The sequence below is a fragment of the Podarcis tiliguerta genome, assembly GCF_965153285.1.
Source record: "Podarcis tiliguerta genome assembly, chromosome: 6".
Lineage (NCBI taxonomy): Eukaryota > Metazoa > Chordata > Lepidosauria > Squamata > Lacertidae > Podarcis > Podarcis tiliguerta.
Window position 1 is genome coordinate 96,852,986 of NC_139539.1, and position 70,764 is coordinate 96,923,749.

The 70,764-nt window shown below is 47.7% G+C and overlaps 2 protein-coding genes and 2 long non-coding RNA genes across 6 annotated transcripts in view; 1 reads left to right on the forward strand and 3 right to left on the reverse strand.

The window, feature by feature from the left end:
* Positions 1-3,074: 3,074 nt before the first annotated feature.
* LOC310680185 (cysteine-rich protein 2) lies at positions 3,075-47,376 on the reverse strand. Of its 2 annotated transcripts, none has more exons than XM_083446556.1 (8): positions 47,273-47,376; positions 23,758-23,852; positions 11,864-11,921; positions 10,431-10,568; positions 8,611-8,679; positions 7,068-7,162; positions 4,742-4,799; positions 3,075-4,260 (listed from the first exon to the last, which is right to left on the reverse strand). In XM_083446556.1, the coding sequence occupies exons 1-8, from the start codon at positions 47,313-47,315 to the stop codon at positions 4,193-4,195; spliced, it is 624 nt and encodes a 207-aa protein (XP_083302682.1). In that variant the 5' UTR covers positions 47,316-47,376; the 3' UTR covers positions 3,075-4,192. The 2 variants fall into 2 exon arrangements, with proteins under 2 accessions (XP_083302682.1, XP_083302681.1); XM_083446555.1 differs by lacking the exon at positions 47,273-47,376 and adding an exon at positions 24,684-24,929.
* Positions 11,928-24,743, forward strand: LOC310680209. Its single transcript, XR_014512689.1, has 3 exons — positions 11,928-12,301; positions 12,477-15,689; positions 21,184-24,743. It is a non-coding gene; the product is annotated as an uncharacterized lncRNA (long non-coding RNA).
* Positions 47,377-62,032: 14,656 nt separating the features above from the next.
* Positions 62,033-70,764, reverse strand: part of LOC310680200 — a 179,585-nt gene continuing 170,853 nt past the window's right edge. For both annotated transcript variants that reach the window (XR_014512674.1, XR_014512675.1), the window contains exons 2-3: positions 63,463-64,214; positions 62,033-62,231 (exon numbers count right to left, since the gene is read on the reverse strand). This is a non-coding gene — a long non-coding RNA (uncharacterized lncRNA). The remainder of the gene's footprint in view (positions 62,232-63,462; positions 64,215-70,764) is intronic.
* Positions 66,229-70,764, reverse strand: part of LOC310680254 (uncharacterized protein) — a gene marked incomplete at its 5' end in the record, with an annotated part of 6,656 nt that continues 2,120 nt past the window's right edge. Inside the window, 2 exons of the mRNA XM_083446631.1 lie at positions 66,229-68,286; positions 68,363-69,150. Of these exons, the coding sequence (XP_083302757.1) occupies positions 68,136-68,286; positions 68,363-69,150 (939 nt within the window). The 3' untranslated portion in view covers positions 66,229-68,135. The remainder of the gene's footprint in view (positions 68,287-68,362; positions 69,151-70,764) is intronic.

Genomic DNA, 70,764 nt, shown 5'->3' on the forward strand with positions numbered 1-70,764 from the left:
ACCACAGTTCAAGAAGGACACTGACAAACTGGAAGGTGTCCAGAGGAGGGCAACCAAAATGGTCAAAGGCCTGGAAACGATGCCTTATGAGGAACGGCTAAGGGAGCTGGGCATGTTTAGCCTGGAGAAGAGGAGGTTAGGGGTGATATGATAGCCATGTTCAAATATATAAAAGGATGTCACATAGAGGAGGGAGAAAGGTTGTTTTCTGCTGCTCCAGAGAAGTGGACACGGAGCAATGGATCCAAACTACAAGAAAGAAGATTCCACCTAAATATTAGGAAGAACTTCCTGACAGTAAGAGCTGTTCGACAGTGGAATTTGCTGCCAAGGAGTGTGGTGGAGTCTCCTTCTTTGGAGGTCTTTAAGCAGAGGCTTGACAACCATATGTCAGGAGTGCTCTGATGGTGTTTCCTGCTTGACAGGGGTTGGACTCGATGGCCCTTGTGGTCTCTTCCAACTCTATGATTTAGGGTTGATTTACACACACAGGTTATATGTGTCTAGATGCAGTGGCGTAGCATAGCTGACTAGCACCTGGCCCCCCCATCTGCCCCCCCATCTGTCTCTAGATAGAGTGAGTGCAGAGCATTCACATCCCAAGTGTCCTGTTCCTCCCATTGCTGCAGTCTCACATTCCAAGAGACCCCCAAACGTCATGTCTGGTGCACTCTGCAGCATAAAACAGCCTCCCCGCCTCATGCTCTGCCAACCCCCACCCCCACCTAGGCAGCCTGCAAAAGTTGTGCCTTTCGCCTGTCTACTTACCTCATCCTGTACTGCAGTTCTGCCCCTCCCTCCTGAAATTCTTGGCTTTTGTCTCCATCTCTCCCCTCAGGGAGGGGCTTTCCTCATTTTCAGTCTGGCAAGTGAGTCTCCATTAACGGCCTGCTTAATGGGTTAATGGCTGAGCCAATCTAGTGATTAAATCTTCTTGTTCTGCCAGGCAGTTTTCTGGACACAGAAAAACTGGTTTAAACTGCAGGCTCCCCACTAAATCCAGGAATTTTGGGGAGTCTTTCCACTGTAAACCTATAAGAGGATAGTTTTAATATTTTTTTTCTGGGGCTCTGATATTTGCACTTTTAATTTTCACATCATGCTGAGTTTGCTGCTTGACTGTTCTTTGCTCTAGTCAAACTGCTAATTCTATAGTTTATAACAGTTGAGGAGAGCAGGGTACTTGTCTCACAGTATCTAATGGGCAGAGGGACATAGGAGAATTCGGCTAGCCAGCTGAATGCCAGCCTCTTTTCTGCTTTTCCCCACAGCAACAGTAACTCAAATTGCCTTGCTACCCTCTCATACATGCAGTCGGCTCCCTCGTGAGGCAAGGTGAGGCGACTGCCTCAGATGGCAGGATCCACAGGGGCAGCAGACCCCAGTCTAGATCTTTATTCTCCCCTTGTTCCTGATGTAGATTTTTCCTGGTGGGCAGAGGGGTGCCATTTTGGGTTCATTTCAGGTGCCAAAATGTCTTGTGCTGGCCCTGCCCAAATACCGTATCATGACCATTTGGGACTTTATCAAGGATTAAAATGCCAGTGTAACCTACAGAATGAATACACTGTGGGACTGCAGGCTGTAACATGGGCTGTGGGATACTGAATTGATTGTCTGGGAGAGGGTCACTGAGTGGCTGTTGGGTGGGAAGGCATTTCTGGAGTAGAGCAACTAGATCTCTCTGCTAGCCTCCCCCCTGCCAGTCTATCCAAGGCGGTGACTGGAGAGAATGATTGCAGTGGGGTTGCCTGTGGAACTGCTGCCTGCAACTGCAATGTGATGCTTGTCCCACAATCTGTCAGATGCTGGCTTACCCTGGAGCAAACTGAGCAAAAGCTTGCTTGGTGGGGAAGAATGACTGGAATGAGGTCACTGCAAATGAGGCTGTGCCTCTGCCCTTCCTGTCCCACATGCCCCTGCTTCCTGACCTGACAAGTCCAAGATGAACAGCTAAAGGGCTCTTTCCTGGAGGCTCTCAGCTGGTGTCTCTGCCGACTTCCAGCCAGGTTGGATTGTCTTGACTGCAGCTGCTGCTTTTTCTTCTATTAAAAAAATGAAGTCTATGCAGCAGAGTGAAGAGATGTGGATGACCCAGAAAGTCTACATCTGCCTCTAGTGGACAAATAATCCTTTCGGAGTACGACCACCCCATCTCTAGGATTGTATTCTGGAATTCTATTCTCCTTGTTGGTTTTACAATAGTCTTTTCTTTGTGCCCATTTTCTGTCTCCTGCGAACAACTTGAGAGCTATCCATACAGTGTCCGTGTTTTGGAGAGAGGCATCCCTAAATTTCTGTTTGTAAGGAGGAAGATTAAACCAGCCCTCTTTTTATTTTATTTTTAAATTTAAATTTAAAATTTATTTTTAAAAAAATACTCTTAAGGAGGACCTGATTTTCTGAGACACCTTTTGTTGTATTGTATTTATTTTCCAATCCACATTTTTATTTTAAAGGGGAGCTTTATGGTTTTATACCATAAACTGTTGACCCCCCCCCGCATTCCTTTTGTTTCTGTTAGGTTAATATTTTAACCAAGAGGTAGGAATGAACAGGTAATGTGCAATGGATTGATTGTCTGCTTTCTAACAGCCATCCTTCCACCACCTAGCGGGAGTCCCAGAAAAAGGCTACTTTGTGTGGTTCTCTTAGCTCTTCTAGCTCCCTCTGATGGGGGAAATATACTATTATGATAGTTTCATTTTTAAAATTCAGATGGCTTTATGGAGTAAACACTTTAGGAGTTAAGGGTTCGTTTGATGGCTTTATGGAAAAATAATTTTGCAGTAAATACTTTAGGAGTTAAGGGTTCATTTGATTAGTGTTTTATTTCCTCCCAGGAATCAAATGAGCCAACTTTTTGTCCTCACACTTTTAGAAGAAAAGGCCCTTGTGTATAGCAATCTTCAGGGGTCTCTGGGTATGAGACTGCATTTTTTGTCATCCGTTGAAGGGGAGCCAGGACAAAACATCACCAGCTGTGCCTCTGAGGCCAAAAAACAGTTTCAAGGTTAGCATGAAAAGCCCTTCCCTCTCCACATAAACAAAGGCTCCAACTGAACTGCACAAACTGTTTGCCAAATACCTTTATTGTCAGCAAAAGTTAGACGAGGCAGTTTGGGATAAAGAAGGTGGTCTGCAATTTGGGTAGTGCAGGCTTTGCAAAGCGGATTGATTAATTCAGCCTCTGACCCCCAACCCCCCGCGGCTGGTACTGGCTGTGTCTTTGGCTAATATCCCACGCTATGGAAAGGGCAAGCCATTCTCCAAAGCAAAAAGCAAATCACTATCTAGTTATGAATAAACCTCAAACACTCAGGGGGGCACACCCACAATGGGATACTTTGCAAGTAACCAGAGTCCCCTCCTTCCCCACCCCCACAGCAACAGACACAATGTACCCCTCACATTTAAACTTATCAGCCAAAAAGGGACAAATACATCCTTTGGCAGATGGCCTACACAGGTCTCCGAAGGCCTTCACCTCCTCTCCCAAGTCATGACAAAAGCCCTCTCCTGGGCTCACAAGCCCACAGATTCCGTCCAGAGATGAGATTTCAAGTGGGAGCAACACAGCTCTGGCCAAGCATGCAGGAGTCCAGGTCAGCCGGCAGATGGAGCCAGCTGCTGCATTTGCTCCCAGGATGGCTGAGTCTTCGCCTGCTAGACGATACCTGGGGTTGTTTGGAATCTAGATGCTATACCAGCAGCCCCAGAAGAAGATGGCTCAAAAAATGAAGCAAATCCCCTGCTTTGCTCAGCTTGTCCTACCCTCTCTAGGCAGGCAGCCATGAAATGACCCACACTAAGCTGGAGCGATAGTTGGCTGCAGAACGTCCCTGGAATAAAGCCTGGTTTGTGTGACCGCAAGCAGCCATGTGAGGACAGCTCAGGCCATTGCCCAGGACACACTTGACGGATGAAGGGAAAAGGAAAGGAGGACCCAGGGGAGAGAGGCGGCTCTCTGTGCTTTTATAGCATAGCCTTTGTTATAAAAACAGAGGAGGGAATAGAACGCCAGCCTGACCCAGGGAGGAGACAGCAGGGCAAGCACAGCTACATCATCCGCTCTTGTGACAGGGCCAAGCCAGGAGTTGATTTCACTACATCTAAACACACACGGAGATTAGTCTAAGAGAACAGAGTGGAAGTGGGCTGAGCAGGAAGCGGAGATGGAGAGAAGAAGCTCTCAAGGCTGGTCTTTTGCTTCAGAGTCTTGATCATAGATGTAACTTCCGACAGCACCTGTGTTCACACCTGCAAAAACAGCAGAAGCATCAATGGAGGAAGATGGTTGAAAGCAGAGAGGCCCAGTTAACACCCAGCGGGCAGAAGAGGAAAGCAGAATGCACAACTTTCTGTGCTAAGTTTCTTTTCTGCTTCAAATGGTGTTGCTCCTCCCACTTGGACCAAGAGGAGTACGCAGATCTGACTTGTAACTGCCATCCCATGTGAGAAAGAAAGCCTCTCTCTGTTTGGGGACATAGCACAGCACTGACTAACTTCAAAAATACTCCATGTATGTGGCCAATGATGTTTAAGTTTGAGATCAAACTGGTATCTATTAATAATAATAATAATAATAATAATAATAATAATAATATCATCATCATCTTCTCATTGTATTTTCTTTTAATTATCTCTTACTACATCAGTATATGTCAGGCCTGCTAACCTTCTTGTCTCTTGTTTAACAACCGAGTTCTAGAAAATCCATCTGTCCCAATATCAGACTCACCTTTTGGTCCAAAGAGGATCCCATAGCATGGCTTGTGGCAATAAGGCTGTCCATCATGCTGGAGGGAAGGAAAATGGGAGAGAAATACATTGCTGTAAACCATAAGACTAGTCTCTCCACCACTGGAAGGCTTATTTGGATGGCCAACTATTGCATGACCAAGGAGCCTTTCCTACTGGCCAGTAAGAGGTGTGTGTGGAAGTGCTGGGGGAAGGGAGAGGCAGGGGTCTTTCTCAAAGACCCCTCCCAAAAGCAGATGCTGGCCAAGGATCCAACTTGGCCCATGTGGCACCGATCATAGTGAAATGCTGAATCTCCCTGCCTGGAAATGACCTTGTGCCTAAGGACAAGGGCAACCCAAAAGGCTTGGGCCTGCCTCTGTTGTGGCTGGTACCCAAGGATTCTGCATGTCTGAGATCTCATAGGCCAAAGCCATTAATATGAAGCGGTGGTATACTGTGCCTGAACAACATGGGAGCTTTCGCATCCAGAGCTGGAACTCTCTGGCTGTGTCTACATTATGCCTTTATAGCCCATTTGAAACACGTTTCCCCTTCAAACAATTCAAGGTACTGTGGTTTGTTATGGATTGCTGGGAATGGTAACTGTCAGGGTAAACTACATTGCCCAGAATCCTTTGGAGACAGAATGAGATTTAAATGTACAGTGTGTATAGCCACTAGGAACAGTGCAGAACTGCAATTTCCCCCTCCTATTCTATTTATTTATATTCTGCCTTTCTCCTTAACAGGAATTCAAGGAGGCATACACATAAAACAGAAACAGCTAACGGGGGGGGGGGGGGTAATTAACAAACAGATAATTACAATTTAAAAAAAAATCACAGTCATTTCCTTTAAAACAGGCAGCTCCAGTTGGAGCTTCTGAACCGTTCTCATAGGAACTCATTTTCACGTAGAACTCATTACAAGAACCCAAACAGGATCTAACTACGGCGTGTGTCACAGTGGACCAAGCCAAGATCTCCACAAAGAGGCACACCTGGCAACTAACTCTGCCACTGCACTTCCAGCCACCTCAGAGACCTGGGCTTCCACACTCAGGGCTGAGTCCAGGAGCAGCACACACTAAATGCAAACTGGTGTTTTCGGGGGGGGTGGGGGGTGGCCCCATCCAGCACAGGCTTCCTATTGTCTGTTCTGCCTTCACAGTGACCAAGAGCACCTCTGTCTTGTCTGGATTAAGTTTCAATTTGTTCACCCTCATCCAGTCCATTACTGATGACAGACACCAGTTTAGAACCAAGACACTTCCTTGGAAAGCTGAAAAAGGAGAAATAGAGCTGGGTGTCATCAGCATACCGGAGCTACCAAACTCCCAAACTCTCCCAGCAGTTTCATATAAATGGTAAATAGCAAAGGGGACAAAGCCAAACCCCGAGAGACCCCCAGGTCAACGTCTCAGATGCTGTGGGGCACCTGGGCCCTTCTTTGCTTGCTCCTTTTGCATACATACAGCTGCTCTTTGGACACAGAAGAATGCAGCTTGTTTGCTTTTCAGAGCAGTAGCAGAGGAAGCCATGCATGCCAAAACCAACTTGAGTTCATAGGGGAAGAGCTGCAGCCAGGATTTCTGGCTACAAAGCAGGGCTCGTCATCAAATTGCTGTATCAGTTAGCAAACAGGCAGCTAAACATACAAGGTTCAATCTGCCTCTAGGTTTATAACTTCTGACAGTTCTCACATTGCATTTTTCCTTCTAGAAGATGAAATGCTATGTCTAAAAAGAACATAGCACACATGAAGAACATATAAATGTTATCTGGCTCTGGAAGTGTATGCTGGGAATCCACAACAACTGTATGAAGTGGCTCAAGAGAGCCTAAAACAGGAGGGAGTATTTAATATTCCAGAGCAGACAAAGGACTATGCTCTGTGCAGGTCACAGGGACTAGAAGTACACTATGAGAAGTCACAGTCATTAAGGCAGGATGACTCCAAAGTCAGAGGAGATGGAGTAGACCTTTTCTGAAAGGTGAGCAAAACCCCTTTCTAAACTGGACCGATACATACTGTGTAAGCTCTTCACAACTAAGTTTGGAATAAACCAATGCCACATTAACCTGCCCCTGGTAAAAGTCAGTTAATCAGAGCCTCTTCCGCAGTGTTTTCTCAGTATCCTTCACCAATATTACTTCTAGATAAGGAGAAAGCCATTCAGAAAAAAATGAAACTATCATACAAAAATTGTGAATATTCACTTTGTGACAATTTTATCAAGCACTACATGTCTTTTAAATGTGCAAAATATCTGCCCAACCCGGAGACATCTGTGTTAGAATGCAGCGTTTGCACCCAAGCCTTACCTCAGCGTGGCCTCCGGGGATCAGAGTCTTTCCACAGCGCTCACAGCGCAGGCAGGGGCGGTGCCAGTCCTTGCCCAGTGAAGTCACCTTCTCAGCTAGAACAGACAAGAAGTGGCATGCGAATTTGCAAGTCAATCTGTCCTCATGGCAACTTATGCCACTCGTGCCTCACAGAAAACCATCAGACAAAAAAATCCTCCAGAGATCAGACAAACCACATCCAAAGCAGTGCCGGAAGGGTTTGACACAAGAACCTCAATGCAACATTCTGGCCACAATTCAGCATCCTCAGAATCTCAGCTCCCCTTTTCCTTTAAAGCAAGTTTCCACCCAGTCTGGGTGAAATGAAAGGCTTGCACATTTAGGGCAAAATCCCCAAAGCTAGGAGGAGGCTCAGTTCCATGGACTGAGAGATGAGGCCACAGTGCTCTTCATAGCTTCTTGCCCCTCGCAGAAGCAGAATAGATACTGCATACAGCAATGCAAATCTTTATGATTTATATAGGGCACAGAATTCAACTTTTCTAGGTGCAGAATCCTTGTTACTTTGTTCCGTTCAGTCCTGTGTACAAGGGTCAGCAGGAATTCCATCCCCTTATGCACATCAATAGTCCCATTAGAAATTGCCCCACTTTTCTAACAGAGTGAGCATGCTACTTAAGTATAAATCTAGAAATTGTAGCCAGTCACTGGACCGATCAGTTCTCTGCCAAAAACTTCCAAGAATAGACCTGGTGGAACTTGCTCCATTTGGCCATTCTTTGCTCTGGCACAACTCTATAGGCCAAGGTAGAACTTGGGGTGTACCCTTACAGATTGGAGTCCTAGCAGACTGGAATGACCCTTAAATCCTTTGTTTCTTTAGCCACCAGCACACACAAACCCACTCCCTACTATGAAATCAGGATGTCAGGAACATAGCCCCCCAGAGTGCAGGGGATGAGTTAGAGATTGAACTAGGGACCAACTTTGCAGAGAACTGCCTGTCAGAATCAAGAAAGGGCAGTTCAACCCCCCTTTTTGGAGAAGACTCTATTAGCTCTTAAGGAGAGGAAGAGTTGGAAAGCAGTCAAAGTGTTGCTAGGCAATCAGCAGATAAGCAGAGGTCTGAGTCTGGGTTGAGTGAGAGTGAGCAGGAGGGGGGAGGTCAGCCTCTCAGTCCTCAATCCAGGCGTTTGGATAAAATCAGAAGGCAACAGAAGAGCAAGAGGGGAAAGGCAGGAGTCTGGCGTCCTTCCTGTTGTGGGAGGGACGAGATTTCAGACTGACCAACAAACGTAAATGCGAACAGGCGAGAAGCTGGGCTCTGGATGTGTCTTTTTGTAAATATACCTACATAGAACTGCCAGAGAGTCAATTACTTCTTATCAGAGCTTGCTTGTCTGCTAGAGATGATATATTCCTTTTTTGAAAAATCAAATGTTATCTGCCATTCGAGGCCATGATCATTTCTGGCTTGGTGACGCTGGTTTCATCCAGCTGCAACATTTCACTGTGTTTCCGAAGCCAAGGTGGGGCAGTTGCAGGACAGGCCAATACTCACCAAAGTAGACCTTCTTAGAGCAGCGTGGGCAGATGTTTGGCTCCCCAGTGAAAGTGGTAATGCTGGTAGCTGAAACACAAATGTGAAGGCATGAATTCTCCAAAATGCTCGGCTCCAACCTCAAGAACTGGATCTGACAGACCTTGATCCTCTTCAGCCAACCAGCTCTGAATGCAGCATCCAAGGAGGAGCCATCATACTGGACAACGCCACACCTATTCTCCTGGAAGGACACAATCATCTTGTGGCACTGAGGTAGACATCCTCTCTTGTGGAGCTGTGTGAAGAGTCATTTTTGGCTGATGAGGTCAAAGGCCTTTGTCAGGTCTAGGAAGTCGATGCACAAGGGGGGTCTCTGCTCTCAGCAATGCTCCTATAGCTGACACAGTGAGAAATCTCACCTGTGGCTCCAAGAAGCTGCCAGCATGTGACAGCGGCCGCACCCCAGGAAACGATATTGACTGCCTGGCTTAACCAGGTGAAGGAACCAAATACAGGCTCTGGCAGACTAAGCGGACAAGAGTGGGTCCAATGGTAAAGAAGGCGGTTTCTGCCCGTGCTGTGGACGTAAGTGAGGGGCAGATGGGGCTTGTCACCCTGGAAAGGGAGCCCATCCAGGAGATGGAAAACTCTGATACTAACCCTCTGCTGCGTTGTGGGGTATCTTTGGGAGAAGAAAAGGCTAAGGAGTAAACCCTAAATAAATCCAGAGTTGAGTCCTTAAGATGGTCAGATGGCACACTGTACGCCTCCTTCTGGCAACTCCTGCAGCCAAGCTGGTGCCAAATGTCTTGCTCTGCTTTCCTCTGGACCATGTCAGCCAGTGAGGCCAAGAGGGGGCAGCCCTCATCTGGGCAGCCCTGGACCTCCAGACACACTGCCCAGGCTTGTGCTGCAGGGAGGTCACTTTGGTGCTGCTAATGCAGCAAAAAGAACGTAGGAGGCAGCAGAAGCTCAACCTGATTGGCGTAAGGTTGAAGTGCTACAGGTTGCCTTCATTGTTGGGAGAGAACATCATGTCTCACTGGTCAGTTTCTGCCCACCTTAAGCCAGGCAGCTTCCAGTCAAGACAGTTCTTACCTGCCGCTGTATGCAGTTTCAATGGGTGCTTGGAGCTCAACGAGCATCACTTGACAAATGTACTGAACTACTGCACCAGGCAATAAAGAAACAAACCCTCTTGTACCTTGCAATTTGAAATGTCACTTTTCTCTTTCTCTCTCTACCATTAAAACACACAGATATTCACAATAAAAAACAGCACAGCACAGCACAGCACAGGACCCACCCTTTCCTTCTAAACAGCCAGTTTCCAAAGCCTGTTGGAACAAGACAGTCTTCACCAGTCAGCAGAAGAACAACAAAGTGGGAACCAGTCTATCTTCTCTAGGAAGGAAGTTCCAAGTCTGTGAGCAGCCACCACCAAAAAGGTCCTGTCCTGCCTCACCACCCAGTGTGCCTATGAGGGTGGGAGGGACCGAGACAAGGGCCTCCCCCAAAGATCTGAGAACCCAGGCATGTTCTTATGAGGGAACATGGCTTTTCAGGTTACCTGGACCTAAAATGTATGGAAATTTTCTCCATTTCTGTAGAACTGCAACATACACACAGCACTGAGTATGCAAGGAAAAACAAAAATGGATAGCAAGCTAGTTTTCAGAAATCCTGAAATGAGCCAACCACAGAGTCTCCCAATTGCTCAGCAGGGAATGGAAGAAGCAGAGGTGCCTAGGCTGTTGCCTGCCACAATCCCAACGCCCTCGCAGCACCCCTTCTCCTGCTTCCTGGGCCAGCTGCCTTTTCTGGGACCCAATGCTCACCTTTGCTGGGGCCCTTGGGTGCTGCACTCGCTTTCTTTTCTTCCACTTTGGATATGTGCTCAATAGGGCCTGGTGCCACTTGCCCTTCAGTTTGGGGCTTATCATAGATGTAGGATCCTGCCCCTCCAATGTTCACACCTGGAAAATGGAGCAGGAGAGGTCAGAAGGGCTTTCTGCCCCAAAAGAATTGCTTTCCCATTCTCCACAGCCATGTCTATGTATTTGAGGGAAGCCATAAACACCTTCCCATCAGACCATGTTCCTGGTTGCAGCAATGGGCAAAAAGGTTCCTCAGCCTAGCCCAGCCAGCTAAAACCAGCATCAGAACATACAGGGAGCCAGCAGCTTCATAACTGAGTCAGACTACTGGTCCCTATGGCTTAGCATATTGACCTGAAGACAGCTCTTCAGGATCGTTCAGACAGGGGTCTTTCGCAGTCTTACATAGTGAGTTGAAGCTGCCTACAAAATTATGTGCTCTCCCAGTGAGTGCCAGCCCAGTGCTTTCAAAGTTTTGGACCCAGCAGCAATTTCCTCTACCGGCACTGTCTGTGTTGGAAGGGTGTTTTCAACAGTAATCAAGATATTGTTGAGAGCCTGTGCTACTAAGGATCTGAACATCCGACGTAAAGGCCTCCCTTGTTTCCTTATCTTAGAAAGCCAGAGTTTAGTAATGCAGATACTGTCACTATCCAATAACATGTTAGGGGATTTCATCATAAGAGCTCAGTTCCTAAACCCAAGGAAGTCCCCTAACAGCAAATGTTAACATGCATTTCATGTTTTCATTATTTCCTATTGGTTTATTTTGTAGTTTGTATAAGTTAATCTGTTTTTAAGGGGAGAAGGTCAGAGCTGCCTTGGGAGTGGGCCCTAGCCAACAGAATGGCTGGAGCTGGTTCCACTACAGGGGATGCACTGGGACACCTGATCCCAGTGATCCCAGGCACGGGGAGGAGTTGCCTGAGGGCCAGACCACGTCGTTATTAAGGAGGCTGGTTTAATCATTGTCTTAAGAGCATCCCTGCCTCTGGGATAATAATCAAAAGCATGCAGTATTTTTCACTTCTTATTTCATTCATGAGGCAGAAACACTGAGGGTGGGGGAATAGGACTTGGGTAGTTGTAGCAGGGAAAGAGTGGAACATCCACCTCAGCACTTCTCTGTTCCACAAGTTTACATGTAATGTTTTGCTCTGCTCAAAGTTGCTCCTATTTAAAATAGAGAACACCTCAAACCACAAGGTGTGCCACACCAGAGATATGTGAAGAAGACAGACATTATATAAACTCAAAAGTGATGTCTCTAGTTGGCTTTGGTGATGAGAAGGTGAGAGAGAGAGAGAGAGAGAGAGAGAGAGAGAGAGAGAGAGAGAGATCAGCATTTGTGTCTGGAGTTGAAACGGTCAAACCACCCGGAAAGAGAAACCTACCTTTTGGTCCAAATAATGTTGCGTAACAGGGTTTGTGACAATACGGCTTTCCATCGTGCTAAGACAGAAATGGCAACTGTTAGATTAGCCAGTGTTAAGAAAAGATTATTAGTTTCAAACAATTGTTCACTGAAGGCTGATAAATCACTAAATCATAAAGGGAGGGCATTGACTATTTCATGTGAACTTGAGTCTATAAAGAATCTGGAGATGCCAAAAGGTTTTGTTATTTTATTTGAGATTCTAAATTTGCCATCCACTCACAAAGTGCTTGTTGTAAAATTTAAAAACAATACATCAATATTTTTAAAAGATGCTGAGAACATAAAATACGCACACAGTTTTCAGGGATATTTAGAAAATCACAAAGTTAGAGCAAAGGCATGGCAAAAAGAACAAAAAACACACACATATAGACGGTAGTGATGAGAACAAGGAGTTCTAACTCCTGTGGACTTCAAAAGAGAAAGGCCGTTCCAGTTCCCAGAAGAGTTGCTGGTACAGCCAAACATGAAGGAGGAGGGCACATGGGGGCTCAAAAAGCATCTCGCCTCAAATGAGAAGCAAGTGAGACACATTAGAGATGAAAAAAGATATGAATGAGAACACCAAGATAATAGATGACAAACTTGAAAGGATGGGAAATAAAATCGACCAAAACGCCAAATTAATTGAGTTGACTCTGAGATTGAGAGGTATCCCCTAAGAGACCGAAGAGATTATAGATGAGCAAATTATTAAGGAGCTAGCCAAGTGGTTAGAGCTACAAGAAGGCAAAATACTTAAGGGAACTGAAAAAATATTCAGAGTAAAATCTAGTGTGGCAAAAGCCAACAAGCGGCTGGGAGACTGTTTGGTATCCTTCAGTTCGAGTCAAATTATTGGTCAAAAAATATGGAAGCCCAGGAAAAAAGTGAAATACACGAGTTCTGTGACCTGGAAATTAGCAAAAAAGTTAAATATCTGGGCATATGGCTCACAGTGAAGAACACCAATTTTATTTCAGGCTAATTATGCCAGCACCTGGAAGGAGATAAAAAACAAACTGGAAATCTGGAATAGGCTAAATATCTCCTTTTGGGGAAGAATTTCCACGATAAAAATGAGTGTGCTTCCAAAAATGATCTTTTTGTTTCAACTCATCCCGGTTATAGGAACAGCAAGCTGCTTCAAAGATTGCCAGAAGGATATATTAAGATTTATTATTCCCCGACCTGGCCACAGTGATCCATGCAACAGTAACCTCCAGGCTTGACTACTGTAATTCGCTCTACACGGGGCTGCCCTTGAAGCTGTCCCAGAAACTCCAGCAGGTACAGAATGCTGCAGCGAGGCTCCTCACGGGGTCTCTGCCATGGGAGCACATTCACCCAGTGCTTTTCAAGCTGCACCGGCTCCCGGTGGAGAACAGGGTCAGATTTAAGGTGCTGCTTTTGACCTTTAAAGCCCTTCACGGCCTTGGAGCCTCGTACCTATGGGATCGCCTCTCCCGGTATGCCCCACGGAGAGCCTCAAGGTCCATAAATAACAACACCCTAGTGGTCCCGGGCCCTAAGGAAGGTAGATTGGCTTCAACCAGAGCCAGGGCCTTCTCAGCACTGGCTCTGGCCTGGTGGAACGCTCTGCCTCATGAGACCAGGGCCCTGCAGGATCTGATTTCTTTCCGCAGGGCCTGTAAGACAGAGTTGTTCCGCCTGGCCTTTGGCTTGGAGCCAATTTTATTCCCTCCCCCTCTTTCTTTTTCCTTTTTCCTTTTCTACTCCTGTGATGAGGCTGCATTTTAATATTTTAATGTTTCAATATTTTAATGTTGTATTTTAATCTTGTTTTTATGTTGTATTCATTCAACTTGTTTTTATTATTGCTTGTTAGCTGCCCTGAGCCCGGCCTTGGCTGGGGAGGGCAGGGTATAAATAAAAATTATTATTATTACTGGAATGGCAGAAAACCTAGTATAAAGCACAAATTATTAATCAATATAAAAGAAAGGGGAGGCTTTGCAGTACCGGATCTGAAACTGTCTCATGAAGCAGCTTGCCTTTCCAGGATACAGGAGTGGATGACATTAAAAAAGACTGGACCTAGAAAGGTTTGATAATAGATACGGCTGGCATGCTGATCTAGGTTATGAGAAGGCCAAAGTGCATAAAGGTTTCTCAAACCATGTGATTAGGAAATCATTATACAGTGGTACCTTGGGTTACAAATGCTTAGGGTTACGAACTTCGCTAACGTGGCTTAGTCCTGCTGGCCACGTGAGCTGTACGCCGGCTCCCTCGGCCAATAAAGCGAGATGAGCGCCGCAACCCCAGAGTTGGTCACGAATGGACCTAATGGTCAGGGGTCCCTTTACCTTTACCTTTATTCTCCAAAATGTATAGGCTCCTCCTTGACTGGGAGGACAAGGAGGAAGAAGTAAAATCCGTAATGGTGCAGTGGGCTAGGGACTTTAGCTATAATATCCAAATGGAATCATGGGAGAGGCTTGGGAGGGAAAATTTAAAATTCACTGCATGTTATGATTTAAAAGAAAAATTGCATGAAAACGCTCTACAGGTGATATTTAACACCTGTCAAACTGGCCAGAATGTTTAAATCTAGGCCAAACACCTGTTGGAAATGCAGGGATGCAGAAGGCACAATAATCCACATGTGGGAAAACTGTAAAAGAGTTAGAGCAGGCACCAGCAAACTTTTTTATCAGGGAGCCAGTCTACCGTCCCTGAGATCTTGTGGGGAGCCAGACTATATTTTGAAAAATATAAATACCCTGCAAGCCGGTCCCACAGCTGCCTCCAGACCTGGAGGAGGAACGCACTCTGGAGCGCGTCTCGGCGCTGCCCACTCACCGGCGTTCTTGACAAGCCCGTACGCCCGGAGCTCCCAGGCGGCGTGCACCATGTGCTGCAGCCCGTCGTCTGAGGCCAGGTTGGCGGGCAGGCCGCGCACAGCTCACCCTCAAGCTGCTCCAGTGCGGCCACTGAGTGCGCCACCAGCAGCAGCGACGAGCCGTGATGCGCCCGTCACAATGCCAGGTTTACCTCAGCGCGCGGGCGGTGAGGCTTTGGAATGGCTGCAGGAGCTTCCTGCAGCCAATCCAAAGCCGTGCCAGCGTTGCGGAAGTCAGTCCTCGCGCACGGCAAGATGTTCGTGGCTTCTTTTCAATGAAACGCCGCACCGGTTTAGCTCAGCGTGGGGACCGACCGAGCGGGCGGCAGGGTCCATGGGCTGGATTTACCAGCCTGGTGGCCTGCATCCAGCCCCCGGGCCATAGTTTGCCGACCCCTGAATTAGAGAATTTTGGGAGATAATTTACAACAAACATTAAAAAAAAATGTTCTTTCCCCAAGATACCTGAAGCCTTCCTGCTAGGAACAATGAACAACTAAATTCCAAACAAATTTAGGATAATTTTCATGTATGCTACAGTAGCAGCTAGAATTTTAATTGCAAAGGGTTGGAAAGGAGATGCTATTCTGTCCAAGCTACACTGGCAAAACAAAATGCAAGAATATGCAGAACTAGCCAGACTATCAGCAAGGTTTTGAGATGTCACTGATCAAAAATTTAATAGAGAGTGGGATGTGTACAGTTTATTTAAAAGAACATTGCAAAAACATAAATCTGTTGGCAGGTCTGGATTGACTTTCTGCGTGTAACAAGAGAACTTTATAAAAGCAATGTGATCAAAATAACCTAGAAGAGATAAAGCTTAGTGTGTAGTAAAAATAACGTAATTTGGGAACCACAATGCAGGGACCAGAGGTCATGTGGAAACCAACTACAAACTTACCTACAACAAGCGCTAATTATGGAATGAATGTTTGTTTATGTGATGGGATGAAGAGCTGCTTGTGTGTAAATTGCAATCCCTCAGAGTTTGAACCGCTTCTCAAACCTCTGCCTGTGACGGAGCCCCTCCAGCATGGCTGCGTCAGTCGCTAGCAGAATCCGAAAGTGGCTGCTTTCGGAAACGTTTCCAACATAAAAGCTCCTTAACGGAAACACGTCTTCTGGACTCTCTGCGTGACAGTTTCCGCCGAGGAACGGGTGTTCCTATAGGGGGCCCTGAGACTTCCCCACTGTTTTCACTGGAAGCATCTCTGAGCCATTCCTCCGACTCCCCTTCCCTTGACGTTCCTGTTCGCCCCCTACTGGTTCCCTCTTCAGGTGTCAAGTCTCTCTCTACCTCAGAGAGCCTTGGCACCTCCTGTCCTGCCGATGGCAGTTCCCTGACATCCACCTCCCCTCCAGGGCCCCCTTCACCCCCTCCCGTCTCCTCCCCTACGGGTTGTGAGGAGGTAAAACCCCGGAAAGAACCTTCCTCATCGTCTGAAGTTTCGAACACCTTTCTCCACTCGTTGTGGTTCCTAGTCTCTCGGTACTCCTCGTCATCTGAGTCCGTTCCTTCTTCCAACTCCGACTCCGCGAATCCTTCCAGTTCCTCTTCCTCGTCTGTGGTGCCGAAATACTCCCTTCTAAACCTTGCTACCGGCTGTGGTTTCCGCGGGAATCTTTGGTGGAACGTTTCTGTTAAAACCTCGTCATTGACCTCCTCTGCAGTCACCCAGGTGTTTTCTGACTCCGGTTCCCCTTCCCACGCCACTAAATACTCCACCTGATTGCCCTTCCACCTGGAATCGAGGATTTCCGCTACATGGTTACTGCTTTCCCTCTCCTCCAAGACCGGTCCCCTGGTGTGCTCCTCTTCACCTCCCCCCTTGTACGGTGACAGTAATGACCTGTGGAACACTGGATGCAATTTCATGTGGTTGGGTAACCGGAGTTTGAAAGCCACTGGGTTGACCTGCTGAATGACCTCAAAGGGTCCCAATCTCTTGGGTCTTAATTTCTTACAACCCCCTTTGAACGGCAACCCTTGGGTGGACAACCACACCTGATCCCCCACCCTTATGGTTTCACCTTCCCTCCTGCTCTTGTCTGCCTGCTTCTTATATTGAGCCTTGGCCCTTTCTAAGTTGAGCTGAAGCTGACGATGGATCGCTTCCATCTCTTCTACAAACTGTTCGGCCGCTGGGACGCTCCATCTCTCGCCCCCCTCCCCCGGGAATGCCCTGGGGTGACACCCGTAATTGGCCAAAAAGGGGCTCATCCCTGCGGACACATGCTCCGCATTGTTGTAGGCAAATTCTGCCAGCGCCAGCTTTTCGACCCAATCATTCCCTCTGTCATTGACATAGCACCTCAGATATTGTTGGAGGATGCCATTTGCTCTTTCCGCCTGCCCATTGGTTTCAGGATGCCGGGCCGTCGAAAAATTGACTTCCACGTGCAGCAAGCTCATGAGCTTCCTCCAGAACCTGGAAGTAAATTGTTTCCCGCGGTCCGAGACAACCCTCAAGGGGGCGCCATGCAGCCGGAAGACGTGTTCTACAAACAACTTCGCTGTTTCTTCCGCTGTGACTGCATGTGAACATGCTACAAAGTGGCACATCTTAGTTAACAGGTCCACTACTACCATGATGGCCGTCTTCCCTTTGGATTTGGGCAGATCCGTCATAAAATCTATTGATACCGCCTCCCAAGGCCGTTCTGGCGTGGGTAGTGGTTCCAATAACCCTGCCGGCGCCCTTCTTTCCCCCTTGGCCCTCTGGCATTGGTCACACCCTCTTACATACTCCTTTACATCTTCCCTCACCTTGGGCCACCAAAACTCCCTGGTGACCATCCACATGGTCTTGTGTTGTCCAAAATGTCCCGCCGTGGGACTATCATGCAACTGCTTGAGTACCCTCCCTCTCAATTCACCTTCTGGTATATACAGTGCCCCTTTGTAATACAATGCCCCATTTCTTTCTTCAAAACCCTCCGGGCTCTCACCCTCTCCCCTGAGGCCTCTGAGCTTATTTTGGGCATATTCGTCAGTTTCCGTTTCTTCTACCAGCTCTCGTCTCCCCACCAGCGCCGCCCCACACACCCAGCGGTGCTCAGGAATGACATGTCTTTCTTCGCTTGCCCCCTCCCCTTCCAAGTACTCTGGTTTGCGTGAGAGAGCGTCCGCCCTGACGTTCTCTGGGCCTGGTACATAACAAATCTCAAAGTGGAATTTGGAAAATTCCTGTGCCCATCTCACTTGCCGTTGGTTGAGTACTCGAGCTGTTCTCCAATACTCCAAATTCTTGTGGTCGGTGCACACTTGCACCTTGTGTTGTGCCCCAATCAATAAATGTCTCCACCTCCGGAACGCTTCGTGAATGGCAAGTAGTTCCCTGTCATACACCGTGTAGTTCCGCTCGGACTTATTCAGCTTCCTCGAGAAAAAGGCACACGGTCTCCACCCTGACGTATTTCTTCCCGGCTGAAGAAGCACAGCCCCCACCGCTCTGTCTGACGCGTCTGTCTCCACCCTCATGGGCTTCTGTAGGTCCACATGCAGAAGTTGTTCTTCCGAAGCGAAAGCCCTTTTCAGTTCTTCAAAAGCTCTCTCCGCCTCCGCCGTCCAAACAAATTTCTTCTTGCTACTGAGGCAGTCGGTGATGGGCGCCGTCAAGTGTGCAAAATTCTTGATGAACTTCCGATAAAAGTTCCCAAACCCCAGGAATCTTTGCACATCCTTCTTGGTTTTCGGTGTCTTCCATTCCAGCACCGCCTGGACCTTGCCTGGATCCATGGCCAATCCTTGGTCTGACAGGCGGTACCCCAGGAATTCCACCTCCTTGGCATGAAACTGGCACTTCTCCAGTTTCACCCACAGCTGATTGGCTTGCAGCCGGCCCAACACTTCTCTCACGTCCCTCACATGCTGCTCTTCATTTTCCGAATACACCAACACGTCATCCAAAAAGGCCACACAATTCTTGTAGAGCAACGGCCCCAGGACGTGGTTGATGAAAGCTTGAAAACATGCGGAGCCGGCTTGGAGACCGAAGGGCATTACGAGGTATTCAAATGCTCCCAAAGGGGTGAACATGGTGGTCTTCCATTCATCCCCCTTCCTTATTCGTATCAGATTATACGCCCCCCGCAGGTCCAGTTTTGTAAAAATCTTCCCCTTCCTCACCCTGGTCAGAATGTCATCAATTCGGGGCATAGGAAAGGCCAGGGGTTCCGACACGGCGTTCAGGGCCCTGAAATCCACTACAAGTCTCGGCTTATCTGTGTTTTTTTTGTCCACAAAAAACACTGGGCTGCCCCCCACCGCTCGGGACTCTCTGATGAAACCCCTCTTCAGGTTTTTGTCAATGAACTCCCTCAGCTCCTGCATCTCCCTGTCTGACATGGCGTACAGCTTGCCCACTGGGAGTTGAGCCCCCGGGAGTAGGTTGATTTGACAGTCAAAGGGTCTATGCGGCGGCAGTTTGTCCGCTTCTCTTTCGCTGAATACGTTGCTCAGATCTGCATATTGCGGAGGCACCTCCCCTTGCTTCATTACCTCCATCCCAGCTAAGGTGATCTTGGCTCCCCCTGGATCCTTCCCCTGCTTGCAGTGTTCCAGGCAATGCGCCGACCCAAAGGAGACCACCCTCTGGTGCCATCCCACTAGAGGATCGTGAAGTGCCAGCCAGCTCATCCCCAAAATAATGGGAGCTCCTCCCAATGTGGCCACATTAAACGCTATCCTCTCGGTGTGTCTTGCCACCCTCATTATCATGGGAACAGTCTGTTGGTTCACTTCTCCTCCCAACAGCTCTCTGCCGTCAATCGTGGTTACCTGCAGGGGTTTACTTAAGGGGAGGGTTTGTATCTGGTGCTCAGCTGCGAACTCCTTACTCATGAAATTACAGGAGCTGCCTGAATCCAGCAGGGCTTTGATCTGTAGGGGGTGTCCATTTGGCAGCTCTAGCAACACCTCTATCACTAGAGCAGGCCTGGGAGGTTCTGGTGCGGGCACTCTCACTGCTTTTGAGCCTGGCTGCTGTGCCCCGACGGTGGCAGCCAGGCGTTGGCTTTTACCTGCTCTGTGCTTTCCTCCTCCTCTCCCCCAACAGCTCCTGCCATGCCTTGCCATTCCTTTCTCCGTGGACAGACTCTGGCAAAGTGTCCTGGCTGTTGGCAGAGATAGCATTTTTTCCCGCCCTTTCCCTCTTTCTTCCGCCCTTCACCGATGTTTGAAACTGTGCGCGCACGCGCTGTTCCCACTTCCATCGGCTCTGCCGGCGGGAAAGGCTGCTCTGGAATGTCTGGAATGCGGAGCTCCCTCCAACGTTCTCCTTTCCCCTCCCGCTTCTCCAAAGCCCTCGCCTCCTGGCGCGCTCCAATGGCTAGCGCGGCTTTAGTCAGCTGGTCCATAGACTCTGCTCTGGGGTTCCGGGAAAGTTCATCTTTCAAGGACGAAGACAGACCCTCTTCAAAAAGCATTTGAATGGGCTCAGAAGCCAAGTCCCACCCCAATCGGTGAATCAACATAGTGAACTCAGTCCAGTACTCACGGACAGTCCGGTTTCCCTGTTTGCAAGCCATTAACTGCCTTCGCACTCCTCCCTGCTCAATGTCACTGGAAAACATCAGGTCCATGGCACGAAAAAACTTCATCGCGTCCTTTAGGATCTCATTATTTGCTGCCATCAAGGGTCTAACCCAGTCCTTCGCCCCTGATTCGAGGTGGCTAATTACAAAAGCCACTCGCGATTCCTCATCAGGGAAGTCATCGAATTGCAGATTGAGAGCATATTGCATCTCTGTCCTAAAGGCATGGTAGTTCCTGGGGTCCCCCCCAAATTTCTGCACCAATCCTGGCATCTTTCTGTTGAGTGGGGTGGCTTTCTCCCTCCCCCTCTCTGCATCCTGAGCCCTCCTTTCTTCCAGCCTCGCCGTCTGCAAGGCAAGCTGGATTTCCAACGTCCTATACCTTTCCTCCAGGCTTGGACCTCCAGCTGCCCCTCCGGTTCCTGCTGGTTCGCTCATGATGCCTCTCCCTGGCACAAGCTAGCTGTCGATGACTTTCGGATTGCTGTGATGGGATGAAGAGCTGCTTGTGTGTAAATTGCAATCCCTCAGAGTTTGAACCGCTTCTCAAACCTCTGCCTGTGACGGAGCCCCTCCAGCATGGCTGCGTCAGTCGCTAGCAGAATCCGAAAGTGGCTGCTTTCGGAAACGTTTCCAACATAAAAGCTCCTTAACGGAAACACGTCTTCTGGACTCTCTGCGTGACAGTTTCCGCCGAGGAACGGGTGTTCCTATAGGGGGCCCTGAGACTTCCCCACTGTTTTCACTGGAAGCATCTCTGAGCCATTCCTCCGACTCCCCTTCCCTTGACGTTCCTGTTCGCCCCCTACTGGTTCCCTCTTCAGGTGTCAAGTCTCTCTCTACCTCAGAGAGCCTTGGCACCTCCTGTCCTGCCGATGGCAGTTCCCTGACAGTTTATTTTTTTCTTTCTGTTGATTACCGGTACTTTGTGTTGTGTAGTTTTTTTAAAAAAACACCAATAAAGCATTTTTTAAAACATCAAATCAAAATATCAAATATCAAATGCAAGCTTCTGAAGTCAACTGAATTATCCAGCTCACATCAAAATCTAAGCTGGCAAAAAATCTGATTGACTTGCCTAAGATCCAGGCCAAAGCGCCGCCTTTCATATGGCAGGCCTACCACAGCCGTCTGCACCAGCTGCCAAATATCCTTCCTTTTACTCATCTGGCAAGCAGCAGCAGCTTGCAGCGAGAAGAAAGAGGCTTGTTCTCTCCCTGCCTCCTCATCGCCCTGGGGCACCAGAAAAACCTTTCAGCAAACCAGCACCTTTCCTGTTCCTCTCTTTTTTAAACTGTGTTTATTAAGTTTTATAAACAGATGAACAAAGCAAATAATTCAGCAATAACAGATTATGCTGTAAAGCAGCAATTTTTTGACATGGGCCTTTTCAGATGTTACATGTGTGTTTTCATATGCTTATAACAAATGGAAAATGAGAATTTGTCAATCATCCACCATTTTTAGTGACAGGAGTATCATATTTCCACATAGAAGGAACATGTCTATACTTGTTTATATTGAGGTTTTGAGATGCATATGTATGAGGATGTATTCAGGTATTGCATGTTTAGTTGTTCATTAGGTTTCATTCAGTGCTCTAGTACCTACGTAAATGTGCCGTGTTGCTCTAGCATGAACATAACAGGCATAGCAAACAATATTGGCAGTATCTGCACTTAACTGTCAACAGGAGTCAATTTGTGAGAGGAAATGGTGATAAGGCATGAACATGTTTCTCCCTTAATGCGAGGAATGCACTGCTTGTACTTCCATAGAAGGAAAAGCAAATACAGCTTGAGAAAACATCCTTCCAGTAGCAACAGCAGGCTTGTCATCAGTTAGCAGACAAGAGAGAAGCTCACCCACCACGTGAAGCACGGAAAGAAAATTGCTGGGTGTGACTCCTCCAACTGTGGGACGTGGTGCAGTCAGGAAGAAACCTTCCCAGCTCCCTGGAAGCACTCCAGTGTGCTGGCTAAGACACACCTTCAGAGAGAAAGTGCTTCTCGGGTGAGTCACTTTTCTCAGATTTCACATAATGGGGAACCTCATGCCTTGAAAGCAGATGATTCCTACCTACAGCTCTCTATGTGGGCACACTTGATACAGTACCCAGATACACTTTCCTTCTGCTCTCTCTACAACATTAATTGGGGAATAAATGGTGTTTGCTTGAGCTGACGGAGGCAAAGTGCCCCTAGGCCAGGAGCAGAAGAGCTGAAGCAATAATAATTTCTGGTTCCCAAGTGGGAAGGAAGAGTAGAAGTCACCTTCCAACAATTTACAATGACTCGAAGTCTAGGCTTAGGAGCATATGCCAAGCACTTTGGAGCAGCAGCAGCAGCAGCAGCCTTGAGGGAGGGAGCTGGCTGGGCAGCGCCTGGGCCCCCACGCAATGGGGGAGGCCCAAGGACTGTACAACATCCTGCTTCCCTCTATAGTCAGCCACTCGCAGGGTTTTTTGTCTTTATACTGCCCAGTAAAGCTAAACATGGCAAACCATGCTTGTGGGATGAGGCTTATTGCACTCCGTGCCTGTTCTGCTCTGTGCCCACCCACAGTGCGGCCTACTTCTCAATTGCACCCAGCCTGCAGAAGGTGCCACTGGAGGCCAATGCATTTGTTTTGCCTTGCACTTTAATGGAATGCTAGGTGATTTAAATGCTCTACTCTGTGGCTGCTCTAACATTTTGTTATTGCTGCTGCTGCTTTGTTGTTTATTAAGGTGTTGTAATTATTTTGATGATTTTATTGTTTATACTGTAATTGTGAACTGCCCTTGTATCCCCATGTATGGATACAGTGTTCAAGGTAGAAATATTTTTATAATTAATCAAGGTATTGTCTAAGGTATGATTTAACCTCCTTATTTAGTTTTTAGAAGGAACAACAAGAGGAACCACCCTCCAGATTCAAATGGAGTATTTACACGTACAGACAGAAAGGGGGAAAGATAGGCATAAATCATTTCATAAACTTATCTGAAATGGCACAGAAACTTAGGAAAAAAATATTAAAATGAAAAGCTTTTGCTTTCAGGCAACACAGAATTAGGTAGAATCATTTCTTTCCTTTCTAATTTGTTGTTCCTGTTTCTTGTTCTGCCACTGAAAAGATACTTCTGATGAACTATCCTTGTGCAAAGTGAAATTGGAAGCCCATCTTAACATGCAACAAATCCCACACAACCCTGTGAACTGGAAAGCGCCTACTGCACTGGAGCCTCACAGTCTGGGAGATGCTGCCCCAATTGTTCGTCTGGGTAATTGTGACAGTGAAGAGCTGGAACACCTTATCCTGCATGACACTACCATTGCCCCAAACATCTTGAGGGTAAACACTTTGTTGGCAGAATTCAGAAGAGAGGCTATTGGCTACAATATGTCCACCCAGTTAACAGATCAAAGGCAAGCGCTCCCAGAAACCACCCCAATGCAGCAGGCCATGTCCAGTGGGACTCTTACCTCAGCATGCCCACCAGGAGTCAGGGTCTTGTTGCAGCGCTCACATTTCAAACAGAACTTGTGCCAGTCCTTTCCCAACGAAGTTACTTTCTCAGCTGCACAGCAGAGAAACAAGAAAACATGTAATCAAAATATGTACTTTCAGATACCTACAAACTGGCTCCCCATGCCAAACACCACGCCCAGCGCTTTTTTTCTGGCAGAACGCTCCAGAACGCAGTTCAGAGACCTTTTTCTTTCCCTAAATCAGAGCCCTGCGCCTTCTTCCCAAAGCCCAGGAAGCTTCTGCCTGGCTTAGGGAGGGAGGCGAAATGCTCTGGCAGGGTCCAAGAGCCTTCCCACTTCCTTCCCCAAGCCAGGCAAGCACTTCCCACCTCAGAGGAGGCAGGAGGGCTGCAGGATCCTGTCAGAAGCCTTGCATCTGCTTCTCAAAGCCTGAGAAGCAAAATGCAGAGCAAGGCAAGGCAAATTCATGTGCAGAAGAGGCAGGGAGGGCAATTTGGATACTGCCAGGAGGGGTGAACCCTTTGCCCTCTTTTCCTGTCCCAGATTCCGTTCATCTTGAAAAGGCATGAGATGCTCCCCCCAGACTGGGATGCAACTCAGCTTGCACTGGAGGCTGATGTGTCTGCCTAGGACAGAGCAGCTAGAAAGAGGAACTGCCAAGTTTCCTAGACTGACCTTTCTGACCTAACCTGGGCTGACCTTCCCTCCAGTCTAGACTGATACTCTAGGGATAGGGATAAGGGCCTCGTTTCCTTCTTTCTTCTTCAACCTCACTTTGAGAGAGGAGACATCTTTTGTGTTTCTCCTGCTGAGATGCAAGAGCAAACATGGAGAACAAGAGAGAGAAAAGGAGGACCATTTCTCTCTGTGGACTTTTTGCACCTCTTGTAAGAGCCAAGCATGTGCGAGAGAAGTCACACCTTTCTTTCCAGAGCTCTCCATGGGGACAACCACAAGGAATGGGTAGCCAGAAAAGTGTTGTAATGCCCTTCAATCCTACACTGCTTCCAGGACCCAGTTGCTGGATGCTGTCCCAGTGGACACTTTGGGTTACAGACTCCACTAACCTGGAAGTAGTACCTCGGGTTAAGAACGTTGACCCAGGATGAGAACAGAAACTGCACGGCGGTGGTGCAGTGGCAGCAGGAGGCTCCATTAGGCAAAGTGGTACCTCAGGTTAAGAACAGTTTCAGGTTAAGAACGGACCTCCGGAACAAATTAAGTTTGTAACCAGAGGTACCACTGTACCAGTTGAAGAACCCTCTATCCTCTATTCCTGTTGCTGCTGCTGCAATAGCGTCTCAGAAAAAATAATATGAACCCCCTTTCTTCCTTTCTCTCTTGGGGACTGAAGCACCTTAAGACTAAAAGAACCTCATTCACTGTTAAACCAGTATTTGACTTGCAGAGGTTTAATTCAAGTTTGTGTTCAAGTCAGTTAAGATATTGGGGTGAATCCTAGATCACTGAAAAGAATCTCTCTGTTTTCAAGTTCAACCCCTTCCTTTTTGGAAATTCTTAAATTGCTTTTGCTTGCAATGCTTGTTGGAATAACTGGACATGAGAAGGGGTTGCTTTCCTTCATAAGTGTAAATCACCCCATGGATGTGAAAGATTAGCCATTCCAGTTGCTTTGCTAACAGCCCAGTGCTCCAACTATATCTGTGATTAATGTATGTCAGTTCAGTAATGTTTGTTAGTCTATGAGTCATCCGTCTGTTGGTGTTAGTTGTCAAGCATTGCTGGAGTTTATCTGGAGCAATGGAGATACTTTGTAATTGTATGTATCGATATATATATCTGTATCTGCAAAAGCCTACAAGTTGTATATATCCACGTCCAGAACAGTTTTACTAAGCCTTATCTTCTGCAACAGTAAAAACTATTTGGACCTTAAGCTGCTTCCATGTGGTTACTGGAACTGGGAGCAACTTTTTAAATATTTATATTTTATTAGGGTGGTTTCAATCAAAAGAAATATAGTGATACAGAAAAAAGGAAGAGTGAGAGGGACAACAACAACAACAAAGATACATATAAAAGTGGGAATTTGGAGGGGGGAAGCAATATACAATATTCCCATACATTCTTATATAAATTGACATAGTGTTATTGTCCTAGTGCTTATGTAAATATTAATAACCTACTGCATTTTGTATAAACTCATTCCAAATGTTATCGTATTTATCCATATTCATTTATGCACCTGTCAGCAGTCTGTTCATAAATTGTCAGTGATGTCATATCGTCAGTCCATTGATTGAATGGTATCAAAGCTTCATTTTTCCAATTCCTCAGTCTCTTTGCCACCTTTCGGGCACAGAAAATCCATTTCCATTTTCCCTTTGAAAATTTCCATACAGCAGGTATATAGTTCAATAAAATATTATCCACTGAAAGATTTAACTTTTTCTGCATAGTCATAGTTACACAGTCCAGCATTTTCTCCTAGAATTTGTTAAGTAAAGAGCACTGTACAAACATGTGTTTCATAGAGGCATTGTCCTTGCCACATCTCCAACACTTAGCTATCTTAGCTACCCCCTTTTTATACAACTGTAAAGGAGTCCAATAAACTCTAAATATTCTTTTCTGATGTATTAGTCTTAATTTTAAATCTAATGACACCTTGGGTATTGAAGCTAAAACATTTTAAAACATTTTCCCACTGTCTGAGTAATATTGAAAATTCTTTATTCCAATCATCTCTTGCAGTCTGCATATTTAATTTGTGTATTGTTAATAGATATCTATAAAATGTAATTGCTGGCTTTTTATTTTTGAATAGTTGTCCAATTGCTCCAATATTTCAGGTGTCTCAGAAGCTGAAAGGGGTGATGGCTCAAACACACTTGTTAGGAGATGTTGTACTTGAAGATATTGTCATTGAGCTGCATCTGATAGGTGATATTTTTGTCTTAAAACAGCAAAAGCATAAAATTCATCTTCCTCATCTATCAGTTGGTCCAATGTCAGTACACCTTCTTCCATCCAATTTTTCCATATCATCATCTTTTTTTTTTGCAATTCTTAGTGTGGGATTTCCCCACAGGGTAAGTTTAGAATGTAAAAATGGAACAAATTTGTTTTTATTAGCCAATGTATTCCATATTCTTCTGTGATTTAATTGTTTCCAGAGTCCCCTGACATTTCAGATATTTTAATCCTAGTATTGTCCAACCAACCAAAGGTGCTACGTACATATATTCTAGCGGTGCCCACATTGGAAAATTATGGCCAACAGTGGAATTCCAATATTTAGTACTTGACAGTAGGTAAACATAATTATATAATTCCAAATTTGGGATTTCGAAACCGCCTTCTTTAATTTGTAGCTGCATTCTCTGCAAGGATATTCTTGGTGCTGCTGAGCCCCAAAGGCATTTCAATGAACAATGAGTTTATCTTTTGAAAATATGATCCAGATATAAAAACTGGAAGTCTTATCAAGATATAAATGAATCTGGGAATAATATTCATTTTGAGAGCATTCGCCCAAAGGGTAAGGTTCAATGACCCCCACCTATCGATATCGGAAGAAGCCTCTTTTATTAATTTATTCATATGAACTGTAACTAACTGTGTTTCATCTCTTGACATTAACATACCTAAATATTTAATAGATTTGGAACAAACCTGAAATTGTTATTCCTTGAATGAGTGTGCAAACTGGGAACAACTTCACTGTAAGTGTATCTCACCTGAGATTCCCAACATGGCTTGCTGTCATGGCATTTGTAAACACAGAATAGTTGCTTCATCACAAAAGCAAAGTGACTCTGAAAGCTCAAGAGGTTCAGACACCATGTAACCCAAGCTCAGAACCTCAGGCAAATTACTTTGGTGTTGGTATCCTGACAGGGAGAAGAAAAAAACACCCTGATAGCACATTCAGCACCATCCTCTTGCTGACACTCAACAGCAATAGCCACTGGCATCTCCCATATCAGCAGCAGAGAACGTGTACAGCCAGTGTACCCCAAGCACCAACCGGGCAGGGGGAGAGAACGCAACAAAGCAGCTGCTGCCATCTCAGTTACTCTTAGAACTGAAGTCCTCCCTGACACTGTGTGGATCAGGTATCTGCCTTTTAATATTTTAGGCTATTTTCGAATTAGAGCATACATGCTTAGGCTTTCCAGCTTGACTGCAACATTATCAGCTGCCAGGGAGCGCACTAAAACTCTCTCTTGTGCATAGGATAACAGGCGAAATGGAGCCTTCCTTCCTGGCCCATTTGCCTCACATCAAACACCAGAGGCAGAACCTCAAGTAAAGGAGAAGACGCATGCGGCCTTTGCTCTCACATACCAAAAGCTGTGGCCAACGTGGCAGAGTTCGGTCTCCAGGGTGACTACCACATTTTAGTGGCTAAGAAATCCACATGCTCTGGAAAAATAGGGACAAGCCATTTTGAGCCTTGGAATAAAAACACCAGATTTCAACCCCATGGCACAATTGCCATGGGGTTAGCTAGCCACTGCACTAATAGGCAGGTCTGGGGAGCAGGAGCAGAAGAAACCGTGCTAAGGCCCACTATTCAACTCCTCTCAAAAGCTGAGACATCAAATGCTTTGTGGCTGTAAACTAGAAGAAGAAGAAGAAGAAGAAGAAGAAGAAGAAGAAGAAGAAGAAGAGTTGTTGTTTTGATTTGATATACCGCTTTATCTCTAGCCTAAGGAGTTTCTAAGCGGCTAACATTCTCCTTTCCCTTCCTTCCCCACAAAGAACACTCTGTGAGGTGAGTGGGGCTGAGAGACTTCAGAGAAGTGTGACTGGCCCAAGGTCACCCAGCAGCTGCATGTGGAGGAGCGGAGACACGAACCCGGTTCCCCAGATTACGAGTCCACCGCTCTTAACTACTACACCACACTGGCTCTCTAGACCTGCAGGTCCCATTTCCTTCATATTCTGCCTAGTCTCTCTGTAATTCCTTGACAGTTCAACTTGTCCTCAATAGTATGACAGTGAAAGCGCTGAAGAACAAGAGGAAATGAATCAGACTTACAGCTCTTCCTCCTCAGAAAGGCATGGTGCCCATGGGGGCCATCCAAAGTCAACTGCCTCACTCAAAGCAAAGACCCCACCCTCCGCAGGAATCCAAAGAGAGGAAGATTTTCTACTGACAAAATTTCAGATGCTTCCTGGTCTACTTCCAGCTTCTTACCCAAGGAATCCAATTCCTTTGGGAAGTCACTTCCCCAAGAAGTATCATAGTTATCACCACTAGCTTAGATGTTCTTAAAGGAAGAGTTCCTAGAGTAGAGGCCTACCAACGGCTAGTCACTATTGCAGACAAACACAACCTTTATGTCCATAGGCACTGTACTTCTCAATGCAAATATGCAAATATGCTGATATGTACATATTACTTTCACACTCTGTGGGCAGTTGGTTGTAAATGGACCCATGGAAGTGGCAGGGAGGGAGGGAGGTAGCTGCAGTCTCACAAATTATCCGCTATGTTATGTTCTCTCACAAATCTCACGAGATCCACAAATCATTATTGCATTATGGTCTTTAGAACTCTCAGCAGTTTTTAATACTTTAGGGTGGCAAATTCTGGCAAACTGCTTGTGGAATCTTGAAAGAAACAGAGTTTTAAAAGTTAAGTTGTCCCCACAGACCATGTTGGCCAAGTTTCTGTGCTACTTTGGAAATGTCCTGAAAGTATCAGTGCTATCACCTCTGGGATGCCAAATGAAGCTGCTGGATGAAACTGTCCAGAGGTTGGACATACCAGTGTGATAAAACCAACCTCTATTTTTATTTTGCTATCAAACCAGCCATTGACACTGTGGCCAAGTGAGTGAGGATAAGCCGCTTGTGACAGAGTCCAGACAAGTTGATTAGGATGGCAGGGCTGATGGCTGTCTGCCACTTACGGTTTCCTCTCTCCCCACCCAGCACCCACGGGAAGGTGTTTGCTGTTTAGAAAGACTGCAGGACCCAGGGTTCTTCTAAGTTATAATTACATATTTACAGGAGAATATGCTTGCTGCTGCACGCATATACATCGTGCCATAGTAGTGCTGCAGGAGTTGCCACAGTCACATATCATCACCACTGCTTCATTAGTCATGGCTGCTATTAACCCTCCATTTCATGGGACACAAATCACATGCTTAGAATTCAGGGAAGACAGTGGCTTTGCCTTTGTTCTGGGTTTTGCAGAAGCAGCACCTCACAGCAAAGCCCAACTGGGAAGTGCAAAAAAACTACATGTCCCTCTGGGAGGTGGGAAGGACAAAGGAATTCTCTCTTGGAAAGGCAGCAGCAGTGCCTCATGCTGCTCCCTCCTGCAAACAACCTTCCCTCCCTGCCACATGCTACCGATAGAGAAAATAAGGGGCCACTGCTTCTCAGGCTCTTCAGGATTTCATAGAAGGCAGGTGTTATGTACTGAAGTTCTCACCCAGCAGCCCGCGTCTTGCTAGGAAGCCAGTTCCAGTACATCATGAAGAGGCCAGCAGTGATGAGGCATCCTCCAGTGAAGACGATGACGTGCATCAGACAAAGTGGGAGCGCAGGAAGTTCCAAAAGAAGTCCAAGGGCCAATCAGAATGTGCCGGCTGCGGAGGCAACCATTCCCGTGCCAAGTGTCGATTCAGAGACGCCATCTGTCGGAAGTGTTCCAGAAGGGGCCACATCGCTAAGGTCTGTCGATCGGCTCCATCTGACACCCCCCCTTCACCGACTCGCAAGTCTAAGTCTTCACTCCAGTCCGCGAAGGAAAGCTGTTTCGCTCTCACCAACTGCTGCTACCCGTTTGGAACCACGATTGGCCAAACCAACTCGCCTACGCGACGCAAACTGAACGTCACGGTGCTCATTGAAGGAGCTCCATGTGACATGGAGATCGACACCGGGTCTGCCCTGTCCATCGTGTCTTGGAGCACCATCAAAAGACTGGTACCCAGAGTGTCCAAAAGGCAACTCGACTCTCACCGCATACACCTGAGAGACTACCAGGGAAACGACATTCCCGTGGTAGGCGTTGGCCGATTCCGGATCGCCTTCAAGGATTTTTCAGGCCTGCTCTGACTGGTAGTGGTCGAAGGTCAGCGGCCAAGCCTCCTAGGACTAGACTGGTTTGATGCCCTCGGCCTGGAAGTCCCCGGCATCAACTGCATCTCTAACGCAGAGTCTGAGAGTCTGGTCAAAGACTTTGCCGAGGTTTTTGACGGCACTTTGGGGCAATATACAGGTACGCCCATCTCCTTTAGCCTTGATCCACAAGTCGCCCCCATCAAGCTAAAGCCACTCCAGGTTCCCTTTGCTCTCAAGGCTAAGGTGGACGAACAACTGGACAAGCTGATCGCCCAAGGAGTTTTGGAGCCAGTTGACCACGCCAAGTGGGAAACCCCCATCGTCATGCCTGTCAAGCCAGACAGGTCGGTGAGAATCTACGCTAACTACAAGTGCACGATCAACAAGGCACTTCAGCAGCACGCTTATCCGGTTCCTGTTGTCCAACATCTGCTGCATTCCCTGGGTGAGGGTAAGGTCTTTGCTAAGCTGGACCTTGCCCAAGCCTATCAACAACTGCCCGTCGATGATGCCACTGCTGAAGCCCAGACGATCGTCACCCACCGAGGGGCATTCCATTGCCGCCGTTTGCAGTTCAGGGTGAGTGTGGCTCCTGGCATCTTCCAAAGCCTTATGGAGCGTCTCCTGCAAGGACTTCCGGGCGTGGTGCCATATTTTGATGACGTCTTGGTGTCTGCAGACTCACACCAGCAGTTGCTCGAGTGCCTCCGTGCCGTGCTGACCAGGTTCCAGGAGGTCGAGGTCAAGGTAAAGAGGGAGAAGTGCCAGATCGCCGTTCCACAGGTGGAGTTCCTGGGCTATCTTATCGACGCCTCCGGCCTTCACCCGACCACATCCAAGATCCGCGGTATCCAGCAGGCCCCCATCCCAAAGAACAAGACGGAGTTGCAGGTGTTCCTGGAACTGCTGAACTTTTATAACATGTTACTGCCCCACAAAGCCACGGTGGCTGAGCCTCTTCACCGACTCCTCAGCACAAAGACACCTTGGTCCTGGGGTCATCGGGAGACGGCGGCCTTCAAGGCGGTCAAGGCTCTCCTTTCATCGGACAGTGTGCTGGTACAGTACAGTGAATCCAGGCCGCTGGTCCTTGCCTGCGATGCCTCACCTTTTGGCATCGGCGCTGTCCTTAGTCACCGTTTTCCAGATGGAAGAGAAGCACCGCTCACCTACTTTTCCAGGACGCTATCTCAGACGGAACGGAATTACAGGCAGCTCGACAAGGAGGCACTGGCACTTGTGGCTGGAGTGAAGAGGTTCCATGAATACCTCTATGGCAGGACTTTTGACCTCATCACCGACCACAAGCCACTCCTGGGCCTTGTCGCCGGTGATCGTCCAACTCCACCGGTCCTCTCACCGTGCATGCTGCGATGGACTGTTTTCCTGGCTGCCTACCACTACCGGCTCGTCCATCGCCCGGGGAAATCGATGGGCCATGCCGGCGCCCTCAGCCGTTGCCCTCTTCCAGTGTCTGTGGAAGACCCGGCTCCTGCTTCATCGCTCCTCCTCATTGAGGATCTTCCTGCAGCGCCTGTATCGGCTGCCACTGTGGCGTCCGCATCTGCCCAGGATTGCACCATCAGCCGTGTGCTCAAATGGGTGTGGAGGGGGTGGCCACAAGGGCCTTTTGCATCGGAGTTCCAGCCCTTCGCAAGCTGACAACATGAACTCTCAGCTCATCGCGACTGCTGTGGGGAAACCGCGTCGTGATTCCCCAAAGACTCCGTCAACGCGTCCTTGAGGCTCTGCATGTTGGCCACCCGGGAATCATCAAAATGAAGGCGTTGGCTCGGTGTTACGTCTAGTGGCCTAACATGGACGATGCCATCACTGCCTGGGTTTCCGCCTGTCAAGCGTGCGAAGAATTGAGGCCTGCGCCACCGGCAGTTAAGGGACACACCTGGGAGACGCCCAAGACACCCTGGTTGAGGGTGCACATCGATCTGGCCAGCCCCTTTCACGGCCGGACCTTTACGGTAGTGGTGGACGCCTATTACAAATGGCTGGAGGTGGCCCTGATGCCCCCACTACCGAGGCTGTCATCTGGGTGCTGCGAGGCCTCTTTGTGACGCATGGGTGTCCTAGAATCATAGAATCATAGAATCATAGAGTTGGAAGAGACCACAAGGGCCATCAAGTCCAACCCCCTGCCAAGCAGGAAACACTAATTCTCCGACAACGGACCACAGTTCACGTCAGGCACTTTTGAGCGGTACCTTTTGGGACTGGGCATCCGCCATGCCCTAACGGCATCATTTCATCCATCCAGCAACGGGCAAACAGAGAGAATGGTGTGCTCGACAAAAGAGGCACTGGCACGTCTGGACCGGGGAGACTGGCACGAGCGGGTCGCCGAATACTTGTTCGTACAACACATCACCCCTCATGCGGCCACAGGGGAGAGTCCTGCCAAACTGCTTATGTGCCGCCGCCTCGGGTCCCCGCTCGACCGGCTGCACCCAGACTTTGCCGTGGCTGAACCCCCAGGCTGTGCCAACGCACCACGGTCATTTGTTCCAGGAAACCAGGTATTTGCCCAGAACTTTGTGGGGAGCATTCCTTGGATGCCAGCCACAGTAGTGGGGGTCACTGGACCTCGCTCGTACCAGGTGGCACTCGAAGACGGACGCTTGTGGCACCGGCTCATAGACCAGCTTAGGCGCAGGGTTGGGGACTTGGACACTACTGCGGTGCCCCCAACTGTGCTTGTGGCTCTGGAACAGACACTTACAAATTGTGAGGCTCCACCTACACCTCTCTCGCAAACTGCCGGCGTGGAGCCGAACCAAGCCACTTCAGATGGTCTGCCGGACTTACTACAGACTCAGATCACTGCCGTGCCTGACATTCCACCAACTCCACTTGCGGAGGTTCCACCCACAGCAGCAGATCCAGGGGACTTTGTTTCAACGCCACCTAGGGTCACACCACAGCCTCAGCAAGAATTGGGTGGCCCCCCGGACTTGGCTACCAGTCCCCGGCGGTCTGGCAGAGTTTCCAAGCGCCCAACTTATTTAAAGGACTATGTTGTTGGACATGTAATACTTCTGGTCTAAGTATGTGGAGGTATGTGAAATGTAACCGATATGCTTTTGTGCCTAATTGAACCATTACGTGTAGTGCTGTATATAAGGAAACCATTACGATTGTAACTAACGCCTTATCTCGGTGGGGAGGGGTGTTATGTACTAAAGTTCTCACCCTGGGCCAGCAGGGGGATACTGTAGATAGTTATGCAAATGAAGGATCAAAAGTGACGTTCAGTGATTGGATATTTTTTATGCAAATGAAGGATCGAAAGTGACGTTCAGTGATTGGATAGTTTTAGAAAGTTGCTACAGTAACGTTGTACTGGAGCTCTATATAAGCAGGCTGACTGAGCCCTTCAGTTCAGTTCTGTTCTTGCCTCTGAATAAACAAGAGCTGTTTGGAGATTCGCTGTGTCGTCTGAAATGTTCACCCACAGCTTAACAGCAGGAGCAGTGAGACTTTGATGGCACTTCCTTCTGAAGCCCAACTTGTGGAACAGAAGCCACCTCTCCCTTCTTCATCCTTCTCTTTGTTTGCTGCAAGGAGCTGGACTTAAGAAGGAAGTCTTTTGTAAAAATAAATAAATAAACTATGAGAAAAGAGGGACATGGTTTCTTCAGCTTCTCATCCATTCTTTGCAGGATGTAGCAGTGAGGTTCAGTGAGCACTTTTTTCAAAGGTTTAAATTAAGAACATAAGGAAATCCCTGTTGGTTCAGACCAAAGGCCCATCTAGCACAGCCTCCTGTTCCACAATGGCCAAACCAACCCCCACAGGAAGGCCACATTCTGGGCCAGCCCTCTCCCCATGAAGGATTCCCAGCAGCTGGTAAGGACCACACCCTACTGCGTAATACAGTAGTCTAAGGAGAACTGGCTCTTCATGGCTCATCCCATGGTGCTGTTGAAGCTCTGCAGGAAAGTAAAGACAAACAGAAGGTGCTTCTCCCTTAAAGCCCTTCAGCACAGCTGATGCAGTATTTTCTACAATAACCTGGACATGGGATTAAAAGGTGGTCCACACAGTCCTATATAGCTTTCTAGATTACCCAACAAAGATGCCCTTCTCCATAACCATGCTCTTTCTATAGTGTCTACTCGCAAGTATATCCCATTTAGCAAAGATCCATTGTGTTGCTAAGTGAAAGGCTTCTGTTTGCAAATTCAGCCTATGTTATTGCTTCCTGTTGATCTGGGGTAGGGATTCGTGATGAGTACTGTACTTCTGATTTGCTCCTTGAAATTTCCCTGATGACACTTTTTCTTCCTGCAGGGGGAGATCTTAAAATTACTCACGTCCTCTATTTTTTATTTGATTTTTTCAATGGTTAAATAGTGGGAAGGGCCATAGCTGGGTGGTAGAATACCAGAAAGACACCCACCTGAAACCTTGGACAGCTGCTAATAGTCAACAATACTGAGCTACAGGGATCAAAGGTCTGACTTGGAATAAGGCCGTTTCCTCTGAGTCCTGCAAAGCATTGGAAGTAAAAAGCCAATCTTAGCTACAAATTGATGGGGGGGGGGATGCTGAAGGTTTACTCTGAAAATCATGTAGCTGCTCCATAGTAAGTAGGTAAACAAAAGATGGCAAATCCAGAGAAAATGCACCCAAATGAAAAAAGCACTTTGGAATGAAAACACCCAGGCACTTGCTGTCCCATGCACACGTGCACATGGTATCACCCCCGTGAAATGTTCACTATATGCTTCAGCCTAAACCAGATCATGATGATTATGTAATCTCTGGAACTTCACAAAAAAATCTTAAGGGAAAATCTAAAAATGCTTCTACTTGCTCTCTTCATACTCCACACCAAGCTTAGCTATTCACTGTGTACTGTTTTCAGTGGTACAAATTTCTGTACAATTAGCCACATTACCCATGTTGCAGCCAAAATAAAAAGTTCTGTAGCATCTTGAACCACAAACACCATAAGCTTTCAAAGAGCACTTCATTTTAAGTATCTGAGAAACTGCTAATGTTTTTGTCATTCAAAATCAATGGAGCAAACTAAGGGAAGAAGTGATGGTGTGCTATAAAAAGGAAAGCAAAAAGAAAGAAACCAGACTGCAATCAGTCCAACTTGCTGGGCTGCTCATAAAGGGAACATAGGGGGGGAAATCCAACCCAGAAAGCAAAACTCGGCCTCTAACAAGCAGCCAGTGCAGGAAGCAGCAACAACATGATGCCCCAGAGACAGCCTGCCAGCAGCCAGCAGCCAGGACAGAAGCCCAGTGTTCTTTTCAGAGAGGAAAGTGAGCTGGTCATGAAGCAGAGAAATGTTTCCTACTGTACGGAATGCAACAGTTCAGAAAGTAAAAAGATGACAGCCTACTTTATTTCTTCCAACTTCCCTGCCTTCATGGCTGGAAGACACAGCAGGCAACTTAGTGGGAAAGGAAGGGGGAAGCCAGCATCTGGGACGTAGCCAAGGGTCAGGGGTATCTATATGCAGTTGTTAATTCCACACACGGGATTAAGCTCGACCATATCCAATGCATGCATTTCCAAAGAGGTGGCAGTTCCACGGATGTCATTCTTTCCCCTGCTGCTACACAGCAGCTGGCTGGGCGTATGCATTCAGAGGCATGTGGTGGCTGGTGGGCTGTGACGACAGTTTCCAGCAGCTCAGCTACAGAACAGAGAGCTTGTTCCAAGCTCCTCTAGAGGAAGGCCAAGACCTCTTCAAATCTGCAAAAGGTGCACCTGTGGTCTGAGAGCCAGGGAGTTTTGATATAGGTCTTGGGGTCCTTCCCAACTGTGCAGGAAGCCCTTGCAGCAAGGCACGCAACACCAGGAAGGCCTGCGGAAGGGGAGCATGGCCCAGGAAAGAAACTGTAGGCAGCGGCATGTCACCCAGTAAAGTTCTGGGAAGCAGCAGCCTCAGAGGGTTTTCATAGTTTGGTGGGAAGAAGACACTCTGAGGAGAGGCATTTTGGAAAAGAGGGCAGGCACTTAGCCTAGGCCCTCTATAGTAAAAGGGGATAATTATATCATATTGAAGGAAATCATTTCCTGTCCCTAACCTAACACCCAGTGTTAGGATCTGGGATAGGAATGTTAGGAGCCGTGGGGCTCCTGGGACCTAGACTGTGGTCTGTCTAAAAGTAAAATGTCTAGGCGCTCGTCCCTCCCCCCTTTATTTTTGCTCCCTTGCTACCAGACCAGGAAGCCCTGTAACAACAACAACCAAAAAATCTGCTGGGTGAATTGGTGGTCTGCAGGGTAGCATGGGAGCAAAAGATGCATCTCTTGCTGCGGCACTGCTGGGCAAATTAGGTGTTTGGCAGGGGTAGTGCTTCAGAAAAGGATGTTTGTCTTTTGCTGCCGCTGGGCCAGCAGACCAGCTGACTGCAGCCAGACAGGTGGAGACGCTAGGTGCCAAGGGTGGCTCCTGGACATCTCCATCTAGTTGCAAAAGGCTGATTGCCAGTCGCAAAAAGCAATGTCCTTTTCCATGTCAAAGCACAAGGAAGCCTCACCCTGCAGTTGTAGGTTAGCCCTGCTTTATAACTTTACAAATGCATAACTGCATTCTCCACTGTCTTTAAATTAGTCAGTTTCTGTTTTGTGGGTGGGAGCTTTAATTAGAGGTTTCATTTCACTCTCAATGTGGGTGATCTAATATTTTATGCCTTTCAACTAACTGTCCAAATATTCATTTCTCAAATTCAGAGTATTTATGAACCAAACATTGTAAACATTTAATTTCCATCCCACTTTCTACTTTCCATCAGCCCTTGTTTTTGCAAAGGTACATTTTAATCAAAAGACCCACTTCGTTCCTATAAGCCTCAGAAAAACCCTCTTCAGGAATCTGCCTGATCTCACAAGGGTGAAAACCCCCATAGAGAGCACAGGTGGACGTACAAGTTCTAACACTCAGGATCTCACCTCCTCAAATTTGCTTCTCTCAAATTATGGTCCAAACTGTATACAATGCAAGCTCGTTCTGGAAATCTGTACTACAAAATGAGAAACTTCCATGCTAATCTTTGTTAGGGATTTGAAACTAATACATTGCCTTGATTAAAAAATCAACTCATTCTGGTTAAAACTCTTTCCCCAATGCAAATTCCTGCTCCAAAAGTGACCTTTCTCTCTTCTCTTTTAAAAATTAAACCTAAGTTATCTTACACTTGTTCTGCATTACAGGTAGTTGGCCTCAGGATGTTTTTCATACAGTGATTAGCTCTTTGCAGCTCACCTTCAGCCACAACTATCTCTCTGCTACCAAGTGACCTAGTTGTTTCTGTGCGAATGAGCCTGGCAATCTTTAAATGGGTACAGTTTGGTTTGACAATATTTCCCATCTGTGAATATGACTGTGCGCTCCATCTGCTCCTCCTTCGTCTTTGTCAGGTTAAGCAGACTAGAGAGTTGTTTTCCGTTTCACTTTCCTTGTACAATGGTACCTCGGGTTAAGAACTTTATCCGTTCTGGAGGTCTGTTCTTAACCTGAAACTGTTCTTAACCTGAAGTAGCACTTTAGCTAATGGGACCTCCCACCGCCACTGTGCCGCCACCGTGCAATTTCTGTTCTCATCCTGAAGCAAAGTTCTTAACCCGAGGTACTATTTCTGGGTTAGCAGAGTCTGTAACCTGAAGCATCTGTAACCTGAAGCGTCTGTAACCTGAGGTACCACATGAGGTACATGAGTCCTCAGTACTCTATGCAATAACCCCCATTTTCCTCCTTTCTTAATGAAAAAGGCACATCACACCACAGCACCCCCAAGCAGTAAATTTTCAGCCATTCTTTGACAAAAATGTGCTTGACAGAATTTATTTTAAAATGAACAAAAATGTGAAACAGGATCCTTGATGGGACAATAAGAAGAACAAGTCTTTTGCCTATTGTGTTCACACCTGTCTGTCTTGAAAGACAATGGAGTGTAGTGAATGAATAAAACAATCCAGAAAGTCTCTCATTAACCATAACTTCCCATGTCCTCCAAACTGGGAAACTATAGTCATCAGCTTTGGAACAAGCCAGAATATTAAACTACAGTTCAAACTACTATTTGAAGTGGTTCATGATTAATTAGAGTTTTCCTCATCCGATTGTTCACTCCGTCAAGGGAGTTGTGAAGGAGCTGAGTTAACAGGCAAAAGGCTTGTTCATAGAATCATAGAATCATAGAATCATAGAGTTGGAAGAGACCACAAGGGCCATCGAGTCCAACCCCCTGCCAAGCAGGAAACACCATCAGAGCACTCCTGACATATGGTTGTCAAGCCTCTGCTTAAAGACCTCCAAAGAAGGAGACTCCACCACACTCCTTGGCAGCAAATTCCACTGTCGAACAGCTCTAATAGTCAGGAAGTTCTTCCTAATGTTTAGGTGGAATCTTCTTTCTTGTAGTTTGGATCCATTGCTCCGTGTCTGCTTCTCTGGAGCAGCAGAAAACAACCTTTCTCCCTCCTCTATGTGACATCCTTTTATATATTTGAACATGGCTATCATATCCCCCCTTAACCTCCTCTTCTCCAGGCTAAACATGCCCAGCTCCCTTAGCCGTTCCTCATAAGGCATCGTTTCCAGGCCTTTGACCATTTTGGTTGCCCTCCTCTGGACACGTTCCAGTTTGTCAGTGTCCTTCTTGAACTGTGGTGCCCAGAACTGGACACAGTACTCCAGGTGAGGTCTGACCAGAGCAGAATACAGTGGCACTATAACTTCCCTTGATCTAGATGCTATACTCCTATTGATGTAGCCCAGAATTGCATTGGCTTTTTTAGCTGCCGCGTCACACTGTTGGCTCATGTCAAGTTTGTGGTCAACCAAGACTCCTAGATCCTTTTCACATGTACTGCTCTCAAGCCAGGTGTCACCCATCTTGTATTTGTGCCTCTCATTTTTTTTGCCCAAGTGCAATACTTTACATTTCTCCCTGTTAAAATTCATCTTGTTTGTTTTGGCCCAGTTCTCTAATCTGTCAAGGTCGTTTTGAAGTGTGATCCTGTCCTCTGGGGTGTTAGCCACCCCTCCCAGTTTGGTGTCATCTGCAAATTTTATCAGGATGCCCTTGAGTCCATCATCCAAGTCGTTGATAAAGATGTTGAATAAGACCGGGCCCAAGACAGAACCCTGTGGCACCCCACTAGTCACTCTTCTCCAGGATGAAGAGGAACCATTGATGAGCACCCTTTGGGTCCGGTCAGTCAGCCAGTTACAAATCCACTGAGTGGTAGCATAGTCAAGACCGCATTTTACCAGCTTCTTTACAAGAATATCATGGGGCACCTTGTCAAATGCCTTGCTGAAATCAAGGTAGGCTACATCCACTGCGTTCCCTTCATCTACCAGGCTTGTAATTCTGTCAAAAAATGAGATCAGGTTCGTCTGACATGACTTATTTTTCAGAAATCCATGCTGACTATTGGTGATCACAGCATTCCTTTCTAGGTGCTCACAGATTGTTTGCTTAATGATCTGCTCCAGAATCTTCCCTGGTATTGATGTCAGACTGACTGGGCGGTAATTATTTGGGTCCTCTCTTTTCCCCTTTTTGAAGATAGGGACAACATTTGCCCTCCTCCAGTCTGCTGGGACTTCGCCTGTTCTCCAGGAATTCTCAAAGGTGATTGCCAGTGGTTCTGAGATCACATCTGCCAGTTCTTTTAATACTCTTGGATGCAGTTCATCTGGCCCTGGAGACTTGAATACATCTAAACTAGCCAAGTATTCTTGTACTATCTCCTTAGTTATTCTGGGCTGTGTTTTTTCTACTGAATCATTTGCTCCAAATTCTTCAGGTCGGGCATTGTTTTCTTTATCGGAGAAGACTGAGGCAAAGAAGGCATTGAGGAGTTCAGCCCTTTCGGTGTCCCCTGTTTGCATTTCACCATCTTCTCCTCTGAGTGACCCCACTGTTTCTTTGTTCTTCCTTTTGCTACGAACATACCCATAAAAGCCTTTTTTGTTGCTTTTAACCTCTCTAGCAAGCCTGAGTTCATTCTGTGCTTTAGCTTTTCTGACTTTGTGTCTACACGTGCTGGCTATTTGTTTGAATTCCTCTTTGGTGGTTTCCCCCCTTTTCCATTTTTTGTACACATCCTTTTTTAATCTTAACTCAGATTAAAAGTTCTTTAGATAGCCACCCTGGCTTCTTTGGGCACCACAGTTCAAGAAGGACACTGACAAACTGGAACGTGTCCAGAGGAGGGCAACCAAAATGGTCAAAGGCCTGGAAACGATGCCTTATGAGGAACGGCTAAGGGAGCTGGGCATGTTTAGCCTGGAGAAGAGGAGGTTAAGGGGGGATATGATAGCCATGTTCAAATATATAAAAGGATGTCACATAGAGGAGGGAGAAAGGTTGTTTTCTGCTGCTCCAGAGAAGCGGACACGGAGCAATGGATGCAAACTACAAGAAAGAAGATTCCACCTAAACATTAGGAAGAACTTCCTGACAGTAAGAGCTGTTCGACAGTGGAATTTGCTGCCAAGGAGTGTGGTGGAGTCTCCTTCTTTGGAGGTCTTTAAGCAGAGGCTTGACAACCATATGTCAGGAGTGCTCTGATGGTGTTTCCTGCTTGGCAGGGGGTTGGACTCGATGGCCCTTGTGGTCTCTTTCAACTCTATGATTCTATGATTCTATGATTCCATGTTTCCGTCTCATTGGTATTGCCTGAAGTTGTGCTTTTACTATCTCCCTCTTAACAAACTCCCAGCCATCATGAACTCCCTTTCCTTTTAGTATTACTGTCCATGGGATCTCACCCAGCACTTCCCTAAGTTTTATGAAGTCGGCTTTCTTAAAGTCAAGAAATTGAGTCCTAGTATGCTTGGCTGCTCCTTTCCGTTGTATAGTAAACTTCAGAAGAGCATGATCACTTGCGCCTAATGATCCTTCCACTTCTACCCCATTAACCAGGTCATCAACATTGGTTAGGACCAGATCTAAAATGGCTGTTCCTCTTGTTGCTTCTCCCACTTTCTGGACAATGAAGTTGTCTGCAAGGCCAGTGAGGAATCTGTTTGACCTTATGCTCTTGGCTGAGTTTGACATCCAACAAATATCCGGGTAATTGAAGTCCCCCATTACTACTATCTCCCTTCCTTTTGCATGCTTGGCCATCTGTTCCAGGAAGGCATCATCTATGTCCTCCGTTTGGCTTGGGGATCTATAGTAAACTCCCACAATGAGGTCACTGTTATTCTTCTCTCCCTTAATTTTGACCCAAATGCTCTCACTTTGGCTTTGAGGTTCTAAATCTTGGATCTCTTCACAGGTATACACATCCCTGACATATAACGCCACTCCTCCTCCTTTCTTGTCTGGTCTGTTTCTCTGAAATAGATTGTATCCCTCCATTTTTACATTCCAATCGTGGGGCTTATCCCACCAGGTTTCAGTGATGCCTATTATGTCATATTTAGTTTGCTGTACCAAGAGCTCAAGCTCATCTTGTTTATTTCCCATGCTTTGTGCATTAGTGTACAGACATTGAAGTCCATTAGTCATTCCCCCGTGTCTCTTATTTAAGGATTTTTTCCTCCCACCACTAGGTCTGCTTGCTGTTTGCTCCATTTGGTCTATGACATTTGGATGATCATCTTCATCAATTGATAGACTCCTACCTTCAGGAGCACTGTCTCCCTCCCCCACATTAGTCAGTTTAAAGCCCTCCTGATGAGGTTTCTGAGTTTTTTGGCAAAAACATTCCTCCCAACCGTTGTGAGGTGCAGCCCATCGCTTGCCAGAAGTCCATCTTCAAGAAACTGCAGTCCGTGATCTAAGAATCCAAACCGTTCCTGTTTACACCATTTGCGAAGCCAGCTGTTTACTTCCACTATTTTCCCCTCTCTCCCTGGGCCACGTCGTTCAACTGGGAGGACAGATGAGATGATGATTTGTGCATTTAATTGCTTCAATTTCCTGCCCAGAGCCTCGTAGTCTCTTTTGATCTTCTGGAGGCTATTGCTTGCAGTGTCATTGGTTCCCACATGAACCAAGAGGAAGGGGTATTTGTCAGTGGGTTTTATGATTCATATCTTGCTTTATTAAGGAGAGATTAGGATCTTCCTAATCAAACTCTATGAGTTGAGATTCAATAAGGAGTGGTGCAAATAGTTCCTAAAGCAAAATGAAGGCATTGAGAAGGAATAAGGCAAACCTAGAAGTTGGCAAGGGTTGTACAACTTCACTCATACTTGATTCCCAGGTCTTTTGCCAAACCCCCTGTTATGTTCCAAGCCACTGTGACAGCTAATAATTCTCCCTCAGTCCACAAAAGAGAAAATGGAAATCAAACTCCTTCTGGGAGTTTTTCAGGGAGGCATCAACAACAAGCAATAGGAACCTTCATTTCAGAAACTGTCATTGCAATTCACATCCTGGAGAAAAAATACACCATGGCAGATTCAAGACTAGTGTAATTCAGGTTCAAGACAACTTTCTCAAATCTCTCCTCCTTCTCAAATCTCAAATCTCTCCTTCATCCAGTTCAAACTGTGAAAAAGGGAGAGATCCACTGTTTGGCTCCCAACCTTTCCTCAAACAGTGATCCACATATTCGTTTGTTCTAACAGTCAAGATAGGTAGTTGAGAGAAAACCAACATTCAGGAACCCTTTGCTTATCAGCTTGCCAGGCTTTTCAGAGACAAACTTATTTGCTACATATTTAATTATATTCCCAATTTTTTTAAAATTTAACTTTCAGGGTTTGTAATAAACAAAGCTTGGAAGAGATGACAGCAGCTGGACAGGAAGTCAAAAGGCATATGCAGTCTGCAGGACATCCTCCATAGAGACCAATGGGTAAAGAAGAAGCACTAGCTTCCAAACTCAGTCTCTCACTCCTGGCTACAATACATACAACTAAGAACTTTTGTAGGCAGGCTTTCCAACCCCAGTTCTGTGATTCATTCACAAGCAATGCGCTCACAGATGACGTTTTTGCACCCAAACTAATCAATAACACAAGGGTATGTCTTCTCAGCTTTATGAACTACTGACACAAAGAAGGGCTCATCCATATCTTGTAGAGCCATGTGGGAACCCAGGTTGATGAAGACACATGGAACAGGCTATGGGTTAACCCACCGCTCAAATCTATGTTGGCCAAAACACAGGAGACGACACTAAAAACAATATTTTGATGGCACAGCACACCCCTTTGTTTGCACAAGATTGACTCTCCTTCTATCACCATCAGCTGGTGAGGCTGTTCCAAGCTGGGCACCACCATTCATATGTGGTGGACCTGCGCAAAGATCACCCACTTTGGGGAAGAGATATTTGCCACCCTCCTCCATCTCCAGACACGAGCTGCCACCTTTCCCAACAGTGACTCTCCTGTCAAACATCAATTACAGACTGCATACCAACTCCTACCAAAACATTCCTGGCCTAGCAGCGGCCAGATCAGAACTAGCAGACCACTAGACATCAGTGCACTGTCATACAACAAATGGCTGAACAGATTATGGCAGATACATAGTCCAGTCAGAAAAACTGACCGGCATTTTTGAGTCACGAGAGGCACTACCCAAAAGACTTGTTCTATGCTACATGGCATCCATTTGTAGAATTCATTAATAGTAGAGCTTCCTGCAGCCAATCAGAAGCTGCACCTTGGTTTCCAAATGTTTTGGAAGTTGAACGGACTTCCAGAACGAATTCCGTTCGACTTCCAAGGTACAACTGTACACATGACCTAAGTATTTCCAAACACAATACAGTGGTACCTCAGGTTACATACGCTTCAGGTTACATACACTTCAGTTTACAGACTCTGCTAACCCAGAAATAGTGCTTCAGGTTAAGAACTTTGCTTCAGGATAAGAACAGAAATTGTGCTCTGGTGGCGCAGCGGCAGCAGGAGGCCCCATTAGCTAAAGTGGTGCTTCAGGTTAAGAACAGTTTCAGGTTCAGAGTGGACCTCTGGAATGAATTAAGTACTTAACCCGAGGTCCCACTGTAGTGATTTCTACAGCTAAGAGTGAGAGCCAGGCACAATATAAGAATTCATTGTCGCATAGAATCATAGAACCTTGTTGATGCATTTCATTAGTAAAAGCACAAGTCCATGTGGGAATAAATCTTTCAGGAAATATCTCTAAAGAAGGGACAACAGAAACCATTTCTGAGGACCTATTAGTAGGCGGAGGCCTGGGCCACAAACAGGAGAACTATAACATGCAAATATAAGGGGAAATGTTAAGAAATGAGTCCCCAAATGCATGGGGTTAAAAGCGGGTCCTGGGTCTGAAGATACCTGTCTTATTGTACCAGGAACAACTTGTATGTTTGTGTGCTCCCTATTCCCCTCACCATCTTCCTCTGCTCCCACATCCAGCTTCAGCAAAGCTTTTCTTGTTTAAAGCACTGCTTCCAGAAACATCTGAACTGAAATACTGGGATCTGAGCACTACCAACAAACCAGGATATCAAACAGCATCTCCAAGATCACTCAGACCAGTTTCCCAGTTTGGATAGCAAGAGAAACTATGACTTAAGAAACCAGGAAAGCTCTGTCAAAGCTGGGAGTGCAATGAAGACCACATGGCTAAGTATTGTTCTGCCTAAACCAGGCCAGTAACTGGTCAAGTATCTTTCCTGAGAAATTCATTCAGGTTTTCAGTTCTGACTTTAATGCTTCCCATGCATATTTCTCACAGGAGTCATTAAAAAAAAAAAAGATTGTCTCTCTCATATCATGCTCAAGAGAACAGAACTCCCCCAGAGAGCAGAAGAAAGAATATGTGTTATTCCCATCACAAACATGATCCCAAGGAAAGGGGTAATGAGTTTTTTCACCCCCACACAAATGTCTTTAAATAGAAAACAGCGAATTCGTCTTCCTTTGTGTGTTTACTTGCAGATGGTGGGAGAGAAACAAGCACACTGGCTTATGCATAACTCCTTAACAGAAACAAGCAGGAAAGATACCATTGTGATGTCATGCTTCACAGAGCCTCAACCAATTCCAGGAAGGAAAAGCGAACAATGCACAGCAAATCCTCAGCATGGAATTGATGCCCGACTGGGTGTAACAAGGGAATGCTGCACCCTAATTCCATTAGAAAGTGATCTGGTGAGCGCTTGGGTCCCCTAAAGGCAGTCTAATTTAAAACAGCAATTCCCAGAACAAAAGCTGTGGCTACAAATCCACATTTTGAACCATCTGCTGCTGAACAAGAGGCCATAACGTTCCCTTGACAAAGGCAAGTGGCAGTAAAAGAGGACTTGCCAGCATTCTCCGTGCCTCCTTTGACTGACTGAACTAAACAAACCAACACCCAAGATTTAGAAATTGCCTTTCTGAGGTGTTCAGCACTCGCTTAATCTAACACACGAAAACAGTCAAGCTGCCAAGTTAAGGACCCTAAAATGCATCCTACTGCATCCTACTGAGGCTCCAGTTCTCTCTGTCCTGCTCTTGGCAACAGAGGTTCTAAAGAAGGATGCAGGATGCCTCTCAATTCCTTGACCTCAGGCACCTGCATTGCATGCCTAGAAACAGCTTCCACTAACAACAAAAAATGGGAATGAGCCAGTAGCAGCCGCTCACTGCAAGCCTATGGTATGCTAAGTGGGATGGGGTGAAGTCGGGGAGTGGCTCCACTTTTCTACAACCGCCAACACACTCGACATGCTCTTAGCAAACGGTTTCACCCAACACTCTCTCTCTCTCACCCACCGGCTTGTTCTTGCAGACCGAGGGGGGCTGCTGCTGCTGCTCATTTTTAATTGACCATTTTGTTTAGGAGACATCTGCATGATTAGCCCTGTGCCCAAAAGAGGAGCGGGTAACCTAGCAACAATCTGAGTTCTGTAAGAATGAAGAAGACACGTCCACTGTTTTCTTTCAGTAGGAGAGGGAATCTGGCAGGAATGAATGCGCCGGGTGGGAAAGTGAATTTTTGACAAGGAGAAATGACTGGAGGAGGAGGCCTGCGAGAGCAAATGATTCGATAACGAGAAAGTATTTTCCGTATATTTGGACTAGTGGAGCGGCTTGAGGTTTGGCTGTTGCATAAGAGCATCCCTGCCGGGTCTAGCTCCGGTCCCTCCAGTTCCCAAGAGCGGCCGCCTATCTGCTTCTGGGCACTCGCAAGGCGGGCCTGCTGCTCCGCGAGGGCGCCGGATACTCCGCGCTACGCTGCCTCTGAAGAGGGAGGCTCCATCGAGCGCGCGCAGCTGCGCCCAGAAGCAGCTCCTTCGGGCTCGGGGCAAGAGGCGCTTCGCCCCGGAGGATGGCGCGGCCAGGGGACCGCGCACGCACGAGGAGCCGCCGAAGGCGTGGCTAAGCGCAAAGCTCGCCAAGGCGGCGCCCGCCGGCTTCTTCTGCTTTGTCCCCGCCCGGGCATGGCCTCTGAGCATGGGCAGAGCGCCCGGGCGCGGCAGCCAGCACCTTCGCTCTGGCGGGCGCGTCTTGGGGAGGGATGGAGGCGAGGAAGGAGCCACTCACCGAAGTAGACGGTCTTGTCGCACTTGGGGCACTTGGATGCCATGGCGTGCGCGAGGCGGACGAGCGACAGAGTGGAGCGTCTCCGCCGCCGCCGCCCGACCCCCCCCCCCGCCCGCCCGCCGCGCCCCGCCTCCGCCGGCGCCCATTGGCTGCGCGCTCCGCCCGGACCGAGAGGGGGCGGGGCCCGTGGCGCGGGCGGGCGGGCGGGCGAGGAGCGGCACCCCCCCCGGCAGCCGGAGGGACGGGCGGGGCAGGGCGGCGGCTGCGCTGGGCGCCGCTTCCCGCGGGGCGCGCCTCTCCGGGCGGGGCCCCGCAGGGAGAAGCCGGCGAGGGAGAGGCAGGCGGCGGCGCCCTTCCCTCGCCCGGGGCTGGTTCCCTCTTCCATGGGACAGCCCTCGAGGGATATGAAGATGGTTATCCTATCTCCCTCCGGCCGTCTTCACCCAGCCCCTCCAACTGTTCCTCATAAGGCTTGGTTTCCAGACCCTTGAACATCTTGGTTGGCAAGCAAGGTGTCTCCCATCTTACATCGGTGGAGGCCCATCTTCCTGCCTAAGTGCAGTCCCCGGGCTGGACTCATTTGGAACAAAATCTTGGGGAAGTGCGGGGGTTGTTCTGCTATTGCTTCCCTGTTCCAAGTGTCTAATATGTTTTAAAATGTCGTTAAGCACTTGGTGGTGTTAAGTTGTGGGTGAACATATCAGACTACACAGCAATTCTTCAGACAGCTCCTGTTTATTCACAGGCCAGAACAGGGCTGAAGGGTTCAGCCAACCTGCTTATATAGAGCTCAACTACATGACAACAGTAACAACTTTCTGTAACGATCCAATCACTGAATGTCACTTTCAATTCCTTATTTGCATATGCAAATAAGTGAAAACTATCTACCTGAGTGAAAACTATCCAGCTGGCCCAGGGTGAGAACTTCAGTACATAACACCTGTCCCCACTGAGATAAGGCGTTAGTTTTTGCTTCACAGAACTCTAGCCCGATGGTAGCCATCAATTTGATTTGAATTAATTTTATAATGAAATGATTTTAGAATGTTGTATTATTTTGTTATTGTTAGCCGCCCTGAGCCCTGCTTCAGCTGGGGAGAGCGGGATATAAATAAAATTTATTATTATTATTATTTATTATTAGTTACAATCGTAATAGTTTCCTTATATACATACAACACTACACGTAATGGTTCAATTAGGCAAAAAAGCATATTGGTTACATTTCACCCACTTCCATTAGACCGACAGTGTTACATGTCCAACAACATAGTCCTTTAAATAGGTTGGGTGCTTGGAAACTCTGCTGGACCGGCGGGGACCAGTACCCAGGTCCGGGGGGCCACCCAATTCTTGCTGAGGCTGTGGCACAACCCTAGGTGGCGTTGAACCCAAGTGCCCTGGATCCACTGCTGTGGGTGGAACCTCTGCGAGTGGAGTTGGTGGAATGTCAGGCACGGCAGTGATCTGAGTCTATGGGGAGTTCGGCAGATCCTCTGAAACGGCTTGGTTCGGCTCCCCGTCCGCAGTCTGCAAGAGAGGTGTAGGTGGAGCCTCATCATCTGTAAGTGTCTGTTACGGAGCCACAAGCGCGGTTGGGGGCACCGCGGTAGTGTCCAAATCCCCAGCCCTGCGCCTAAGCTGGTCTATGTGCCAGTGCCACAAATCTCCATTTTCGAGTGCCACCTGGTACGAGCGAGGTCCAGTGACTCCCACTACTGTGGCTGGCACCCAAGGAATGCTCCCCACAAAATTCCAGGCAAAGACCTGGTTTCCTGGAACAAAGGACCGTGGCGCGTTAGCACAGCCCGGGGGTTCGGCCACGGCAAAGTCCGGGTGCAGCCGGTCAAGCGGAGATCTGAGGTGGCGGGCCATAAGTAGTTCGGCAGGACTCCGCCCTGTGGCCGCATGAGGTGTGATGTGTTGCACAAACAAGTATTCAGCGACTCGCTCGTGCCAGTCTCCCTGGTCCAGGCGCGCCAGTGCCTCTTTTGCTGAGCACACCATTCTCTCCGCTTGCCCGTTGCTGGATGGATGAAATGGTGCCATTCGGGCATGGGGGATGCCCAGTCCCAAAAGGTACCACTCAAAAGTGCCTGACGTGAACTGTCGGAGACAAGGACATCAGGACACCCATGCTTTGCAAAGAGGCCTCACAGCACCCGGATAACGGCCTCGGTAGTGGGGGAGGGCATCAGGGCCACCTCCAGCCATTTGGAATAGGCGTCCACCACTACCATAAAGGTCCGGCCGTGAAAGGGGCCAGCAAGATTGATGTGCACCCTCGACCCGGGTGTCTTGGGCATCTCCCAGGTGTGTCCCTTAGCTGCCGGTGGCGCAGGCCTTGATTCTTGGCACGCTTGACAGGCGGAAACCCAGGCAGTGATGGCATTGTCCATGTTAGGCCACCAGATGTAACACCGAGCCAACGCCTTCATTTTGACTAATCTTTGAGCCTTTGGGGAATCACGACACGGTCTCCCCACAGCAGACAGCCGCGATGAGCTGAGAGTTCATGTTGTCTGGTTGCGAACGGCTGGAACTCTGATGCAAAAGGCCCTTGTGGCCACCCCCTCCACACCCAGTTGAGCACACGGCTGATGGTGCGATCCTGGGCAGATGTGGAGGCCACAGTGGCAGCCGATACAGGCGCTGCGGGAAGATCCTCAATGAGGAGGAGCGATGAAGCAGGAGCCGGGTCTTCCACAAACACTGGAAGAGGGCAACAGCTGAGGGCATTGGCATGGCCCATTGATTTTTCCGGGTGATGGACGAGCTGATAGTGGTAGGCAGCCAGGAAAACAGTCCATCATAGCATGTGCGGTGAGAGGACTGGTGGAGTTGGTCGATCACCGGCGAGGAGGCCCAGGAGTGGCTTGTGGTTGGTGATGAGGTCGAAAGTCCTGCTGTAGAGGTATTCATGGAACCTCTTCACTCGACCACCTTCGACCACCACCACCACCAGTTGGAGCAGGATTCCTTTTGGTGTACCAACCTCCCTGCTGCACCAGGGATTCCCTGCCTGAGCTGCTTCAGGTCATGGCAGATGTTCTCCTGGAGACACCTAGGGGATTTTAACATCCATGTCGGCACGACCTTACAAGGGGCCACTCAGGACGTCGTGGAAAGCGTGGCCTCCATAGGGCTGTCCCTGAATACGTCTGGCCCAACACATAGTCACGGACATGCCTTAGACCTGGTGTTCACCTCTAGTGACGTGGGTGATCTGACCCTAAGTAAATGTGAAACAAAAGAAGTGCCATGGTCAGATCACTTCCTGGTGCAACTGGACTTCTCCGCTACCCTTCTCCTCTGCAGGGAGGTGGGACCAATTTGGATGGTTCGCCCCTACCACTTAATGGATCCAAATGGTTTCCAGAGAGTGGTAGGGGATGCTTTATCCCATGTTGATGGCCTTTCAGCTGATTCCCTGGTGACCCATTGGAATATGGAGTTAACCAGGGCTATTGACTGTCTGGCTCTGATGCGTCCTCTCTGATTGCCCATGATTTCCCACAGAGCTGAGGGTGTTGAAATAATCGCTGAAACGGCTAGAGCGCTGGTGGTGGAAAACTCACTCTGAATCGGACCGGACATGGGTTAGAGCTCAATGTCGAGCCTACCAAGAGGCGATGGTGACGGTGAAGAAGACTTTCTTCACCGCCTGTATTGCATCTGCAGAAAATAGTAGCAGGAGACTCTTTCAGGTGGTTCGCAATTTAATGGAACCACCTTTACCTTTGGGGCCTTGTAAAGACCCCAAGATCTCCTGCAACGATTTTGCAAAGTTTTTGCACTTTTGCAGTTCTGCATGCCATACCTTGCCAGCAGCTGCACAATCTTAGTTTTCTGGCTCAGCAGAAAGCTGCCATCAGTAGCCCTGCACACATCCACGCCCAAGTAAGTTTGAACACAACCCAAATCTTTAACCTTGAACTTCTTGCCCAATTGTGTGGAAAAACTTTTGATTTGATTGTTTTCTTTTGCCATACGCAAAAGGTCATCAATGAAAACCAAACAAAATTCCTGCTTGTCTCCTGCCCCATGAACATACATGCAGTTGTCAGCTATGCTGCGTTTAAACCCTAAAGATACCAGGGTTTTGTCCAGGCACTTGTTCCAATTGTAGGCAGACTGGCGTAAGCCATACAGAACTTTGTGTAACCTATACACCTTGTCTGCGCCTGTCTCAAAACCTGGCGCTTCAGACATATACAGCTCTTCCTCCAGGTTTGTATTCAGATATGCAGTCTGGATATAAAAATGATTGACTTTGTACTTACGTTTCGCTGCAATGGCGAGGAGCAAGTGCATGCTCTCCCTCCGTGCAGTAGGTGCAAACACCTCATCAAAGTCAAGCCCTGGCCTCTGGGAAAAACACTTTGCTACCAGGCGTGCCTTGTGTTTAAATCTGCCTGAAGCAAGAGGCTTTAACTTGAATACCCATCTACACCCCACTGCCTTTTGGCAGCGAAGTGGATGTGAACACCTCGTGCCCCTGAAGAGATTGCATCTCTTCTTTTATTGCCCCTTCCCAGAGCAAAGCTTCTTCTCATGGCAACTCTAATACCATACTTCTTGGTAACTTTGAGGTTCACAAGCTGCCTGATACGCTTGAGCTAAACCAGCTTTGTTATCAGTCAGGCGGCACCCCCTTTGTGCTTCTTTGTTGTTGTTTTTGAAATCATTTTTATTGATTTTACAATAAAAACAGCCAATTAATATATCCATATCATAATCCAATTAAAAACAATAAACTAAAATAAAACAACCACCAAATTACTGTCCGAATTATTAATTATAATTTTTGGGGGGGCTCCCCACAGTCTGGACCTTTGAAGTGTATCTCCAGTATCTTCATTCCTGCCTTCTTCTTCTTGTTTTCATATTTTCCACATCTCTATCTTAACGCTTTAAAGTTCTCCGTCCCTGGCTCTGCGATTCTCAGTCATGTCAGAAATCATATATCCTTTCATCCGTCTAATACGACTTTATTTGTGTATATATATATATTTTCAACTGTATATATATATATATATATATATATATATATATATATATTCAACTGCCAGCGCAGCTTTCCCTGGCACCATTCCAATCTTCCAATCCAGGCTGTTGTCCAAGTCTATCGTCTGAAGTTTAATGATGCAGCAACTCCGAAGTTGTTACATCATTCCAATCCAGGCTGTTGTCCAAGCTTTCCGTTTGAGATTTAATAACACAGTAGCTTCCACATTGTTAACTTATTGCTGTAAATTGTTGAGCATACTGTTTGCAGTATTGCAATGTAAATGAACTGTATTCCACAGATATAAGTCATTTGGTGATTGATCAGCCTCTCGGAAACCACACAATCCCCCGCCCCCGGGCCCTGAGGGTGGGGGCTGCTGGACATCCATTCAGCCTGCTCTCTTGCTCATAATGAAAAACTTCTGCAAACAGCTGCACTATATGTTGTCCCAAATTGTGATCTCAAGTCATTGTAAAGTCAGCCAGCAAATATTTCCTGCTTCCCTCAAAAACGGGAGGAATTCTCATTTTTCCGTGCTGCGTCGTATTAACAAGAGCCGTCTTGTTTCTTCTTTCATCTTTATCAAGTCTTTCAAGTCTAAGTAAAGCAGTTGAATACTTAATTATAGAAGTCCATCTGTACTCTTTAAAAAAATAATTAGGTTTCTTAATAAGGCTTGGCATAGAAAACCAATTGTAGATAATGATAATAATAATAATAATAATAATAATAATAATAATAATAATAAAATAACAACAACAACAATAATAATTTATTTATACCCCAGGGACGCGGGTGGCGCTGTGGGTAAAAGCCTCAGCGCCTAGGGCTTGCCGATCGAAAGGTCGGCGGTTCGAATCCCCGCGGCGGGGTGCGCTCCCATTGCTTGGTCCCAGCGCCTGCCAACCTAGCAGTTCGAAAGCACCCCCGGGGGCAAGTAGATAAATAGGGACCGCTTACTAGCTGGAAGGTAAACGGCGTTCTGTGTGTGGCTCTGGCTCGCCAGAGTAGCGATGTCACGCTGGCCACGTGACCCGGAAGTGTCTCCGGACAGCGCTGGCCCCCAGCCTCTTGAGTGAGATGGGCGCACAACCCTAGAGTCTGTCAAGACTGGCCCGTACGGGCAGGGGTACCTTTACCTTTACCTTTATTTATACCCCATCCATCTGGCTGGGCTTCCCCAGCCACTCTGGGCGGCTTCCAAAAAAATATTAAAATACTGTAATACATCAAACATTAAAAGCTTCCCTAAACAGGGCTGCCTTCAGATGTCTTCTAAAAGTCTGGTGGTAGTTGTTCTCTTGGACATCTGGTGGGAGATCGTTCCACAGGGAGGGTGCCACTACCGAGAAGGCCCTCTGCCTGGTTCCCTGTAACTTGGCTTCTCGCAATGAGGGAACTGCCAGAAGGCCCTCGGTGCTGGACCTCAGTGTCCGGGTAGAACAATGGGGGTGGAGACGCTCCTTCAGATATACTGGACCGAGGCTGTTTAGGGCTTTAAAGGTCAGCACCAACACTTTGAATTGTGCTCGGAAACGTACTGGGAGCCAATGTAGGTGTTATATGGTCTCGGCGGCCAGTGTTATATGGTCTCGGCAGCCACTCCCAGTCACCAGAATGGCTGCCACGTTCTGAATTAGTTGTAGTTTCCAGGTCACTTTCAAAGGTAGCCCCACGTAGAGCGCATTGCAGTAATCCAAGCGGGAGATAACCAGAGCATGCACCACTCTGGCGAGACAGTCCGCAGGCAAATAGGGTCTCAGCCTGTGTACCAGATGGAGCTGGTAAACAGCTGCCCTGGACATGAATTTGACCTGTGCCTCCATGGACAGCTGTGAGTCCAAAATGACTCCCAGGCTGCGCACCTGGTCCTTCAGGGGCACAATTACCCCATTCAGGACCAGGGAATCCTCCACACCTGCCCGCCTCCTGTCCCCAAAAAACAGTACTTCTGTCTTGTCAGGATTCAATCTCAATCTGTTAGCCGCCATCCATCCTCCAACCGCCTTCAGACACTCACACAGGACCTTCACCGCCTTCACTGGTTCTGATTTGAAAGAGAGGTAGAGCTGGGTATCATCTGCATACTGATGAACACCCAGCCCAAATTCCCTGATGATCTCTCCCAGTGGCTGCATGTAGATGTTGAAAAGCATGGGGGAGAGGACGGAACCCTGAGGCACCCCACAAGTGAGAGCCCAGGGGTCTGAACTCTCACCCCCCCACCACTTTCTGAACACGGCCCAGGAGGAAGGAGCGGAACCACTGTATGACAGCTGTATGACCGAGGCTGTTTAGGGCTTTAAAGGTCAGCACCAACACTTTGAATTGTGCTTGGAAATGTACCCAGTCACCTGGGTCTTCTTTTCCCCACTTTTTGAACATGGGGACAACATTTGCCCATCTCCGGTCTGCAGGGACCTCCCCTGTTCTCCAATAATTCTTAAAGAACATAGACAAAGACTCTGAGATTATATCCACAAGCTGCTTTGGTACCCTTGGCTGCAGCTCATCAGGCCCTGGAGATTTGAATTCATTTAAATCTCCAGGTGTTCCCGGACCACCTCTATTCGCCACTCTGAGCCCGGCCTTGGCTGGGGAGGGCGGGGTATAAATAAAAATTATTATTATTATTATTATTCCTATCTTGGGCTGCAGCTCTGTGACAGATAGCAGAGCCTGGCCACAGTCTGGTGATGCAGTCCCTTAGAATTCCACCAGAGGGCTAGAGCCTTTCTCTGATTGGCTATCAAGACAGCAGCCAGAGGGGAGGTGGAGACAGCACTTTGGGAGAGAGAACAAAAGGAGCCGTTTCTGAGAGAGTGTTCCTACTGGATGTATTATGAGTATATAGCCTAACTGTCAAGGCAGCTGTGCTGTGAGGAAAATGTCTGGTGGCCATTTTCTGCCTTTGGAATAGTTTGCTTGTGTCAGAGCTGGGCAAGAAATGTAGAACCAAATATATTTCAAAAGCATAATTTGCTTCCCACTGAAAACAGAGAGAAGCACTCAAGAAAAACTAAAATAGTTTTGGAAACTTATTCCCACAGAACCTTGGATCAGACCATTGCCTGTGGAATTGCAACTTACTGCCTGGAGGTTAGGGGGGCAAGTGGCTCTGGTGGCCCCCTCTCCTCCCCCACCCCCATCTTTCAAGAGAGGGAGGGGTGAGCAGCAGCTGCTCCCCCAAGCAACAGGTGGTGCCAACTCTCATGTCTGTATGCTCTGTGGGCAGCCCTGTTGAGGCCCAACCTCTTCCTTGTGGCTGAGAGAGAGAGAGAGTGGAATGAGCAGCTGTTCTTGCAATAGACAGACAATGGGTCCACTCACCCACTTTCGGGGTTAGCACCTTGTTCCTCCCAGAGGGAGGGCAGACACATGCCACCAGGGGAGATAAGCCACTGGAGACATGGCTGGCAGCACTTTGCAACTGACATGTTCTTCACAGGATGGTGGAAGGCAGGAGACCAAGGTACAGCTGCTTCACAAAATACATAGTGAGGACCGGCGCCAGGTCTGTGGAGAACCTGGCCCACGCAGCCTGGCACTCAGAAGAGAAATGCTGGGCAAGGCAGGAGCTGCAGCTGCTTTGCCTCATGGTGGGGCTCTTTAAAGTGTTGTGCCATTATTATTATTATTCTTAAATAATTTAAAACTGAGACTGGCACCTGTAGCTGTGGACCCCAATGCTTGCTGGGCCCTGCTAGGTGCTAATGCTACATCTGATTATGATTGCACTAAAGAAAATGCAAAGGTTGAGCTGGCGCTGTAAGTTGTGTTTCTTATAGGGCTAGTAGACCCCTGGGCACGAGACACAAGAGAACTATCAGTCTCCTTCACCAATAACTTTTTGTAATCACAACCAAATAACTTTTTGCAATCACAACCAAATAACTCAAGTAATGGGACTGAGAGTGCCCATAATATGGAATGTACAGTAGGTGTCATGATTTGTTAATGATTTACATGACAGTAGAACAACATCTACAACAGTAGGTGTAACAGGGGTGGGTTCTGGAGACATGGCAAAAAGTCAGTATTTCAAAGAACAATGGAATCTGAACTCTTTGGAGCAGGGGTCAGCAAACTAAGGGCCGCGGGCCGGAATCAGCCCAATTGCCTTCTGGATCTGGCCCACAGATGGTCCGTGGATTGGCGTGGGGATTCTGATCATTCAGCCTGTGCCATTCCCTCCCTTCTCCCTCACACACACCGCAACGGCGCCTCCTACCGCCCTCCTCCTGGCTTCTCCCCGCCCTGCCTAGAGGAGGAAGGGGGCTGGACTTTGTTGAGCCGCAGTTGGCTGAACACCATGTTAAGCAGCCCCTCTCCGGAGCCAGCCCTTTTGCGCTGCTCAGCATCCGGCTGCCACCAGCCCCTGCCACTTGCAAGGCACAGGTAACCTATGTCCTTTTATTTAAAATGCATCTGTGGAATCTTTGTGGGGCCTGTGTCTTGGCATGGAATGCTGTGTCCTTTTATTTAAAATGCATCTCTGTGTTATATGTGGGGCCTGCCTGGTGTTTTTACATGTGTCCTTGCATGGAAGGTTGTGTCCTTTTATAAATTAAAATGCATCTCTGGGTCTCCTTATACAGGGGGTTGTCGAATACACTGAAGAATGTGGTATATGTGACACTATTTCTGAGCACTGACTTTTTGTATTTTAGTTTAGTAGTCACTATTGCTGGTATATTGTTTTTGTAGCTCTGTATTTATTGGTATTTGACTAATAGCATAGGGACGCGGGTAGCACTGTGGGTTAAACCACAGAGCCTAGGGCAGGGGTCTGCAACCTTTAAGACAAAAAGAGCCACTTGGACCCGTTTCCGAAGGGAAAAAAACTGGGAGCTGCAAAACCATTGCAGGCGTGCCGCTGCCCTCCGATCTGACAGCGGGCGGGAAGGTGACGTCAGGACGGTGCGTGACTAATGCACCCACCGCCCCCATGCGATGTCACAGCCAGTACAGCGCCCGCCACAGTGGGGAGTGTCGGGGCGCACAATGCGCCTCCTCCCCTCGCTAGTATCCGCCCCGGAGCCGCGGCAAAGGTGTAAAAGAGCCACATGCGGCTCCAGAGCCGCGGGTTGCTGACCCCTGGCCTAGGGCTTGCCGATCAGAAGGTCGGCAGTTCGAATCCCCACGACGGGGTGAGCTCCCGTTGCTCGGTCCCTGCTCCTGCCAACCTAGCAGTTCGAAAGCACATCAAAGTGCAAGTAGATAAATACTGTATTTTTCGCTCTATAGGACGCACCGGACCAAAGGAGGGTTTTTTTTTCTTGTTCTCCACCTCAAAAACAAGGTGCGTTCAAGAGCAGGTCGAGGAACAGCGCAAAGGCTGCGCGCAGCCTTGCCGTTGCCCCCCGAGTTTGTGGGGCTGGCGGTGGGGGAAAGCACTGCTTTCCCCCACCGCCAACCTCAAAGATCCCTGGAACCTTTGGAGCGCAGCTTCAGGGGCGGCCTTTCAAGCCTCCGCAGGGCAGCGGAGGCTTTGTGCAGCTTGTGCGCAGCACCGCACTTCCCGGACTTCAGGCTGCAGGCAGCTGTTCGCAACTCCCACTGGGCTCCGCAGGCTTGCAGATAGCTGCCCTAAGCCCGGGGTGCACAGTGCCGCGCTCCCCGGACTTCGGGCTGCAGGCAGCTGTCCACAAGCCTGTGAAGCCTGGCGGGAACTCTCACCGGGCTCCGCAGGCTTGCGGATGGCTTCCTGAAGCCTGGAGAGTGAGAGGGATTGGTGCGCACCGACCCCTCTCGCTCTCCAGGCTTCAGCGAAAGCCTGCATTCGCTCCATAGGACACACACACCTTTCCCCTTCATTTTTGGAGGGGGAAAAGTGCGTCCTATAGAGCGAAAAATACGGTAGGTATTACCTTCTCTGGCGGGAAGGTAAACAGCTGCTCTGGTTTGCCAGAAGCGGCTTAGTCATGCTGGCCACATGACCCAGAAGCTGTCTGTGGACAAACGCCAGCTCCCTCGGCCTATAAAGCGAGATGAGACCGCAACCCCAGAGTCGTCCGTGACTGGACCTAACGGTTAGGAGTACCTTTACCTAATAGCAATTTTCCATCCCTAGGAAATCATGTCAAGAAAAAGAAAAGTTGACTCCGAGTGCAGGGTTTTCAATGAACAGTGGACTTTTGATTACCTTTAGACTTAAGACTGATTTATTTAGTACACTGTGTCTTTCAGGACATACAGTTACACATAGTACTGAAGAAATGGGGGGGAAATTGCATCAACATTTGCAAAACTCCTCGAGAAAACTACATTATTTTTCACTGGCACTCGACGAAAGCAGTGATGTTCATGATTCTGCACAATTTCTAATTTTCATTCGTGGGACAAATGATAATTTCAAAGTCACAGAGGAGCTTGCTGCACTGCAAACCATCAAGGGAACAACAACAGGAGAGGATATATTTGAAAAAGTTTGTGAAACTGTGCGTGATTTGGAGCTGGACTGGGCTAAAATAGCCAGTGTGACAACTGAGTTGTGTGACAACTGTCTGTCCTCCCAGTTGAACGACGTGGCCCAGGGAGAGAGGGGAAAATAGTGGAAGTAAACAGCTGGCTTCGCAAATGGTGTAAACAGGAACGGTTTGGATTCTTAGATCACGGACTGCAGTTTCTTGAAGATGGACTTCTGGCAAGCGATGGGCTGCACCTCACAACGGTTGGGAGGAATGTTTTTGCCAAAAAACTCAGAAACCTCATCAGGAGGGCTTTAAACTGACTAATGTGGGGGAGGGAGACAGTGCTCCTGAAGGTAGGAGTCTATCAATTGATGAAGATGATCATCCAAATGTCATAGACCAAATGGAGCAAACAGCAAGCAGACCTAGTGGTGGGAGGAAAAAATCCTTAAATAAGAGACACAGGGGAATGACTAATGGACTTCAATGTCTGTACACTAATGCACAAAGCATGGGAAATAAACAAGATGAGCTTGAGCTCTTGGTACAGCAAACTAAATATGACATAATAGGCATCACTGAAACCTGGTGGGATAAGTCCCACGATTGGAATGTAAAAATGGAGGGATACAATCTATTTCAGAGAAACAGACCAGACAAGAAAGGAGGAGGAGTGGCGTTATATGTCAGGGATGTGTATACCTGTGAAGAGATCCAAGATTAAGAACCTCAAAGCCAAAGTGAGAGCATTTGGGTCAAAATTAAGGGAGAGAAGAATAACAGTGACCTCATTGTGGGAGTTTACTATAGATCCCCAAGCCAAACGGAGGACATAGATGATGCCTTCCTGGAACAGATGGCCAAGCATGCAAAAGGAAGGGAGATAGTAGTAATGGGGGACTTCAATTACCCGGATATTTGTTGGATGTCAAACTCAGCCAAGAGCATAAGGTCAAACAGATTCGTCACTGGCCTTGCAGACAACTTCATTGTCCAGAAAGTGGGAGAAGCAACAAGAGGAACAGCCATTTTAGATCTGGTCCTAACCAATGTCGATGACCTGGTTAATGGGGTAGAAGTGGAAGGATCATTAGGCGCAAGTGATCATGCTCTTCTGAAGTTTACTATACAGCGGAAAGGAGCAGCCAAGCATACTAGGACTCAATTTCTTGACTTTAAGAAAGCCGACTTCATAAAACTTAGGGAAGTGCTGGGTGAGATCCCATGGACAGTAATACTAAAAGGAAAGGGAGTTCATGATGGCTGGGAGTTTGTTAAGTGGGAGATAGTAAAAGCACAACTTCAGGCAATACCAATGAGACGGAAACATGGAAGGTGCCTAAAGAAGCCAGGGTGGCTATCTAAAGAACTTTTAACTGAGTTAAGATTAAAAAAGGATGTGTACAAAAAATGGAAAAGGAGGGAAACCACCAAAGAGGAATTCAAACAAATAGCCAGCATGTGTAGACACAAAGTCAGAAAAGCTAAAGCACAGAATGAACTCAGGCTTGCTAGAGAGGTTAAAAGCAACAAAAAAGGCTTTTATGGGTATGTTCGTAGCAAAAGGAAGAACAAAGAAACAGTGGGGTCACTCAGAGGAGAAGATGGTGAAATGCAAACAGGGGACACAGAAAGGGCTGAACTCCTCAATGCCTTCTTTGCCTCAGTCTTCTCCAATAAAGAAAACAATGCCCGACCTGAAGAATTTGGAGCAAATGATTCAGCAGAGAAAACACAGCCCAGAATAACTAAGGAGATAGTACAAGAATACTTGGCTAGTTTAGATGTATTCAAGTCTCCAGGGCCAGATGAACTGCATCCAAGAGTATTAAAAGAACTGGCAGATGTGATCTCAGAACCACTGGCAATCATCTTCGAGAATTCCTGGAGAACAGGCGAAGTCCCAGCAGACTGGAGGAGGGCAAATGTTGTCCCTATTTTCAAAAAGGGGGAAAGAGAGGACCCAAATAATTACCGCCCAGTCAGTCTGACATCAATACCAGGGAAGGTTCTGGAGCAGATCATCAAGCAAACAATCTGTGAGCACCTAGAAAGGAATGCTGTGATCACCAATAGTCAGCATGGATTTCTGAAAAATAAGTCATGTCAGACGAACCTGATCTCATTTTTTGACAGAATTACAAGCCTGGTAGATGAAGGGAACGCAGTGGATGTAGCCTACCTTGATTTCAGCAAGGCATTTGACAAGGTGCCCCATGATATTCTTGTAAAGAAGCTGGTAAAATGCGGTCTTGACTATGCTACCACTCAGTGGATTTGTAACTGGCTGACTGACCGGACCCAAAGGGTGCTCATCAATGGTTCCTCTTCATCCTGGAGAAGAGTGACTAGTGGGGTGCCACAGGGTTCTGTCTTGGGCCCGGTCTTATTCAACATCTTTATCAACGACTTGGATGATGGACTCAAGGGCATCCTGATCAAATTTGCAGATGACACCAAACTGGGAGGGGTGGCTAACACCCCAGAGGACAGGATCACACTTCAAAATGACCTTGACAGATTAGAGAACTGGGCCAAAACAAACAAGATGAATTTTAACAGGGAGAAATGTAAAGTATTGCACTTGGGCAAAAAAAATGAGAGGCACAAATACAAGATGGGTGACACCTGGCTTGAGAGCAGTACATGTGAAAAGGATCTAGGAGTCTTGGTTGACCACAAACTTGACATGAGCCAACAGTGTGACGCGGCAGCTAAAAAAGCCAATGCAATTCTGGGCTGCATCAATAGGAGTATAGCATCTAGATCAAGGGAAGTTATAGTGCCACTGTATTCTGCTCTGGTCAGACCTCACCTGGAGTACTGTGTCCAGTTCTGGGCACCACAGTTCAAGAAGGACACTGACAAACTGGAACGTGTCCAGAGGAGGGCAACCAAAATGGTCAAAGACCTGGAAACGATGCCTTATGAGGAACGGCTAAGGGAGCTGGGCATGTTTAGCCTGGAGAAGAGGAGGTTAAGGGGGGATATGATAGCCATGTTCAAATATATAAAAGGATGTCACATAGAGGAGGGAGAAAGGTTGTTTTCTGCTGCTCCAGAGAAGCGGACACGGAGCAATGGATCCAAACTACAAGAAAGAAGATTCCACCTAAACATTAGGAAGAACTTCCTGACAGTAAGAGCTGTTCGACAGTGGAATTTGCTGCCAAGGAGTGTGGTGGAGTCTCCTTCTTTGGAGGTCTTTAAGCAGAGGCTTGACAACCATATGTCAGGAGTGCTCTGATGGTGTTTCCTGCTTGGCAGGAGGTTGGACTCGATGGCCCTTGTGGTCTCTTCCAACTCTATGATTCTATGATGGTGCTCCCTAGCATGATGGGGTCCATGAGAGGAGAGGTTGCACACATTAACCAAGAGATGGACAAACACAACCAGTCACATCCAATAGCCATACACTGCCTCATCCACCAACCAGCACTGTGTTGTAAAAAATCACTGAAGTTGGACTCTGTCATGAAAACTGTGGTATCTTGTGTTAACTTCATTAGAGCTCATGTACTAAACCACTAAACTGTACTAAACCACTAAACTAAACTGCCAACCTAGCCGTTCAAAAGCACGTCAAAGTGCAAGTAGATAAATAGGTACCGCTCCGGTAGGTAAACGGCGTTTCCGTGCGCTGCTCTGGTTTGCCAGAAGCGGCTTAGTCATGCTGGCCACATGACCCGGAAGCTGTACGCCGGCTCCCTCGGCCAATAAAGCGAGATGAGCGCCGCAACCCCAGAGTCGGCCACTGTGGGGTGCCACAGGGTTCTGTCTTGGGCCCGGTCTTATTCAACATCTTCATCAACGACTTGGATGATGGACTCAAGGGCATCCTGATCAAATTTGCAGATGACACCAAACTGGGAGGGGTGGCTAACACCCCAGAGGACAGGATCACACTTCAAAACGACCTTGACAGATTAGAGAACTGGGCCAAAACAAACAAGATGAATTTTAACAGGGAGAAATGTAAAGTATTGCACTTGGGCAAAAAAAATGAGAGGCACAAATACAAGATGGGTGACACCTGGCTTGAGAGCAGTACATGTGAAAAGGATCTAGGAGTCTTGGTTGACCACAAACTTGACATGAGCCAACAGTGTGACGCGGCAGCTAAAAAAGCCAATGCAATTCTGGGCTGCATCAATAGGAGTATAGCATCTAGATCAAGGGAAGTAATAGTGCCACTGCATTCTGCTCTGGTCAGACATCACCTGGAGTACTGTGTCCAGTTCTGGGCACCACAGTTCAAGAAGGACACTGACAAACTGGAACGTGTCCAGAGGAGGGCAACCAAAATGGTCAAAGGCCTGGAAACGATGCCTTATGAGGAACGGCTAAGGGAGCTGGGCATGTTTAGCCTGGAGAAGAGGAGGTTAAGGGGGGATATGATAGCCATGTTCAAATATATAAAAGGATGTCACATAGAGGAGGGAGAAAGGTTGTTTTCTGCTGCTCCAGAGAAGCGGACACGGAGCATTGGATCCAAACTACAAGAAAGAAGATTTCACCTAAACATTAGGAAGAACTTCCTGACAGTAAGAGCTGTTCGACAGTGGAATTTGCTGCCAAGGAGTGTGGTGGAGTTTCCTTCTTTGGAGGTCTTTAAGCAGAGGCTTGACAACCATATGTCAGGAGTGGTCTGATGGTGGTTCCTGCTTGGCAGGGGGTTGGACTCGATGGGCCTTGTGGTCTCTTCCAACTCTATGATTCTATGATTCTATAATGGTCAGGGGTCCCTTACCTTACTAAACCACAGTTTCAGGAATTTCTGTCTGAGTTGAATGTTGAACATGAAGATCTTCCGTACCACACAGAAGTCTGTTGGCTGAGTCAAGGAAGAGTTTTGAAACGTTTTTATGACTTACTTCCACATGTTTATGATTTTATGCTTATGAAAAACGATAAAGTACCAGAGCTCAAAGATGCAGAATGGAAATGGCTGCTTGCCTTTCTGACAGACGTAACAGAAATACTCAATACTTTTAATGTTCAACTTCAAGGAAAGGGGAAGCTCATCTGTGATATGTTTTCACGTGAAAGCGTTTCAAGCAAAATTAGACCTTCTCATTAAACAAGTGAAGGAAGAAAACTTCTGCCATCTCTCCACAACTCAAAACCTGTTGGCAGGAAAACCACCAATTGCATTCCCAAATGAAATGTGTGGATTTACTGGAAATTTTGCAAAAGGAGTTTCAAACTCGATTTAAAGAGCTTCACATCCATGAGCAGGGCATAAAGCTTTTCCGGAACCTATTTTCTTTTGACATTGAAACTGCTGATCCAATTTACCAAATGGAATTGGTCGAACTACAGAATTGTGACTCTCTGAAAGACACTTTCAAATCAAGCAGCCTCACAAATTTCTATGCATCTTTCCCCTCTGAGACGTATCTGAATCTCAGGAACCATGCACTTAAATTTGCAACCATCTTTGGCAGCACCTATATCTGTGAACAGACTTTTTCCCAAATGAAACATCTGAAATCTCCAACTAGATCCAGACTAACTGATGAATACTTGCATCACTTGCTATGACTAGCAGTGACATATATGGAACAGGATATCAACCATCTCATTAGCTAAAAGCAGGCCCATACTTCCCATTGAATTATTTATAAGTTTATTTATGTTGATTAAAATCGTTCTTCATTTTAAATATTGTTGTTTTTCCTGTTTTTTGTGCACTACAAATACAATATTAGCAGTGTGCATAGGAATTTGTTCCTTTCCCGCCCCCCCCCCCCAAATATAGTCCGGCCCCCCGCAAGTTCTGAGGGACAGTGGACCGGCCCCCTGCTGAAAAAGTTTGCTGACCCCTGCTTTGGAGCGATGAACTCAGTCTTCTTGACACCACCTGCACTGAACAGCATAGAGCAGCTCATTCTCAGGTTTGTCTTCTGAGGCATCAGCACACAAGTCACTGTTTCTTCTGGTGACCTGCTTGATTTTTCCCAGGCATGTTGCAGTTTAGTAAAGGTAAAGGGACCCCTGACCATTAGGTCCAGTCGCGGACGACTGGGGTTGCACTGCTCAGCTCGCTCTATAGGCCGAGGGAGCCGGCGTACAGCTTCTGGGTCATGTGGCCAGCATGATGAAGCCGCTTCTGGTGAACCAGAGCAGCGCATGGAAACGCCGTTTACCTTCCTGCTGGAACAGTACCTATTTATCTACTTGCACTTTGATGTGCTTTCGAACTGCTAGGTGGGCAGGAGCAGGGACCGAGCAACGGGAGCTCACCCTGTGGTAAGGATTCGAACCGCCGACCTTCTGATCGGCAAACCCAAGGCTCTGTGGTTTAACCCACAGCGCCACCCGCGTTAGTTTAGCTTTAAATGCTGATAGAAGCCATAACATATGAACCAGACGGGCATGAAATCACCACTTTGCCTCTATCCAAGTGGCCCCAAACCTTCTTTCTGGATGTCTTTCCTAGGTCTGGCTGAGGGGAGTTTATCCGTGCCCTTAGTTTGATCAGGTACACCCTCCTATTAATTAGGGTCTCCTGCTACACCCAAAGGTTGGGGGTTAGGGTCAAGTCTGTGTGAAAGATGGATGAGGGTTTGGAGTGAGTGAGAGTTGAGTGAAGTTTGGGTTAGGGGATTAGGTTGGGGTGGGGTGAGGGTTAGGGCTGGGGTTGGGGTAGGTTTAGAGGCAAGGGTGAGGTTTAGAGTTACTGTTAGATTTGGGTTAGGCCTGGATTTAGTGTGATGGTTATGGTGAAAGTTTGTTAGGATGGATGTAGAGTTTGGGTTAAGGTAGGGGGAGGGGCTGGGGTTAAGTTAGGAATAGGTTTAGCAGGTTAGAGTTAGGGATTGGGGTGAGTTGACGGTTAGGAGGTTTAGGGTTGGGTTAGGGATTAGATTCGGATTCTGTACAAAAATATAAATAGAAAGTGCTGCTGCACCTGGGGGACAAAAGGCAACTAGCCATTCATTATTTATGCCTGTAACCAGGTTGCAGGAACCATGTGGCGAATAGCTTTTCTATCCCAGTTTCTAAAACTGCCAGGAAGATGTGTGTTGTTCATCCATTTTGTATTCTAAAATTTCTACCTTTTTATTAATGATTAGGAACTCTGCCACATGCTCATTACAATCCTTCTTGGGTTCAAGCCTCAGATTAAAGAAATCTCTCACAAATATACAATGCATACGCTTGTGAATCAACATGCTTTTTCTAGGTTTTGGAGCATCTTTGCCTCTTACCTTCTTTGGTGTAAATCATCTGGGGCCCTGTGAAATTTCTGAAGATGATAAACACTGCTCACTTGTTTTGGTTCCCCCAGGACTTTGAGTCTTCACCTCTATCGGGTTTTGATTTCTTAATACATTAAAAAATGCAAAAGAAAAAAAAAAGCTTCCAAAAATTATTATTTTTTAAATGCACAAATAGAATGCAAAAATGCTAGTATTTCAAATGCAAAAAATATATATTCAAAAATCAAAAATCAAAAAATCCTGCCTGTACAGTGGTACCTTGGTTCTCAAACTTAACCTATTCTAGAAGTCCGTTCCAAAACCAAGGTGTGCTTTCCCATAGAAGGTAATGCAAAATGAATTAACCCAATTTAACATGAATTTTTACTATCTAACGAGACCATAGGTCCATAAAATGAAAACAATAAACAATGTACTGCAGTCACACAATCCAGCAATCAGTAGCTGCACTAGGTTCCACACAGTCACAAAAACAAACAAAAAAGCACTGCAAAAACAAAAATGCAAAATAGCAAAATCAGACAGACCTCAGCATAACACTCAAAACAGAAGTGTGGCACTCAAATTGGAAGCGTAACACTCAAAACGGAGCACATTCAGCACATTCGCAAACTGGAGCACATACTTATGGGTTTGCAGTGTTTGGGTTTCAAGTTGTTTGAGTGCCAAGTTGTTTGAGAACCAAGGTACCTGCATTGAATTTAAAGCATAGAGAAAAAACCGAGAAGCTTGATCCTTTTACAATAGCTTGGCTGCGTCACATGACAACACTGCCATCTATTGGCCAAAGCAGAAATTGCAACAGTAAAACTTGTTTAAAATTCTTTTTTTTTTTTAATCGAAAAATGCTCAAAATCTCTCAAAAATACTTTTAGCTCTGAGATTAAGCTACCATATGACTGGGGCCATGACTTTTTGATAGGGAGTTAGGTAGATATTGAATGCTTTACAGTATGGTTACCAGATTTTCTTCAATGAATTCAGGGACCCTTTTTTTTCTTTTTTTTTAAGTTGAGTAGCAACAGGGAGTCTGTAGTGGGGATGGTGAGGCAAAAGATCCTGGGCCCAAGCACACATGCATATTGTATAAAGGTGCAAAGCCCTTCTTTCACACCCTGTGCAACATAAATGAGCAGAGTTTTTTAAAAACTGGCCAACGGCTGCCTGCCAGCAACTCCCAAGCCTCCCCCAATCAGTCAAAACAAAGGGGGAAGGGGCAGGAGATCTGTACCAGTGGACATCCCTGGTTCCCTTTCGGCAGTGGTGGCAGCAGCGGCAGTCAGCAGCCCGGAGCCAGCCTGGTAGCGCAGACGGCTCACCAGCCGGGGCTGAGGCTGGCGCTACCCATTTCCCGGGGACAGATCTGCAAATCCGGGGACTGTCCCCGGGGACATCTGATAACCCTACTTTACAGTGATCCCTGCTACCCACATGCATTTACACAGTAACAATGGGACCACAGGTACCAGGTTCTGCCCAACTTTTGGGTGGGTGTGCAGGCCCATGTGTGTGATGTCACACAGTGAGAGGATGCCGCAAGGCCTGGCGCAGCTGTGGGAAGGCTTGACGGGGCCAGCCACAGGCCGCAAAATATTGAAAGGGGGGGGGAGAGAATGGGAGGCCCTTGGCGCCACCTAGATGGGGACCCTGATTGGGGCGAACGGTTGTGTGACTTGCATTCCAATCCGTGAGGCTTGACTCTCTCCTCACGGCCTCTTGCAAGCAGAGTTTAATAGTTTGCACAGCAATACAGAGGCAAAGCAGGCAGTGAAGCATCTATGAGAAATTGTCTGCATTAAATCTCTGACACAGGTGACCCCACTTTTTGGACCAGAGTCCTGGCGGGGAGCAGCTTCATGGAACAAGGATCCCATGGGGCAATATTGCCTGCCAGTAGATGGAGAGTAGGGTGCTGCAGTAGTAATAATTAATAAGAATACTAATAATTTTATTATTTATACCCTGCTTTCTAGCTGTTTCTCCAGCCACTCTGGGCGGCCTACAGTAGATATAAAAACATAGTAAGACCTCAAACCTTAAAAACTTCCCTGAGCAGGGCTGCCTTCAAATGTCTTCTAAGAAGAGTCAGATCATTTCCTTGACATCTGAAAGGAGGGCACCCGTGCCCCCGACAGAATCTCAGGCTGGCCCCGCATCAGGAGCCCCCGTCCCCCGTCCCCTTGGCCATCCTGCTCCGCTTCCCGTTTCCATCAGCGCTGCCGTGAATGGGGGGGGGGGGGGCGGCGTGTCTTTGCCGGGGTCTCCGGAGATAGCAGCCCTCCTCCGAGAGGGAAGCGGTCAGTCTCGGTGCCCTCTCGCCTTCTGGAATTGGCTGAGGCGCCTCCTCCTCCCACCGGCTCCCTGCTTACCCACCCGCTTGGTTTTCCTTCTTCTTGGGTGCCCTTCTTTTGTGTAGCAGCCGGGGGGAGTCGGGGACGTGTGGGCCTGTGTCCCTCGAGGGCAGGCGCCTGGGCGCTGCTTGGCTGGTGGAGGATGGGGGGGGGTGGCCCCAGGGGCTGCCTCTAAGGGGGAGGGTCCCCCCTTGGTGTCTCGGGGGTGTCGGGAGGGGTCTTCCTCCTCGTCTTCTGCAGTGATGCATCCCCCCCCCCCGCCGCCCCAGGCAGCCCCTCTCTTGGCCCGGCCGTCCCTGCGGATTCCACCCCGACTCGGCTCCATTTCCCCAGCGGCGATGCGCTCCGGGTCCTGGGCCTCAGGCCCCCTTCCTCTCCAGCCTGAGCCCCGCTGCTTGGGCCACAGGGACCCCCTGCGGCGGGGCAGGAGAGTCTCCCTGGGGTGCTGGGGAGAAAGGAAGCCCGGCAGGCCGAGGCAGGATGGTCCCTTGCCCCGAGGGGAAGGCGCGCCCGAGAGCGGCCTGGGGGCGAGCCAAGCCGAGCGAGGGCGGCGGGCCCCGGATCGCGGAGCGAGAGCAGCAGCCAGGGAGAACTTTGCCGCGCTCCAGCGGGAGGCGCCGCTGCTCTGGCGGACGGCGCTTGTGGCTGGCGCGTCCCGGGGGCAGCCGCCCTGGAGCCCGCGGGGAGCCCGATGCCCCGTGCAGTTCCGGCCCTCTGGGTCAGGGGATGCAGCGCAGCTTTTGCCTCCCGTCTCTGCACACCACCCCACGCGCTGCACCGGTTGTACTTCTGCCTTTGAGACGCTTTGCAAGCGGAATCGAAACCTCGCAGGGAGCCAGTCATCTGCAAGCCTTCTTGATTGGCCGAGAGCCCTCTTTCATTTGCATAGGACGCACCCATAATGCTACACGGCGGTTTTCCTTGCCTTTGATGCAAGAATCGAACTAAAAAAACCCCGAGATATTTTGCTTCTATAACGTCTGGATGCAAGTTTTGATATTTGGACGAAGTCGTCCTTGTAATTATCCTCAGAATCTAGTTGGCTTTTTGTTTATGGGGCGGGGGGGGGGAAAGAATCATTCATCGTGACCTATGTGTCAATACAAAGTACAGGTATAAATACATTTGGAGACACTTAGTAGTTTCGGCTGGTCCGATTGCAGTGGTACTTATAATTAATTGATCACAGTCAGTTACAGGTTTCTTTGTTCTTTCTCCACTCCCACTGCTTCACTTGACCAGTCTTTTGCCTTGCAGCGACTACAGAGAGAACGTGTGAACACAGAGCTTCGCTTCCCCAAGAGCTTTTGAATGGCTGTTTTGGGAGATTTCAAATGAGGAGGTGCTTTGCACGCCTAGCTCAAGAAGATCTGCCCAAATCAGTTCAGGTCATCTAGCCCAACCCCCTGCAATGCAGGATTCAAATTCTTGGGAGTTAGCTGAGGTATGGTGCGGATTAAGTTGTGGCAGGAACTGGCAGCCTGTCCTGCTGTTGAATCTTCCCACTGAACCCGTCTCTCCCCCCCCCCCCCCAGCACTGCTAACTTATGGTTTTAGAGCTACTAGTCGGCAACCTTATCCGATGATGGGCCAGTCCACGCTCCAACCAGGTGGGAGGAGCGCCCGTGCATGTGTGCACATGCTATTTCTGGCGCTCCTCCGACCCAGAAGTGCACCAGAAATAGTGTATGCACATGCGCACGGGCGCTTCTCTGTCCCACATGCTTTGTTGTTGTTTAGTCGTTTAGTCGTGTCCGACTCTTCGTGACCCCCTGGCACTCCTGTCTTCCACTGCCTCCCGCAGTTTGGTCAAACTCATGCTGGTAGCTTCGAGGACACTGTCTAACCATCTCGTCCTCTGTCGTCCCCTTCTCCTTGTGCCCTCCATCTTTCCCAACAACAGGGTCTTTTCCAGGGAGTCTTCTCTTCTCATCAGGTGGCCAAAGTATTGGAGCCTCAGCTTCACGATCTGTCCTTCCAGTGAGCACTCAGGGCTGATTTCCTTAAGAATGGATGCGTTTGATCTTCTTGCAGTCCATGGGACTCTCAAGAGTCTCCTCCAGCACCATAATTCAAAAGCATCAATTCTTCGACGATCAGCCTTCTTTATGGTCCAGCTCTCACTTCCATACATCACTACTGGGAAAACCTTAGCTTTTACTATACGGACCTTTGTTGGCAAGGTGATGTCTCACATAGAGATTTCTCAGGAGACAGATGAGGTGATCAGGCACCCCCATTTCTTTAAGAACTTGCCATAGTTTGCTGTGGTCGACACAGTCAAAGGCTTTTGCATAGTCAATGAAGCAGAAGTAGATGTCTTTCTGGAACTCTCTAGCTTTCTCCATAATCCAACGCATGTTTGCAATTTGGTCTCTGGTTCCTCTGTCCCTTCAAAATCCAGCTTGCACTTCTGGGAGTTCTCGGTCCACATACTGCTTGAGCCTTCCTTGTAGAATTTTAAGCATAACCTTGCTAGGGTGTGAAA

What these genes read in the sequence shown, in the direction of transcription:
- LOC310680185 (XM_083446556.1), bottom strand. Translation starts at nt 47,315, where the DNA reads ATGGCATCCAAGTGCCCCAAGTGCGACAAGACCGTCTACTTCG. An exon ending in CGACAAGACCGTCTACTTCG is followed by an intron (nt 23,853 to 47,272) that starts GTGAGTGGCTCC and finishes TCTGCTGTGCAG; the next exon opens with CTGAGAAAGTAACTTCGTTG. An exon ending in CTCCTGGTGGGCATGCTGAG is followed by an intron (nt 11,922 to 23,757) that starts GTAAGAGTCCCA and finishes TTTCTGTCTTAG; the next exon opens with CACGATGGAAAGCCGTATTG.